Source organism: Eschrichtius robustus, chromosome 2 (genome assembly GCF_028021215.1).
Source record: "Eschrichtius robustus isolate mEscRob2 chromosome 2, mEscRob2.pri, whole genome shotgun sequence".
NCBI lineage: Eukaryota > Metazoa > Chordata > Mammalia > Artiodactyla > Eschrichtiidae > Eschrichtius > Eschrichtius robustus.
In genome coordinates, this window is record NC_090825.1 from 131630659 (window position 1) to 131702747 (window position 72089).

The window sequence follows — 72089 nt, forward strand, 5'->3', positions numbered from 1 at the left end:
TTTTTTTTTTTTTTTTTTTTTGGTTCTAAGTCTTCAAAATCTGGTGTGTACTTTATACACTCAACACATTTTGTTTGGACTAGCCACATTTCAAGTACTCAGTAGTGTGACATGTTCCAGTGGCTATAGTATTGGACATCACAGATCTATACCTTAAGCAGTAAGTAGAATGAAGGCTCTTCCTCAAAGACTAGCTAGAAACATCTCAGCCAGCAGCAAATGCTGCTGAGATATTTGCCTGCCCATCTGCTTAGCTTCAAGTTCCCCTCTTCCTCAGGCTCCAAGGCATCTGCCTGCCTCAACTAAGTAGACTGGGAAATTATGAATGATGGCCCTCTCCCTACAGCCCCAGCCCCTCAACACTCAGTATCCGTGAAGCCCACACAACAAGGGCATCATCTTTCCAAGCTGACAGCCCTGGGAGATGACACTTGTGGTAAATTAAGCGGAATGCTGATGACAAATGAAGTGTAGTCACAATCTAGCAGGACTAGCTGTCAGGAGAATCTACTGTGGCCCTTGACAAATGCATTCTCCTTTAGATCTTTCCATGGCATTTGAGTGCTGGATAATCTATTATCCTGCATGTTATGTATGAAGAGAGAAATAAAATGAAATAGAACTCACATAATCACTGTAAAGGGAGATTTACTGGATACCATCACGGTTTGTCTGGGGGAGGAAATCCCCCTGAATGAGGGCATGCTTGTAAAAACATCTTTACGGTGAATGAAGGTTTTTCCACACTTCAGAAGTGCAGGTCAATCCTACAAGAGTGGAAGGAGAATAGGATTTTCCTTTCATTAGTCAGGCAGGCCAACTAAACCAGCACATTTGTAAAAAACCTAAAGGACATGTAAAGTTTGGATAATTATGTAAGCCTGCTTCTGAGAACACTGAACAGTGAAACTGGCCACATGATTTGTAACTCTGGAATAATCCCATAAAATAGAAAGCAGTGGTATCCATAAACAAAGCTGACTCTAAAGAACACAGCAGTTAGAAAAAAAAATTTTTTTTTTAAGATAGACAGTGTGGCATCCCTTTTTTCAGGAATCGTTTTTGGAAGTGCGCCTATTTGCAAATTAAAAGAAGTGTTGTGAAACTGATATGTTATAGAGCTGGGAGGGGTCATAATGATCATCTGGTCCAAGGCAATCAGAAATGTGATGACTCACCTCTCTTATCCGCGGTAGATTTGCTAATCAGTCCTTCTTCCCACTAAGCCCAAATATGGCCTCAAAGTTCTTCTCAAAAAGAAGTTCCAGAGGTGGAGTCGAGCTGGCTGTGTGGGAAGACACGGGGTTAGCTTCTCCCTACAACTAGGGTGCCTGCCGGCTGCTGGTGGGGGACTCTGATGCCCAAGGAGATGGGAGGAACCCCAAAGTGAACTGGTAGGAGGTAGGGGGACTGAGGGGGGAGGAGAAGTGGAGGCCAGACAGGATCTGCGCCCCTGAGGCAGGGGAGATCAGGAGAGGCAGGTGGGAGGGGCCCTCTGGGAGGAGCAGGAGAGGAGCAGAGGGTGATTGCCCCGCCCACTCAGGCCTGGGGAGCCTGCTGATCTCCCAGGCTGATCCCCTGCTGTCCAAAACCCCCTCCAGGCCAGGTGGGTCCTTGGGGGCATAGGAGGGAGGCCTGGGAGATCAGGAGAGGCAGGTTGGAGGGCCCCTCCCAGGCCAGAGGAGCGGGACAAGAGAGGAGGGCATTTGCCCCATGCACTCAAGCCCAGGAAACCTGCTAGGCTCCCAGGTGAGGCCCCCCGCCCTCTGAGACCAGGGGTGGGGGACACACCTGGGCCCCTTCTGTTCCTTGAGTCTAAACCCCACCCCCAACAGCCACCAGGGTCTTTTCCAGCCCTGGGGGTCCTGAGCATTGGCCCCACCCACTGCCTAAACCTCACCCTTGCTTAGGCCCTGCCCTCCACAGCCAAGGCCTTTTCCCCCCTTTTTTTTTTTCTTTTCCCTGCTCCTCTTTTTTACTATTGTGGTACTGATGTACCTTCTGGTTGTTGATTCATCTATGTTTTTATTTTTATATTCTTCCAAACGTATCTGTTAGTTTCCTAGTCTGATTTTATTTTTAAATTTGTTATTGTGTTTTCTGTTTGTTTGTTTGTTTATTTTGCCGCCCCAGGAAGCTTGCAGGATCTTGGTTCATGAGCCTGGGGTTGGGCCAAAGCTCCTGCGGAGGGAGCTCTGAGTCCAAACCAAAGGATTAACAGAGAACCTCAGACCCCAGGGAATATTCATTGGAGTGAGATCTCACAGAGTTCCTTATCTCAGCACCAAGACCCAGATCTACCCAATAGCTTACAAACTCCAGTGTTGGAAGCCTCAGGCCAAACAACCAGTAAGACAGGAACACAATCCAATTCATTAAAAAAAAAAAAAAAAAAAATGAGATGGCAAAAAAATATGTCACAGATGAAGGAGCAAGGTAAAAACCTACAAGACCAAATAAGTGAAGAGGAAATAGGCAACTTACCTGAAAAAGAATTCAGAGTAATGATAATAAATATGATCCAGAATCTTGGAAAAAGAATGGAGGCACAGATTGAGAAAATACAAGAAATGTTTAACAAAGATCTAGAAGAACTAAAGAACAAACAAACAGAGATAAACAACACAATAACTGAAATGAAAAATACACTAGAAGGAATCAATAACAGAATAATTGAGGCAGAAGAACGAATAAGTGACCTGGAAGACAAAATGGTGGAAATAACTGCCAAGAGCAGAATAAAGAAAAAAGAATGAAAAGAATTGAAGACAATCTCAGAGACCTCTGGGACAACATTAAACGCACCAACATTCGAATTATAGGGGTCCCAGAAGAAGAAGAGAAAAAGAAAGGGTCTGAGAAAATATTTGAAGAGATTGTAGTCGAAAACTTCCTTAAGATGGGAAAGGAAATAGTCACCCAAGTCCAGGAAGCACAGGGAGTCCCATACAGGATAAACCCTAAACAAAACACACCAAGACACATATTAATCAAACTAACAAAAATCAAATTCAAAGAAGGAATATTAAAAGCAGCAAAGGAAAAACAAAAAGTAACATACAAAGGAATCCCCATAAGGTTATCAGCTGATTTTTCAGCAGAAACTCTGCAGGCCAGAAGGGAGTGGCAGGATATACTTAAAGTGATGATAGAGAAAAACCTAGAACCATGATTACTCTACCCAGCAAGGATCTCATTCAGATTTGATGGAGAAGTCAAAAGCTTTTCAGACAAGCAAAAGCTAAGTTAATTCAGCACCACCAAACCAGCTTTACAACAAATGCTAAAGAAACTTCTCTAAGTGAGAAACACAAGAGAAGAAAAAGACCCACAAAAACAAACCCAGAACAATTAAGAAAATGGTAATAGGAACATACATATCAATAATAACCTTGAATGTAAATGGATTAAATGCCCCAACCAAAAGACACACGCTTGCTGAATGGATACAAAAACAAGACCCATATATATGCTGTCTACAAGAGACCCACTTCAGACCTAGGGACACATACAGACTGAAAGTGAGGGGATGGAAAAAGATATTCCATGCAAACGGAAATCAAAAGGAAGCTGGAGGAGCAATACTCATATCAGATAAAATAGACTTTAAAATAAAGACTGTTACAAGAGAAAAGGAGGGACACTGCATAATGATCAAAGGATCGATCTAAGAAGCAAATATAACAATTATAAATGTTTATGCACCCAACATAGAAGCAGCTCAATACATAAGGCAAATGCTAATAACCATGAAAGGAGAAATTGACAGTAACACAATAAGAGTAGGGGACTTTAACACCCCACTTACACCAATGGACAGATCATCCAAACAGAAAATAAATACAGAAACACAAGCTTTAAATGACACAATAGACCAGATAGATCTAATTGATATTTTTAGATCATTCCACCCAAAAGTGGCAGAATACACTTTCTTCTCAAGTGCATATGGAACATTCTCCAGGATAGATCACATCTTGGGTCACAAGTCAAGCCTCGGTAAATTTAAGAAAATTGAAATTGTATCATGCATCTTTTCTGACCACAACGCTATGAGACTGGAAATCACTTACAGGAAAAAAACTGTGAACAACACAAATACATGGAGACTAAACAGTGTGCTACTAAATAACCAAGGGATCACTGAAGAATTTAAAAAATAAATAGAAACAAATGACAACGAAAATAGGATGACCCAAAACCTATGGAACACAGTAAAATCAGTTCCAAGAGGGAAGTTTATAGCAATAAAATCTCACCTCAAGAAACAAGATAAATCTCAAAAAAACAATCCAATCCTACACTTAAAACAACTAGAGAAAGAGGAACAAAGAAAACCCAAAGTCAGTAGAAGGAAAGAAATCATAAAGATCAGAGAAGAAATAAGTGAAATAGAAATGAAGAAAACAATAGCAAAGATCAATAAAACTAAAAGCTGGTTCTTTGAGAAGATAAACAAAATTGATAAACCCTTAGCCAGACTCATCAAGAAAAAAAGGGAGAGGACACAAATCAATAAAATTAGAAACGAAAGAGGAGAAGTCACAACTGACACTGCAGAAATACAAAGGATCATGAGAGATTACTACAAGCAACTATACGCCAATAAAATGGACAACCTGGAAGAAATGGGACAAGTTCTTGGAAAGGTACAATTTTCCAAGACTGAACCAGGAGGAATTAGAAAATATAAACAAACCTATCACAAGTAATGAAATTGAAACTGTAATTAAAAATCTTCCAACAAGCAAAAGTTCAGGACCAGATGGCTTCACAGGCAAATTCTATCAAACATTTAGAGAATAGCTAACACCGATCCTTCTCAAACTCTTCCAAAATATTGCAGAGGGAGAAACACTCCCAAATTCATTCTACGAAGCCTCCGTCACGATGATACCAAAATCAGAAAAGATATCACAAAAAAAGAAAATTATAGACCAATATCACTGATGAAAATAGATGCAAAAATCCTGAACAAAATACTAGCAAACAGAATCCAACAGCACATAAAAAGGATCATACACCATGATCAAGTGGGGTTTATCCCAGGAATGCAAGGATTCTTCAACATACGCAAATCAATCAACGTGATACACCATATTAACAAATTGAAGAAGAAAAACCATATGATCGTCTCAATAGATGCAGAAAAAGCTTTTGACAAAATTCAGCACCCATTTATGATAAAAAAAACTCTCCAGAAAGTGGGCATAGAGAGAACCTATCTCAACATAATAAAGGCCATGTATGACAAACCCACAGCAAGTATCATACTCAATGGTGAAAAACTGAAAGCATTTCCACTAAGATCAGGAACAAGACAAGGATGTCCACTCTTGCCACTCTTATTCAACATAGTTTTGGAAGTCCTAGCCACAGCAATCAGAGGTGAAAAAGAAATAAAAGGAATACAAATTGGAAAAGAAGAAGTAAAACTGTCACTGTTTGCTGATGACATGATACTATACATAGAAAATCCTAAAGAAGCCACCAGAAAACTACTAGAACTAGTCAATGAATTTGATAAGGTTGCAGGATACAAAATTAATGCACAGAAATCTCTGGCATTCCTATACACCAACAACGGAAAATCATACAGAGAAATTAAGGAAACACTCCCATTTACCATTGCAACAAAAAGAGTAAAATACCTAGGAATAAACCTGCCTAAGGAGGTGAAAGACTTGTACTCAGAAAAGTATAAAACACTGTTGAAAGAAATCAAAGATGACATAAACAGATGGAGAAATACACCATGTCCTTGGATTGGATTAATCAATATTGTGAAAATGACTCTACTACCCAAAGCAATCTACAGATTCAATGCAATCCCTATCAAACTACCAATGGCATTCTTCACAGAATTGGAACAAAAAATTTTACAATTCGTATGGAAACACAAAAGACCCCGAATAGCCAAAGCAATCTTGAGAAAGAAAAACGGAGTTGGAGGAATCAGGCTCCCTGACTTCAAACTATACCACAAAGCTACAGTAATCAAGACAGTATGGTACTGGCACCAAAACAGAAATATAGATCAATGGTACAGGATAGGATGCCCAGAGATAAACCTATGCACATGTGGTCATCTTATTTTTGATAAAGGAGGCAAGCATACACAATGCAGAAAAGACAGCCTCTTCAGTAAGTGGTGCTGGGAAAACTGGACAGCTACATGTAAAAGAATGAAATTAGAACACTCCTTAACACCATACACAAAAATAAACTCCAAATGGATCACAGACTTAAATATAAGACCAGGGACCATAAAAGTCTTAGAGGAAAACGTAGGAAAAACACCCTTTGACATAAACCACAGCAAGATATTTTTCGACCCACCTCCTAGAGTAACAGAGATAAAAACAAAAAATAAACAAATGGCACTTAAAAGCTTTTGCACAGCAAAGGAAACCATAAACAAGACAAAAAGACAACCCTCAGGATGGGAGATAATATTTGCAAGTGAAACAACAGACAAAGGATTAATCTCCAAAATATACAAACATCTCATGGAGCTCAATGTCAAAAAAACAAACAATCCAGTTAAAAAATGTGCAGAAGACCTAAATAGACATTTCACCAAGGAAGACATACAGATGGTCAACAGGCACATGAAAAGATGGTCAACATCATTATTTATTAGAGAAATGCAAATCAAAACTACAATGAGGTATCACCTCATGCTGGTCAGAATGGCCATTATCAAAAAATCTAGAAACAATAAATGCTGGAAAGGGTGGTGTGGTGAAAAGGGAGCCCTCCTGCACTGTTGGTGGGAATGTATATTGATACAACCACTATGGAAAACAGTATGGAGGTTCCTTAAAAAACTAAAAATAGAACTACCATATGACCCAGCAATCCCACTCCTGGACATATACCTGGAGAAAATCATAATTCAAAAAGAGACATGTACCACAATGTTCATTGCAGCACTATTTCCAATAGCCAGGACATGGAACCAACCTAAATGTCCATTGACAGGTGAATGGATAAAGAAGATGTGGCACATATATACAATGGAATATTACTCAGCCATAAAAAGAAACGAAATTGGGTTATTTGTAGTGAGGTGGAGGGACCTAGAGTCTGTCACACAAGTGAAGTAAGTAAGAAAGAGAAAAACAAATACCGTATGCTAACGCACATATATGGAATCTAAAAAAGAAAAAAAGTGGTACTGATGAACCTAGATGCAGGGCAGGAATAAAGAGGTAGACATAGAAAATGGACTTGAGAACATGGGGTGGGAGGGCAAAGCTAGGGCGAAGTGAGAGTAGTATCGACATATATACACTACCGAATGTGAAAGAGTTGGCTGGTGGGAAGCAGCAGCATAGAACAGGGAGATTGGCTCAGTGCTTTGTGATGACCTAGAGGGGTGGGATAGGGATGATGAGAGGGAGGATCGAGAGGGAGGGGATGTGGGGACATGTGTATATATATATGGCTGATTCACTTTGTTGTACAACAGAAACTAACACAGTACTGTGAAGCAATTATACTCCAATAAAGATCTATTAAAAAAAAAAAAAAAAAAGAAGAAGTTACAAGCAGCAAATACCAAGCAATCAGCATTATCAAGGTGAACCTATTCACCTTCCTTCATCTGGTCCAAACTTCTCACCTTATACATAAGTAACACAAGGCTCAGAGTTAAGCTGCTGTCTACAGTCTCCTTTACCAGGAATTATTGGTGGGAAGACTGGAACCCATACACCTTCTGGTCCCTAAGCCTGTTCTTTTAATATTTCATTCTACCAGTGGATGGTTTGGGCTGCAGGAATGTTCTGTATATCGTGCAAAAATCTGTTTCTTGTGGGGGTCTATGTTTAGATTGATAGAACCATATCTATCCTTTGTGGACACAAAGACCAAATCCCACAGAGTTCCACCCACGTGACAATTCTTTAGATTCTTCAGAGCAGCTCTCATGGCCCAGTTCAGAGGCTTCCATTATACTCATGATCTTATGCTGTGATTATTACTTTGTTTTCTGTTCTGGTCTTTCTCTGGTCACTCTGGATCGCCTTGAGTGTGTCTACATCTCTCTTAGAGAGTGGTCTCCAGAAACGGACATGATGTTTCCAGTGTAGACCAACCACTGCAAGATAGGACACCGATCAAAGACAGAATATGGATTATTTGAAGGGTTTAGAATGAGATTCCCCAAGCTTTGGTCATTTACACACGATCATCACAATTTTTTGCCATATATGCATATGACCTCTATAAATTTTTATGTAATAATTCTTATAAACATTTACATTTTTCATACATAAATTTACTTGAAAAAGAACTTTTTATTAGTGCAAATAAAAAATAGTTGACATAAGTAGAAGGAAGCCATAAAAATATAGTGAAAATGAAAGAATGTTATTCACTTCTAGTTAAATAGTTTATTACCTGCCAAAGTCTCTTCGTTGCAAGGGGAGGTTATAGGTGCCAGAGAGTTGTTAAAAGCATACTAGTGTCAAATTAAAACTTTATAATAATCAGAAGGGTGTAATGGAAAATGGTAGGAGAATAATTATATCCCTACGGGATTCCATGCAATTTAAAGATGTGCCCTCATACCCCTAACGCCATCGCCTGTGCCATCTCATGTAAGGCTACTTGCTGCTCCCCATCATTTCCATGGGCAGCCAGGGCTGTGTATCCTATACTCTGGAAAACATGGATCCTCTGTACTTCTATCACTGCCTTTCCTCTTAGCTGCCTAAAGAAACAGTGTCTTCTTTTCAAATTCAGATATGTTTCTCCCTCCAGAAGCCAGTAGCCTTGTCCTTTTGTGGTTCTTGCTTTTCCCAGCTCTGTTACTATAATCCCTTGCCATTAAGTAAGGATGTTTCAGGGCAGACCCTCTGAGATATTCTCTGTTGTCCCTCTGAGTCATGAATTTCTTCTCCCTGGTGATTGCTAAGCTCTCTTCTGCCCAAAGTCATCTCTGAAAAATTTGGGGGAACCTCACATGTCAAGGAATCAGTCTCCTACAAGGGCCTCATTGCTTCTATAGCTGCAGAGACCACACAGAGACCATTGTGGAGTCACATGAGAGAGGATGAAATGCCGGCCAAACTCCCTTTTCCTTACAATCCTGTGTTTGTCATCAGAAGTCCTACCATTTGAGACTGGGTTAAGAGTGTGAGCTCTGAAGTCAGATTCTCTGGGTTTGAACCATGGCTTTGCTATTTATCAGCTGTGTAACTTTGAGAAAGTTAGTTAACATTTCAGGGCCTCAGTTTACGTATCTTTGAAATGGCAATTATACTTGTACCCATTTCATAAAGTTGCTGTGAGAATTACATGAGGTAATTCCCATAAGGCATTTAGGAAAACAGTACCCTTGCATGCAGTACTCTCTCAATGACGGCCAACAATGGTGATGACCATCATGATGTATTTCCTCAAAGACATATTTCTTGTTTACGATTTTTATTATTTTGGGCAGAGGTAAGGGAGGAAAGATCAAGAAATAGTACATTCCAACCACCTCAGAAGGACCCCATAATCCTTCCTAATAATAATCTTCCTTCCGCAAATGTAACCACTGTCCTGATGTTTATGGCAGACACTAATATTCTCTGTTTTTATCATCTATGTAGGTACCCCTAAATATTATAGGCTAGTTTTTCTGTTTCAAACTTTATTTAAATGGAATAACTTCTTATATGTCTCCTCTTTATGACTTTGGGATTCATCCATGATATACATGTAGTACCTTTATCTTCATGCTGTGTTATTTGGATATATCACGATATATTTATCCATGCTAATGTTGATAGACAGTTGGGTTGTTTCTGGAGTTTGGTTATTACGTGTAATGCTGCTGTGTTCATCCTTCTACATGTCTCTTGGTGCACATATGCAAGAATTTGAGTTAGATAATTCACAGCAGAGAAAATGCAAGATAGGTGTATGTTTATCTTTCATAGATACAGGCGATCTTTTCCAAAGTGGTTTTGTCTGATTTATCCATTTCTTTGAGTTCTGTTTAAGGTGTCCTTCACGCTAGGAAAAGGTATCCTTTTCTATTATCTTCTAGAAGCTTTATTGTTTGGACTTTCCTATGTAAATCACATACTTGATTAATTCTGGGATTTTCACTTCTATAAGTATTTCTGGCTACAATGATCTTAGCGGCTGCCAAGCTGAAAGAGATGACACAGTAGACAATACCCTTGATTCCTTGACGCTAATGAAGGCATGGATGAGCTCACATGTGCTCCCTTGTCTCAGAATGAACTCCTTCATTGCTCTCAAAGAAAGAGAGGACAGGTCTGACTCAGCTCTTAGGTTGTCATTAGACAAACTGATTGGTGAGGTCATCTCTTCAATCCAGTTCAAGAGACACAAGTGAAGTTTAATTCTTGACCAAACAAGGGGCACAGTCTTGTTGGGGAAGCAGACTCGACCACAGCAAACAAAAGTACTAAATGAGAGGTACAAAATGTCATGAGAGAATGGGAATAGGGAAGCCAGACTCCAGGGGAGTGGGGTTAGAAGACATCTTCAAGGAGAATGTTACAACTCGATCAACAGCATGACCTAGTATGCTCCCAAATTGGGAGAAATAGGTTCGGTTTGATGAACTTGTGGTTCATTATTGTTGCCCGTCAATAGGATTAGTCTTACTCATAAATGAAATCTGAACTCTTGCACCACTCTCCCTCTACCACTAATAAAAGATTCACTTACGTGCTTGGGTATTTGGCTTGGGAGACGATCTTATTTCATTATTTAGGAAGCCTTTGGAAGAAACACCATAAAATTAATTTTCACAAGATACATGTTTATTGAGTGCTACTAAGTCACAAGCATTGACAAATGGCTCAGAAAAACTAGAAAAGGAACATAGTTGTCGAGAGAGAGAGAGAGATGTTCCAGACCTTTGCCTTTGGTGATATATACACTGATCTTGATAAAACATTCTATAACTCTCAGGACTGCATTGTTTTCTCCTTTCTAGAGGAGGCTATTTGTACACTGCAATGTGAAAACTAGTATAGAGAAGACATAAATAAAGAACCACCTGAATATAGAAAACAAGAACAACATAATTCTTTCTGGAACATTTAGGGAACAGTTTCCAGGGCATTTGAGTTGGGTCCTGAAGGATGAATTGGATTTTCCCAGATGAGAAGGAAAGAAGGTCATTTTAAAAAGGGAAGAAGCATAATATTCTCCATGGTTCATCTGTCCACGCCCTAAATCTCTTTGTCTTTTGAGGTCTTTAGCCATTCCTTATAAATCATGCCTGGGGGCTCAAGAAGCGCTGGTTTGTCCACCCACACAATTGGTTTTATATAGATAGGCGCACCTTGCCTCACCAGTTCCTGTCCTCTGGACTGTCTGCTGGAAAAGCAGGGCCATCTGTTCTGACAGACGTTACCCAGATAACATCAGTGATGCCAAGGGCTCTTTCTTTCTCCTCTGACCTACTTACTTTTCCACAAACCAACACTGTCTCCCCTTCATTACCGCATTGTGCTAAACACTTACTGTTTTCTCCCTTCCTCCCTTGCTGCTCAGCAATGTTCTCTTTGCTTTTAGGAAAACCCTTAACCATGGAGCCGATTTCCGAGTTACAGTGTTCCTAAATCCTCTTGCAATCCATACGCAATCCTCTGCTTATTAAGGTTAAATGAGTTCAACTGATGCTATAAAACCTTGATTAATGGTACCATACGGGTAATGCTTCTGGTTAATTGAATTTTCAGGTTATCTGAGAGTTAAATGGGAGATTTAATAAATTGCCACGTACTTATCTTTATCCGTTTTATGGCACTTAACCACATTTCACCTTGCCCGGGCATTGTGAAAGCTCATGTCTTATCTTCCCTAATCATCTGTGAATTCTCTAAGGGTTGAGTCTGGGCCCTATACTTGTCTGTAACTCAAGTGTCCCAACAGATAGTATTTTTAAGACTGTGACATCATCATCATCACATCATCATCATGTAATTGTGTCGTGGTTAACAGCATGGACTCTGTAGTCACACGGCTTCTGGATACTGTCTCTGTCATTTACTGATTCTGTGGGCTTGGACAAGTCACTTAGCTTCTTCGTGCCTCAGTTTCCTCGTACATACAATGGGGTTAAAATTAGTAATAATCTCACAAAGCTGTTGTGAGAAATAAATGATTTAATATTTATAAAGTTCTTAGAAGAGTAAGTAAGCAAGCATTTTATTAAGTGCTCTGTGTTCATGTTCCCATTTGATGTCAAAGGAAGATGCTATTTTATGCATGAGAAAACTAGAAGCTTAACTTCCTCAACGTCACACAGCTAGTAAGCGACAGAGGTAGGTTAGAATTAAGGAGGTTTGACTTGACAACCTACGCTCCTAACACAATGCCTTTTTTTTTTTTTTTTTTTTTTACATAATGCTGTTTTAATCATATTTTTTCATCTTTGTAATGGTCATACGTTGGATCTGCCCACCTCTTGGAAAAATGTTTCCTTCTAACATGTCCAACCGGGTCAGCAGGGGCCACTACCTATCACAGTGACTGAGGAAGCTGGGAGGACAAGGACTTCGCTGTGACCATGACACGTGTTTCCAAGCCTGTCGCCGTAGTGGAAAGAACACAGCGAATCACCCAACAGCCTTACAAGTGAAGCACAGCACTTGCCTTTACATTTCATTGGCTATGGCGAGTCATATGGCCGCCCATCATTTCAAAGGGGGTAGGAAAGCGTAGCCCTACCACGACCCAGGAGAGAGAGAGCTAGAAATACTAGCGAATAGCAATAGCTACTGTACCCAGAGGCTCTCAAATCACTGGGCAACACCTGGGCACTGAGATGTAGGCTTAAATGGGTAGATGTACAAACTAGAGAAAGTTAGCGTCGTATTGCTCAGCCCTGACACTATACACACATTGAACCAGATGATTCTTTGGGGGGGGGGGGGCGTGTGTGTGTGTGTGGCGGGGGCTGTCCCATACTTTGTTGGATATTTACCAGCATCTCTGACCTTGATTCATGAGATGCCTACAGCACCTCACCTCCTCCAGTCAGGATAATTAAATGTCTCCAGTCATTGCCAAATGTCCCCTGAGAGGCAAAATCACCCCCAGTTGAGGCCCACTGCTCTAAAATAATCCCATTTGTATCCATGGCCATCGAGTTGCAGGGAAATTCTGGCTATGCTATGACCCCACTAAGTAAATAAGGAATATGTGGAAGATTCTGAGGGTTAGTAAACAGCCTCAGAGGCTCAGAACCTTGCACAAAGTCATGGGTTTCAAGCTGTCACAAGAACCTACATCCCCTGAATCTCTGTCAAACACTTTTTGCTACACTGTATTTCCTAAACTCTTTTCTCAGGTTTCCTACAGTGATTTTATACTTTGCAAAGTTCTTCAACAAATCTACCTCAAATTGTCAGCCTCCGTTAACTCTCAGCCTATTTGTTTTTCTTGGTCCCCTGTGGAAGCTGAGAACAGCTGGTCATCATGTTCCATGTAATAACTTTTCATATGAAGACTGTTATCAAACCATCCCCAAGCTTCTCTTTGCCGGGGTAATTGTTATGCTCACACATGCACTAGGAATTGTGCAAAGCCTGAGAAAAGATAGAGTCTCCAAACTAATGTTTGTGTATTAAAATGGAAGAAAAACAAATTTTGACTGAAAATATCAACTGAGAAATAAGGCTAAAATCTGAAACTCTGAGGTTTAGTTTTCAGAGTTTTTTTCTTATTTGTTTATTATAGTTATGGCAGCTGACCAGAAATTTTTAATTTATTACTGTGGAAATTAATTCCTAATTAAGATTTTATAGTACTTTTAATCTTAATGATATTTTCATGGAAATCCAATGATGGACAAGATAACTGCATCTCTGCTTATCACATCTCAGGACACGACCAAACATAATTCAATTAACTGCACTGGCACTGATGAGAGGCCATGGCTTGAAACATGACCTTCCCACAATAATATATAACTTGGACAATCAGTGATAAAAACTACAATTTTTTCCATGCTTTCCACCTGCCAGACCAGATGCTAAGAGATTTATAAGAATTATCTCATTTAATCTCATTAACTCTAAGAGGTACTTGCCATTATTGTCTTCATTTTAGAGAATTAAAAGGTGCAGATCAGAGAGGTTAAGTAACTTGCCCAATGTCACAGAGCGGGTAAGCGGTAGAATTAGAGTTTGAAATCAAGCAGTCTGACACCAGAGCCCATAGTTTTCACTGTAATAACACATGACCTCTGTGCAAGCAGGGGCCATATCTTACTAATTTTTGCACGTCCAGCGTGTAGCTCCTAGAGTCTGTTCTCAGAAATATTCATTGACTGAATAAGCAAGTGGCGAATGACAGAGCAGAAACACAGAACGTGGGCTGTGGTACAGAACATTAGGTGTTGAGACATCACTATCTCACTTCACCCCAGCTCACCCCAGGGTGGGCTAGATGCCTTCTTTAGGATTCCATGCTAACCTGTGTGTGCCTCTATCCATGCAATGACCTCACTGTATTATAATCATCAGCTCATGTGCCTGTGTCTCCTGCTAGAGCAGTAATTCTCAAGTTTGCCCCCCAAGGGAATTTGGCAATGTCTCCAGATATTTTCGGTTGTCACACTGGGGGCTGCTACTGCCATATAGTGGGTAGAGGCAGGGATGGTGCTAAACGTCCTGCAACGCACAGGAGAGCTCTCCGCCACAATTGTGTGGCCTCACATGGCAGTAGTGCCGAGACTGAGTAGCCCTGTCCTAAACAGAGAGCTCCTTCGTGAAAGCGTCCTTGTGTTCGGGATCACGTCTGTGTCCCCAGTGCCAGGCCCAGCGCCTGGCATATCACTGGGGCTCAGTATATGTGGATCAAAGGAGTAGAGAGTGAAAGAACGCATTAAGGAATGACAGAGGGAGCAATGCAGACTGGATTCCGTTTTTGGAGAGTGCAGGTAGTCGCCTGGGTACTGGAAGAGCTCCTGCCTGTAAATACGGGACTGCGCCAGTCTAGGAGAACTTGCGCACGATGGATTCAGATGGAGCCCACAGGCAGTTGGCATAAAGGAAGAGCAGGGGGATATTATTTGGATGTATTAATTTATGTTTCCCCCCCCCCCTTTACTTTCTCTTTTCTTAGAACCCTTCTTCCACTTATATAGCAGCTAGAATATTCTCTATCTCCTGCCTTCAACGAAGAGGGTGGGACAGCAAAACTAGAAAGTAAAAGAATAAAATTTCTGGCTTTGGAAACACCAAAGCCAAGGTTCAAGTATAAGATTAAAAAAAAAACTTAGAAAAATACTGTCATTCATGTATTCAGTTTCCTTATCTCTGAGACTAGATCAAAATGTCGCCTGACTAGAGGGAGGGAGGGAAGAACTGGAGTGGGGTGGGGGGGAAAGACTTGGTTTGGGGTGGATCCCTGAGGTGAGGCCTCAATACTCTGTTCCCCTCCTCTGAGTTTTGGGCTAGAGGTAGAGAGATCATCCCCAGAGGGATCTGAGAAATCTGAAAACAGGGATGTACTTCCCCCCGTCTTTGGATAAACCCCAGGGAGCAGGCGAGCTCTTCGCACTCCTTTGCACCTGGAATGGTGTGGGAATAATGGAGCAGAAACGACTGCGTGCAGTTTCCAGATTGAAACACCCAACTCCCCAGACCTCAGAGTAGCACAGCTGTGGCTTATAACAAGGTGAGGCCGCGGTTAGCAGAGCCAGATCTGCGGAGACCCTGGGATTGGGGAAAGGAGGATACAACAGTGATCTCAGTGCTACCGGATTAGAATGAAGTTATCTCTGAGGATGCCAACATGGATGGATGACCATGGCCCTTGCCAGTTCCTCTCCACTTATATCATGGTCCCATGTAGCCCTGGGGAAAAGGAGTGTTGGGGACATCCTGAGTTGGGTGAGTTCAGCTTCTACCAGAAAGAAGGTAAGCTCAGAATAGACATTAAGTTCAACTGAGGAACAATGTACTCACATTTCTTGCCTCTGATCTTGTGGGCTACCATTTGCACTTGCTACAGAAGCTTATCAGATGGCAGTAGCAACCCAGCAACAATCCTGCCGTTAGGGGCAAGGCTTGCACACCTAAATGAGATAATTGTAAGAACAAAGCATGACCCTGGTGTTGAGGGCTGGTATGCAGAAGGAATTATCAACTCAGAACTTCAGTCCTTGGGGAGCAAGGCAGGATTCCTTCCATCAGAACTGTATCGCACGGAGTGGACAGAGTCTGCGAAGTGAGTGAACTGTTGAGTTCCCAAACTCAGGGACAAGGTCAAGCTGAATTAGCGATGGCTGAGACCTGAGGCAGTACTCTGAGCGTGGGATGGACACTGCTCAAAGATCTTCCTTCACGGGTCATCCTTGGCCGTAATGAATGAGATGGGCAAAGTACAGATAGGGTCACATGGCCTCAATCCTGGGGAAGGAGGAGTACAAGCTTGAGAATACCTCTCAAATGAGTCAGTCTTTGACAAATGAATCTTAAAAAAAAAAAAAAAAGACAATGTGAATTACTAGATAAAAATAGTGTTCACAGTACTCAAATTACATTTCAAAAATCTTGATGGTTTTAATCTAAGAACCTTATCATTCAGATATTCACTTTTCTGTCAAGTGTTTTTTGGCTACTTATCTGACACTTTGGGGGGGCCTCATTTTGGAAGAAAGCATGATGGGAAAAGTATTTCTGGAGTCCCTTTTGGGCTCATCCAGTTAAAATAAGATCTTTTACATGGACGTGTGTGTGTGTGTGTGTGTGTGTGCGTGCGTGTGTGTGTGTGTCAGATTTCATGGTAATATTCTTTTTTTTTTTTTTTTTAATTATTTATTTTTGGCTGTGTTGGGTCTTCGTTTCTGTGCGAGGGCTTTCTCTAGCTGCGGCAAGCGGGGGCCACTCTTCATCGCGGTGCGCGGGCCTCTCACTATCGCGGCCCCTCCCGTTGCGGAGCACAGGCTCCAGACGCGCAGGCTCAGTAGTTGTGGCTCACGGGCCTAGTTGCTCCGCGGCATGTGGGATCCTCCCAGACCAGGGCTCGAACCCGTGTCCCCTGCACTGGCAGGCAGATTCTCAACCACTGCGCCACCAGGGAAGCCCCATGGTAATATTCTTGCTCTCCCTCCTCCCAAGGTGTACAGGAATCTCCTCTGTTGTTGGTATGTTCTTCAGGGGCCCATGGGAGTTGATCCCTCTCAGTCTCTCTATGTTCATGTCCTGACGTTCTTCATCCTTAATCTGTTCATCCACAGACAGATACTTAGGTTGTTTATCTTTTTTTCTTTTTGTTAGCAGCCATTTTAATAGGTATGAGGTGTGGCTTTGATTTGCACTTCCCTGATTATTGGTGATACTGAGCACGTACCTATTGGCCATTTTTATGTTTTCTTTGGAGAAATGTCTATTTAGGGTCTTTGCACATTTTTTAATCAGATTATTTGTTTTTGTTTTTTTGGCAATTGAGTTGTATTCCCACTTATGATTAACTCATTGTGCATATATATGTTTAATGTCCACTTCCCCACCAAAATGAAAGCTCCATGAGGTCAGGGACCATGTCTCTGTTTGCTCAACTCTGGATTCCTAGTACCTGATGCAATCCTGGCACATAGCTCTGCTCAGTATTTGTTTTACGAATCCGGGAAAAATTAAGCACGGTTCTCAGGTTTCTACAAGTACAGTCTTACTGCTGAAATCTGGTTTAAAAATATGCAGAAGGTGGTTTCTTAAAAAGTTAAACATAGAATTACCATATGATCCAGCAATTCCACTTCTTGGTATATACACCAAGGAATTGAGAGAAGGGTCTCAAAAAGATATTTGCACGCCCATGTTCCTACCAGCATTATTCACAATAGATAAAAGGTGGAAAGCAACCTAAGTGTCCATCAATGGATGAATAAACAACGTGTGATATACACTTGCAGTGGAACATTATTCAGCTTTTTACGAAGGAATGAAATTCTGACACATACTACAACATAGAAGAATCTCGAAAACGTTATGCTAAGTGAAATAAACCAGACACAAAAAGACAAATCTCATATAATACCACTTATATGTGGTACAGAGAAAAGGCAAATTCATAGAAACAGAAAGCAGAATGGGGGTTGGGGCTGAGGGGAGGGGTGAATAGGGTGTTACTGTTTAATGGGTGTAGAATTTCTGTTTGGGATGATGGAAAGTTTCTGGAAGGGGTTATTGGTGATAGTTCCATAACATTGTGAGCATACTGAATACCATTGAGTTGTACACCTAAAAATGGTTAAAATGATAAATACAACTTAAAAATACGCAGAATGAATTAATCAGATGAGATATGGGAAGAGACTAGGCCAGGATGGAACAGAACAAAACAGAAAAGAATGGATCATTGGATGGTATTGCTGGAAAGGACGTCAGAGATAAGCAGGTTCAATACCCACCCTCCCATTTTGCAGAGGAGGGAACAAGAGCCAGTGTGGTGCTATGGAAAGTGAACAGAATTTCAGAAGACCAGGGTTCAGGCCAACTGGGCCACTCATTCCCTCTGTGTTCTCAGATACATCCTTGTCCCACACCTCGGAAATTTGTGAGTCTGCAAACTCTGGTTACTCTGTTGTTCTGGTGTTTGGTTTCAATCTGGGTTTTCTTTGGGGTCATCTGGGCAAGCGGGTCATTGGCTTTTGTGAAGGGGCTTTTCTGATTTCTGGACAACCTTGTTCGTTACTTTTGATCCCCAGGCTTATTCTGATTTCCTATGCAGTTTTGTGTAAAGATGTCTTCATTAAGAAACACCTGCGGGCTCACTTTGCTTCACAATATGTTTCATTCCTTTCATGCGTGGGGCAGCTAGATCCAGTGGAAGAAGCCAGGAGGTCTGGCATTTACTTCAGACTCTAACTCCACTTAAAATCTATGTCAGCCGATTGACTTCTATTTTTGCTAAGAATAATGAAGATAACAATCCCTGCTTTTCTCTTTTTTGTTGTTGTTGTTAATTTATTGGATTTTTTTTTGAGGAGGAAATTATTAAGTAAACTTGACTCTACTTTAGTGGACCCACAGCAAAAAAAAGGAAAACAATGTTTGCTTCAGTTTGATATTTCCCTACCAGAGTGTGTGCTTCGGAGGATGAGGGCTCTGTCTTTGCACAGCAGGCAGGGAAGATGAGTCAAGGGTGCTCTGGATTCAGAGTCAGGAGGATGGCGCTCAATCCTGACTCTGCCACCGTCTTTGCCTTACGATGCTGGGTAAATCACTTACGCCACCCATGCTGACTTGTTTCCTCACGTGTAAAGTGAGGGGTATTAAATGAGATCATCTTGTAATTTCCTTTTAGCTCTGACAGCTTATGATTTTTCTAGGGCTTAGCTCTGTTCTTGCATATATTAGGAAATTAATAAATGTTTATTGAGTTGAATTGAGTTAATTGCTATTTATTATTAGTCAAGTGTCATTGACTCATCACATCATTTAGGTTTCTGGAAAGATGTTTGGTGCTTTTTTTATTATGCTTAGGAGAAATGTGACAGCGATCATTTATATTTAGTGGTTTAAAGATGGCTGGTAATAATAGTAGTAGAAATAATAATTAACATATATTGAGTACTTAGTATATTCCAGGCACTTACTAGGTATTTAAAAATTTAATTCTTAGCACAACCTTATAAGATAGGTATGGACATTAACCCCGTGTTGTAGATGAGGAAATGGACATGTTAAATAACTGGACATGTTCATATACAAGCTCATGATAACTGACCTGAAGGAACAGCTGGCAGATGGTAGAGCTAAAAGTTGAACTTTGGTCAGTCTGGCTCCAAAGAGGGTTGCCACATTGAGCAAATAAAAATACGGGATGCCAAATTAAGTTTGAATTTTAGATAAACAGTGAATAATTATTTTACTATAAGTATGTCCCATGCCTTCCAACTACCCTTATCTGCCACCCATAAGATGGGTAATGCATTTTTTACTATTGGTTTATGGATTCAGCAGGTGAAATGGTTTCCTCCATGTTAAATAGGCTTAAAAATAGTTCCTACTTCATAGGCTTGTGTGAAAAGGATTCATGAGGGAGTTTATGTATCATTCTTAGCACAGTATCCAGCAAATAGTCTTCAATAAATGCCATTGCTGTTGTCATTTTTATCGTTATCATGAAATTAAAATAGTCTATTCCAGGGAATTTTGGTGAAGGTTCATAAAGTTATGTTTTTGTCACCCAGTTTACCCACCATAGGGGGCAGGAAGAGTTAAAGCAGAAAAGCAAAAACTGGAACCAGGAAACAAGGGCTCTGGTACTAGCCTGCCAATCTGGTTGTGGGAATGAGGGCAAGTTCTTGGGTTATTGGAGCCTCATAGCCTTTTCTGTCAAACAGCAATAGTGATTAACTTATCCCCACCCTGGCCTGCAAGGTGTTGTGAGGATCAAATGAGATAATGTATATGAAATGGTTTAAATGTCGAGAAGCACTACACAAGTGTGAAGTGTGCCCCCTTATAAACAGCTGGCCGTTTCTCACAGGTGCTTCTGCTACACGGTAATAACAGCATTTCTTCCTTCAGGTTCAGGAATTGGCCCTTATCTACCACGAGGCCAGGCTGCTCTTTGCCAGGGCTAAACATAGGCACTGTAGTTTTATTTCACGAGAGCTGTGTTTATTTTGCTAATTTTGTGGTTTGGAAAGCTCTGTTCCTTTTTAAGGGTGTGTGAACTTGGACAAGCTTCACTGTGACTCCGTGTTTTTAGCTGTAAAGTAGGCTAGAAAAGTATTTATTTCACGGCGTTGTAGAAGTTGAATAACATGCTTAAGGCATTTAGCACAACAGAATGCACTTTAAAAAGTTAGATATGAATTGCGCTTAAAGTTCTTTCTGTATTTCCAATAATTTCTTGTAGCGCTGTCCTAGGACAGCTTCAGGTTTGCTTGTCTTGCTTTTTAAGCTTTGGGAATCTGTAACTATAGTTTGAGCAGGCCACAGATAAACGGTATTATTCTCAGAGAACTCTGCATTTGCCCTCCAAGTCCAGGCTTCATAAATCAGGAACTACTACTCTACTTTTTAAGATGAAACTATAGGCTTTATATCAATGCCTACTTACATACACTAAAACTAAAATTACCTTTTGAGGAAAAACGACCTTTAGCAGAGGAGACAAAGAATTGTTTATCCAATTATACAGTGCTCTCATAGCTTAAATTTAAGACATATCATTATTTTTCTATTTTCATTATTTGATATCCTCTATCTGAAATTGGGTGTTCTCCACTTGGGTTCTCTCCCTGGTGCAACAGCCTTGTAATTCTTGAGCTGCCAGCATTTGAAAGTGCTTAGTTCAATTTGGTTAATTAATGACTCTTGGCAATGAAATCCAAGCCTTTTCTCTGTCACACTATTAAGAGAGAAGTTTCTGATCTCTGTTCAGCTCCTGGCTTCCTCTCACTGAGTTGAATGGGGACAATGGAAGTTCATTTTGCCCCGTGGTATACCCCACTCCTTCACTCCCTTGATGAGAACAGGGCGTGGACTGCTATTACGGGCAGGGATTGGGTTTCCTGAGCCTCGTCAGAGCGTCAGGGTTAGGGTTAGGTGTAGGGTTAGTGTTGCAATCTGCTCCTCCTCTCATGCAGTTCCCATTTGCTAACGATGCCCTAGAAGCAGTTAAACCCACCCTGAGTGCCCAAGTAAGGCAGACTGCAGGCATCAGATGATGGTTTGAAGAGGGTCACATTTTTTTTTTTAACGTCTTTATTGGAGTATAATTGCTTTACAATGGTGTGTTAGTTTCTGCTTTATAACAAAGTGAATCAGTTATACGTATACATATATCCCCATATCTCTTCCCTCTTGCATCTCCCTCCCTCCCACCCTCCCTATCCCACCCCTCTAGGTGGTCACAAAGCACCGAGCTGATCTCCCTGTGCTATGCGGTTGCTTCCCACTAGCTATCTATTTTACGTTTGGTAGTGTATATATGTCCATGCCACTCTCTCACTTTGTCACAGCTTACCCTTCCCCCTCTCCATATCCTCAAGTCCATTCTCTAGTAGGTCTGTGTCTTTATTCCTGTCTTGCCACTAGGTTCTTCATGACTTTTTTTTTTTTTTCCTTAGATTCCATATATATGTGTTAGCATACGGTATTTGTTTTTCTCTTTCTGACTTACTTCACTCTGTATAACAGACTCTAACTCCATGCACCTCACTACAAATAGCTCCATTTCGTTTCTTGTTATGGCTGAGTAATATTCCATTGTATATATGTGCCACATCTTCTTTATCCATTCATCCGATGATGGACACTTAGGTTGCTTCCATGTCCTGACTATTGTAAATAGTCACTGGTCATCCCGAGTTGCTATCGTTCCATGGCTATTGCCCAAACTGTAGTTACTCACTGATAGTCCTATCTCTAAGCAACGGGGAACCTAAGTCAATTTAGTTTTCACAGACTGGATTTTAAGTCATATACTTTGAAATCCTTTCAGCGTTCTCTCTTGGAAATTAGCCAATAAAACTAGGTGTTTAACAGTCAAGGTAATGTTATTTATCCTTACAGCATCAGAGAAATTGGCACTGGGGACAATTTTTCTCCGGGTTCAAGGGTCACTTTTCTACTGAGAAAATAGAAAGATCATGAAGTTTAAATCCACTAACTACCTGATACATACGATTGAGACATTGGAACTTTAACACATTTCTGGTGGGATTGTAAAATTGTAGAACCACTTTAGAGAACGGTTGGGCAGTTTCTTATAAAACTGACATACCATATAATCCAACCATTCTACTCCTTGGTATTTACACAGAGAGATAAAAATACATGTTCACCCAAAGACTTGTACTCTGATGTACAGCTTTGCTGATAATAGCCCCGAATTAAAAACAACCAAAGTGTACATCACAGGTGAATGCATAAACAAATTGTGGCATAGCCATTAAGTAGAACACTACTCAGTAATAAAAGAAATAAATTACCAGTGCACACGACAACATAAATTAATCTCGAAGATACTCTGCTAAGTGAAAGAAATCTTAAATAAAAGAGGACATACTGTATGAGTCCATTGTCATGGAATTCTAGAATAGTTAAAAGTAATACTAGTGGTGACTTGGGGTGAGTTTCATGGGGAGATTGACTGCAGAGGACCATGAGGGAACTTTGTGGAATAACAGAAATGTTCTTCTTACTGATGGAGGTGGTGTTTAAAAAGGAACATACATGTGTCAAAACACACCAAAATGTAGCCTTAAAATGGTTGCATTTTGTTGTATGCAAATCGTACCTCAGTCAAATTAGTTTAAAAATTAAAATGTCATGAAGATACCATAAGCACAGTAGAATGAGTTTTGGAATAATAACGGTATTATTTACCATATATTCCCTATCAGATTATAAACAGGTTGGGTAATTGGTAGGACTATGAAGCCTAGACTCCCGCAACAGATTTGAATAAACTCTGAGGAATGAATATGGAAGATGAGCCATGTCTTCTCATTGCCTTGTGTTCCAGTAACACAGATGTGGGATGTTTTATTTGGCTGCCAAACCCTAAGGAGTAAGAGACAACCTAGCAGCGTCCCAAATCTACCAGTCTTATCCCAGATACAGCATATGTTATTGGCTCACAGAGTTTGTGAAACACTGCCCAAAGCAAGCCTCATGGAAAAAAAAAAAACATTTTGTTTTTTAATAAATCCTTTTTGTTCTTTTTTAAAAACACCGTGTCTATTATATAGGATTTACGTTATTTCTCTTTGGGTAATCCTGGAAAGGAAATCTTGAATGATAAATCCAAGTTAAACTCAGGCAAAGCAAAGAACCAAACCTGCAGTGGACTGTAGTTTTTAAGAACAGTTTTGGGAATTAGAAGCTCTGGGTTCAAATCCCAGGTATGCCACTTCCAGACTTTGCGACCCATGGCAAATTAACTTCTCCGAGTGCAGTTTACACACCTGTAAAATGGGATCAGTACCCACTGTGACAAGGTTGAATAAAGGGTTAAAAGAGATGATCCACATGAAGCATGAAGTATAATTTTTGACATATTGTGGGAGAGGTACTTTTTTGTACGCTAAAGGGTGAGGAAAACTGAGGGCTTCTCAACAAGGAAAAGTACGGAGAAGAAGGGTCGTTAGAGATGATGATTTCTTCTGATTAGGGGAAAGACTCCTTAGGTTTCGAACACAGCAGCAGCACAGCACTTTCATTAACACTTGTCCCTCTTTAAAGCAGAGACCTCTCCTGACTATCTGAGGAGAGACAGATCGGGAGCAAGGAACTTGGAAGGACATTTGCCTGATAATTTGCTCACTGACAGATATCTTTTGACAGGGAGATAAAGACTAAAAGGAAAATGCCTACTAAGGCTTTTGGTAGAGAATGGGCCAGAGCTCCTGTCGGGTTTTTATGTTTCTTTAAATGTAAGGTGTCCATGTGTTTAAGGTGGAAGTCTTCTCAATGTGAAGATGCAAATGAGATTATATTACTTACTGATGGAAAACCCTAATGCCTAGAGAGAAGTAATCTATAAGTACTTCTTGGTGTGTTTCTTTAAACCATGCCTTATATCAATTATTTAAATATAGTAATGTGATATTAGTTGATGATTTCTGGTTAGCACTTTCATAAAGAATTTTCCCACTAAGAACTGAGTAGGAAAATGCACACCATTCTGTTTGTTCATTTTACCTTAAGGTGGCAGTTGGGATGACCACAAGGTCCTAACCCACCTATTACGGTTCGCCCAGTGTAAGTGCACACTAATTAACTACAGGCCAAATATCCAGGGGGAATATAAAACACCACCTGGGAATTTGAAATCTTGTCAAAATAAACCTGAATGTAAATGGGGAGAAGTATTAACAGAAGAACAATTTAGTTAGTTACAGTATAGCCAGTTCAGCTGGTTAAAGCAGGGGTTAGCTAACTTCTGAAAAGGGTCAGGTAGTGAATAGTTTCAGCTTTGCAGGCTTTCCAGTCTCTTCTTAGCTCACAGGCCATATAAAAACAGGTGGTGGGCTGGATTTGGTCCATGGGCCATAGATGGCCAACCCTTAGGATGAGCATTATTATCACGAAAGGCACAATTGCCCATAGGGTTCAGTTTGCCTTTCCACACAGAATACTTAGTGCTCCTGACTGAAAAAAAAATGCACAACCTAAAAGTTGAGAATTATGTTTTATTTGGCAGATATACTAAAGACGTAAACCCAGGAGACAGCCGGTCAGCTAGCTCTGAGGGACTGTTCTGAAGAGGTAAGGGAGGAACCAAGATATATAAGAGTTTTTGCAACAAAAACCAGGTAGTTGGAATATGAAAAGAATATTGTTAAGTAAAGACAAACCAGACATCTCAAGTTACTGAATTTAGCATCTTTCTGTATATGGGAAGATGCAAGAGTCTGGGCTCATTGCAATCATTCCTTTGATGTGCTCCTTAACTATCTAGGGCCAGTGTCCTGCCTTCCTTCATCCTGAACCCCCTCAGGGTGCACAGTCAGGGGCAGCTGCAGTGGCTGACGGCTGGACGGCTGCAACATCCTTGATTTCTTGATACGGGAGGCGACATTTTTTGTCCAGAGTGCCGTGGTTTATACATCTCAGCCTTAACCCTAACTATGGACCGCCTGATGACAAGTATTTATACTTTGTCCTAGAGTTAATGCATTATTGGATTGTCTCATTTAACTCATATCATAACCTAAGAAGGTAAATACCATTTTTAATACCCATTTTCAGGTTAGAAAACTAAGTTATAACTTGACTAATACTACACAATTAGGAAGATACAGCACTGGTTTCTGGTGACCAGAGCCCTTGTTCTTTCTTAAAGTACTAGAGTGTGGATGGATGCTTCACTGTGACCATTAACTATTTTAGGAAGCACAATTCATAGCCCTTGGCAGACACATTACCAGGGGTGGTTCAGGGCAAAACAAAGATCTCTATTTACAAAGAAAGATCATCTGCCTTTCCTGGCCATTGCTTTTCAGTGAAGTTTAGTTAAGTCAGAAAACTCTCTGCTTAACCATAACATCAAGGCTAAATCTTCCAGGAGTCTGCTGGCAGTTCGGATACTATAAATTCTTCCCAAAATCACTTTGTAAAGATGTGGCTATTGGAAAAGAATTTTTCTATTCTCTCCAGGAAAAAAAAAAATCTATAGTTTAATACAGTTTGTACCCAGGGAGCTCTTACTTGGAGCTGATTTTTCTTCCAGAACTTTAAATTTGCAGTAAGTACATGCAGTTGAACTGGAGTGGCAGAAATCTGATAAATCAGATCACATCACTCTCTGGTTTAAATCCCTCCAATGGCTTTGTTCTACACTTAAAGGAAAATTCAAGTTTCTGACAGTGACCTGCTAGGTCCTACATGATAAAACCTTTGCTTATCTGTCTAATGTCATTTATGCTATGCTCTCCCTCCACTTCCTACTCTCCTGTTGCACTGACTGTATTTCTTTTGCACGTGCTATGCCCTATCCCGGGAATGCTCTCCCTCTAATCTTTACATAGCTGACTCCTTCTCATCTTCTAAGTCTCAGCTCATATATTTTCTCCTCAGGGCAGCCTTTCCCAAATACCTATTTATTGCCATTTCCTGCCTCATCGCCCCTAGTTTCTGTCTATCCCAATACTCTGTTTTATTTTCTTTATGCGTTTATCACTGCTTGAAATAATCTTATCAATCTGTGCATTTGTTTACTTGTTTGTCACTTTCCACTCACACGCCATCTCCAAGAGAGTAGGGCCCTTGTCTTGTTTTGTTTTGTTCACTGCTCTACCCCTAGGGTCTAGTGAAGATATTCAACAAATGTTTATTGAATGGAGAATGTTCGTCTATTCTGGAAAACCAAAGAACCAGGCCTTGCTTTATTGTGACAATCTTGACTGGTTTTAGGCTTTCCTTAGATCGTGGGTATAGCAGACAGATGAAAAAGTTGTGGAGGTCTTCTTGGTCAATCAATGTCAAGTCAGATTTATTCTACTTTCTTGTCCAAGTCTCAAATTCATTATTAAAGTACAACCAGCTGACAAGTTTTAGTTTTCTCAAACACGTCTATGGCAAAAAAAATTGGGCATTATATTGCACAATAAGCTATTGATTTATAAACCCCCAGCAGACATACACATTATTCTGAATGCATAATTACATTGCAGGCAGCACATTTTTCACCTGCGATAGGGCACATTTAGATAAAAACTAAGTATGCTCAACTGGATACGTCTAAATCTGTGTATGGAGAATGCATATAAAATTAGCATTCTATTAAAAATGAACAAAATATGGGATACGGCTCTAAAGAGGTGTTTGCATCATCTGGGAAATGGCAGAAGCACAGTGGTGAAACTCTGGCTTCCTTAGAACATCAAGGTATGTGTCAAAGCTATGGAGGTCCTAGGCTTCAGCTGACTTTTCAGAGGTAACAAGGACACAAACTATTTGCTTATTGAGGGCACATCATGATCTGGTAGTTAAGAGAATAGTCTTTTAAATCTGACAGTCCTGGGCTAATGTTCCAGTCTGACACTTAATAGCTGTGTAACTTTCTTAGATCCCTAAACCTCTCTAAGACTCAGTTTTCTCAACAGCAAAAAGAGGAGAGCAATAGTATTTACCTTGCAGGATTAAATTAGATAATTGCAGGGAAAGGATGCAACCAGCACATAATAAGTGTTTAGGTAATATTAAATATCACTAACTCAGGAGTTGTTACACCCTCAAAATAACTAAACGAACCTACCATATCAATGAAAGAATAGTCACGTGAAAGTTAGGAGACCTGTGTTCGAGTCCTCATTTTGCCAGTTCACATGTTACTTGGGTAGGTTTCTTGCTCTCTGTGGGCTTGAACACATAATCCATTGATTCCTCCTATGAAATGAGTCTACCAGCAAGTATTTCCTGAGCACCTCTACTCACAAAACCAAACTTTTTGTAAACTCACCTGGTCAATTGCCCTCTATTTGCAGAGAAGAGCAATGCTACACCCTGTTTTGTGCACTGGGATTTATTAAGAAGAAGCATAAGATTTGTTTCTTACCCTCAGTGAAGGTATGATGCAGCTTGGAACATGGGACAAATACACATGAAATAGTTGATGTGATGAGCAAATATAGGAAACCTAATAAGAAATGACCTGACACGACAGTATATGATGTGCTTGGCCTAGGGAGGAGGGACATGAAGAAGGGTGAAATAGGGAGGACTTTCTGTAGATAGCAACATATAAGCCTTGAAAGGTGTAGGATCTGGGTAGAATGAGGAGAAAGTGAAATGCATTCAGGAAAGAAGGAATGTTATTAGCAAAGGTTTGAAATGCATTTAGCCTAGAGAATGGCAGGTAATACAGATATGGCCAAGTCTCAACAATACAAATAATAATAATAGTAACATTTTTTTTATTGGAGTTAAGTTCGATGCCTGCACCTATGACAAGGAAGGTCAGGAACAATATACCCACAAGACACCCCAGTAAGTATATTACTAGCATTATCTCATGTAATCCTTTCAACAACTGGAACCTTCAGGACTTGTTAGGTTGTTAGTGACAGACATTCAATAAAAATTAGCTTAAGCATAAAAGGAATGTATTGACTCTCATAACTCAGCAACCCAGAGAGCTGCTGGCTTTGTGTCCAGCTGGATGGAGGAGGGCAGACAATGTCATTAGGACTCCATCTTTTTTCTCTACCTCAGGCTGACTTTCTCTATGAGGTAGGAAAGATGGCTCCTGCAGATCCAGACTCACCTCCCACCAACGTAGCAGCCCTGTTGGAAAGAAATGGCCTTTATAAGCATCTCCAGGAGAAGGGTTTCAGGAGGAGTCTGATTGGCCCAACTTGAGACCCATGTCCATCCCTGAGCCAATCACTGAGGCCAGGGACATGGAATACAGTGGTTGGTTAGGCCTGAGTCATGTGCCACTGTGGTATTATTTAATAAGAAATATATATTTGGTGTTCACCCCATTCCTGGCACAGAGCTTCCAAAACCCTTGGAATTTCCTGAGTGATAGGTATAAGAGTGTCTTTTGTTATTCATAATCAGCCCCTTTCAACCAAACCTGAGTTTATGTTAATGAGATGACTGGGGGCTGGAAGCCCTTAGATAGCTTCAGGGTGAGGGATGGTTGTCAAAGGAACCAACCATGTGATTAGAGGGTTGGAACTTTCATTCCCACCTCCCAACCTCCAGGGACGGGAGAGAGGCTGGAGATTGAGCTAATCACCAATGGCCAATGATCAATGATTTAATCAATCATGCCTATGTAATGGAAACTTCCTAAAATCCCTAGACAAAAAGGTTCAGAGAACTTTGTGCCAACAGGGTAGTGCACCCCAAGCTTCAAGGGTTTTGGAAGCTGTGTGCCAGGAATGGGGGTGAACACCAAATATATATTTCTTATATAATGGCACAGTGTCACATGACTCAGGCCATCTAATGAATCATTTTCTGCTTAAATCAACCAGAGTTGGTTTCTGTTGCTGGCAACTCAGAACCCTGATATACACCCAGAGAGAATGGCTTGCCTTTGTATTCTCTCCTCTGGTGCCAAAGAACGAGAACCTTCCTGAATATAGTTAATTATTTATATTGCCTTAGTAGCTCCTCCTACCTCTCCCTTTTCCTCTTCTTCTCTCCCAACATGTTCTAGACACCTTGCTCTTCTAGGATAAAATTCTCTACATTCAGAGATACTACAGCTTCCCTTCCGTCCGTTCTAGTCTCTTCCAGTTCTTGTGAAAACACTTGCTTTGTTTAATTCTCTCCCTTGTTTCCCTCTCTTCTGGAAGTCGGTATTCTCTTGCATGCTCTCAACCCTTTCATTCTAGGTTACAGGGTCTTTTAAAAATTATAATTAAAAATAACTTTGAATCTGACTTCCCCAAGTTCAAGTACAAACCCATAGGCACAACAAGAATAGACCTGGCCTTGAACACCTTCAGGAACTCAACCCCAAGTTCATTATAAAGGATGTGACCTGGATCAGTGGCTGTCCTCCCTAGAGAATTCAAATGAATGCTCTTTCGCATAGTGGTTTGCTCCCAATAAATATGGAAGCTTTGGGACCAAAGCCTCTGAGAGAAACTTGCAGGTGCCCTGACCAACTGTGTAATGGACTGGACCTGAAACACTGTGTTTATTTGCTGTTTCCTGAAATAGGCACTGCTCAGCTTCAGGGACCTGCTTCAGGCAATGTAAGCCAGCCGGAGAAGGCAGTGCAGAGCTGTTTTTAAGGAGAGATTTTGGGGTACATGGGTACTTCACCCTCACCTCTGAGCACATCCCCTGAAGCTTGAATGCTCTAAAATCCAGGCTTAATTAGGACACATAATTCAATGCTTTTTTTTTTTTTTTTTTTTTTTTGAAGAAAGATGAAAAGTTGTCCAGAAGGGAATATTGAGCTCAAGGTAGTTAAAGAAATTCTTCTTTGAGGATGCAGATCACTGTATCAGCCTCCACAACTCACTTAATGAAATGAGATTAGCATTTCAATGTAATACTTGTTTTTTTCTCCTACTTCACTTCTCCTCTGTTTTTAAGAACAAAAAGGGGTGAGGGAGGTACAGAAAAGAAAAAACTGAAATGATAACCTCATGCTATTGAATGAAGGGAAGTATTTTCTGGTTCCTGCAAAGGAGACCTGCAGATGCTACCTAGACCGTTAGCTTTCTCTTTCTGCTGTTCGCAAAGGACTCGAAGACTCTCAAGCCATACACTCAACCAGAAGGATGTAAGGTTACAAGCCAGACATCTGAAATGTACACTATTTCCTGGAGATACTTACTGAGCACCTACCGTGGACCAGGCTCGATGTTATATACTGGGATTGCAAATAGGAATAAATCTTAATTCTAAATGGAAGGAGCTCCCAGAGAAGAAGACAGACAGCGAGCAGCTTTGGGCTTAATTAAATAGTAAGTTGGAGTAATAACTCCAACTTATTGAGCACTTACCTTGTGCCTGGGACTGTGTTAAGTAATTTGTGCATCATTTTAGTTCATACTGTGCAAGCCCTATAATACATGCTGCTGCAATCTCCATCGTACATCTAAGGAAACTGAGATCCCAGGAAGAGAAGTCACTTGTTCCAGGTCATATAGCTGGTAGTACATCAAGGAGCCTGAGTTCTAATCCCGATGGATCTGGGAGCAAAATCTCTGTTCCCTCTAACAAATTCCCATTGGACATGTGAAACTGGATTTGGATCCATATTATTACTAAAAGAAAGTTGCTGTCCTCTGGGTGTTCATATTCTAGTAGAAAGGAATAAGGTAAGAATGCCAAAAGCTGTAACAGGGAGTAAAAGTTAGTGTCATAGGATTGTGCAAAGGAATGAGGTATGACTCTCCAAAGGAAGGAAAGATTACATCTTGAGAAAATGACAACTGAAGCGTCTAAAACGGTAGGGGTGGTTCTTCAGACAGAAAAGGGTGTTTGACAACACCAAAAACTCTGATTTCTACCTAGCAATAGTTTCTTTTTTAATATTTTATTGAAGTCTAGTTGATTTACAATGTTGTGTTAATTTCTGCTGTACAGCAAAGTGACTCAGTTATACATATATATACATATTCATTTTCATATTCTTTTCCATTATGGATTATCACAGGATATGGAATATAGTTCCCTGTGCTATACAATAGGACCTTGTTGTTTATCCATCCTATATATACCAGTTTGCATCTGCTAATCCCAAACTCCCAATCCTTCCCTCCACCACCCCCCTTCCCCCTTGGCAACCGCAAGTCTATTCTCTATGTCTCTGAGTCTACCTAGCAAGAGTTTTAAAGCAAACCAGTTTATAAAAAAATGCTCACCACTCTTTCTCCCCACTTGCCAGGGTCATAGTGACATTGTACACTGTGCTGATTAAAACTAGGAGCCTGGAGGAGGAGAGCAGGCAAGACATTGTGCAGGAAATGCATGCTCCAGTGCTCCACAAGGTGAGGCAATAACAACAAGCAAGCCATTCCAAAAGACCTTTCTTTTTGTCTTTACTCCTAAGTAGGACTTCACAAATCTACCTTAGGACAAATCTTCTCATGGGGAGTCACTATGTCCTTTAGCCCACATGGGTGTCCTTCAATCTTGCCGGCCCATCCCCAGTCAATAAGCTATTGGATATTTGATGCAAGAGTAGGGCAATTCCAGACTTGATAGGAAGGGTATCTGCAGGTTCCTGCACTTTGTCTCTGAATAAGCCACCAGAATTCTTTCCTGTTTTGAAAGCCAAAGCAATTACAGACTTTGCATAACATGCAATTTATAGAACCTAAAAAATGAGAGATTTGGTCTATAACTGTCTAGGTTCCTCTCCACCACACCCCACCCCACCCCCCCAATCAGTGTAAGTTTGTTGAGAAACAAAAGTAAGAATCAGAATTCCATTGTCATTTAAACACGAAGATATTTATTGCTCTTAAGTGCAATTGTCATGATGATAGTTGGAATTCCCTCTGCAGCAGCAGGAAGGGGCAGCAGCTTGGCTCGGGCAGTCAGTCTCTCCGTTTTTTTTTTAACCACTTGTTGCAGAGTCAAGAAGAGGTCTCACATTTGGGCATGGGATGCAGGTATCAAAACAGAATTCAGGGGCTGGAGCTCTGATGGTGAGCTGACCCAGTGATGTAGGATCCTGGACATGGGTGACTCCTGGGGTCTCTTGGTCAGAGTCACATTTACAGTTTCTTCGGAATGGTCCTTGGAAAATTACTCTTTGATCAGTCTAAGTGTGTATTATAGTTGCTTCTCTAGTACCAAGGAAGGACAGCGTGGTTCTTGAGCAGCAGGGAAAAAAACCTGAGCTTGGCTGCTGCCATCTCCTATCTCAATCAATGTCACAAGATTTTGTAGGAGGAAAGGAGTTAAGGTTAGCAAAAACATGAGATGGATTTGAGCGGAAAAATGCATCCCCGCATTCTGTTGGGTTTTTTTTTGGCTGAGGTATTTTCCTGGTAACGTTTTAGATGGACAACCAGAGCCATTTCCCTGGACGCAGGAGGCAGGGAGGATGTGCCAGTCTAGCTCACGACAGTCCACATGACGATGTCACACTCACGTATGGGAGTGTGAGCGCAGAATGTGTTTAAAACAGGCCACGATAACTCCTGTGGGCCCCCTTTCATTTAGCAAAGCGAGCAAGTTGTTTGCTGTCTCTAAAGCAAATGTCCCCAGAGTTACAGAAGTTACCCTGTACTTGGATGAAGACATATGCTCAGAACCTTGGTCAAAGAATTCCCTCTGCATCCAACAAAACAATAAATAAATACACGTGTGCCTTTCATGCCCCCATTTCCCACTCATTCCTCATCCTTGGAAGGCTCTTCTGAACAAAGGACCCCAACTGTATCCGATTTTAATGGAATATTTCAACCGATCAACCACCAAGTATAATAGCAGCCAGTCAATTAATTAAGGGACAAACCAAGCACAGATTCATCAAAGCCACTATTTTGCTTCCTAATTAGTACTCATAATCACTGTGCTGAGTGTTTTTCCCTCCAAATTCATCAAGGTCTGATTTTATTGTTCAAAAACCTGAATAGAAAATTTAAATGGTTGGGCATTCCAGGCCTTCTGGCTAAAAGCAGGGATGAGGAGGCTTGCTTTCTTACTCAGGAGAGGGCCATCAAAGTTTCTGGTCATTATTAGATAAAGTTTTTGGCGATTCCTATGGTCTAGCTTTCCAAGTCATAAGCTGGAGGGACGAGCTGTTGGGGAGGCCATTCATTTTTCTTCCTAATGAGTACCTGCATTGGTGATTTCCCAATTACAGCTGTAGCATGTTGGGCAACAAAGGTAGCATTACTAGCCCACGTTTTTCAAAGACCACCTCTTTTGTGAGGGCCTCTGGTGAAATGTATTTGCTCCTAATCAAATGGATCTGTTGGCATGTCTAATGGTGTGTAAATTTATCATTTGATATGATGAATGGAGAATTATGAATGAATGCTTTTGGCATTTTGGGGGGTTTTGGTTTTTGTTTGTTTTTTGTTTTTGTTTTGTTTTGTTTGCCTCTTAGGAAAGGAAAATGGAAAACTTAGAAAGACATAGTGTCTGTCTCCATCCTCTTAGATTTGCCCACACCTCTCCATCACCAGCTGCTGCCTCCTGGTCACAAGATCTCCCTTGGCAGGTAGACTGAAGGAGCTTCACACCTTCTCTGTTTCCATTCCTACTACCTCCCTGCCGCCCGATCTAGTCTCCATTCTGCAGCCGAGGTGACAAGCTAAATATGATCATATCTCCCTTCTGCTGAAATGCTTTTCATGGCTCCCCATGGTATTTAGAATAAGAGCGTAAGTCATTTTGGCCTAAAAATGCCCTAAATGGTATGTTCCTTATGACTTCTCTGACCTTACACTGCTGCCCTGACTTCCCTCTACTCCTTACCAAAAAAGGCATGTACACACACACATACACACTCTTCCAACTTCTAGCCAAAGGCAGTGGGAGGAGAGGAAAGTGACTAGGGGACAAAGGGCCTTCAAAAATGCCCTTTCCAGGGCTCCCCTGGTGGCGCAGTGGTTAAGAATCCACCTGCCAGTGCAAGGGACACGGGTTTGAGCCCTGGTCCAGGAAGATCCCACATGCCGCGGAGCAACTAAGCCCGTGCGCCACAACTACTGAGCCTGTGCTCTAGAGCCCGTGAGCCACAACTACTGAGCCCGCGTGCCACAACTAATGAAGCCCACGCACCTAGAGCCCGTGATCCACAACAAGAGAAGCCACCACAATGAGAAGCCCGTGCACCACAACGAAGAGTAGCCCCCGCTGGCCGCAACTAGAGAAACCCCATGCGCAGCAACAAAGACCCAATGCAGCTGAAGATAATAAATAAATAAATAAAATTAAAAAAAAAAAAAATGCCCTTTCCTATATCTCTACTGCCCTTCCCCACATATTTCCCCCTAAAACCTGGGTGCACAGAATTAGATTAATCATAATCCTTGATACTTTACATTGATACTAGTTTGGAAATTAGAATATTGACAATAACTTACATCTACCCATGAGATTCTCTACTATTCTGATCTCCTGCTTATTTCCACCCAAAGGAAACTCTATCAGAATCTTCAGTTGATCTTTTCTCTCTCTCTCTCTCCTTCCTTACTTCCTTCCTTTCTTCCCTCATTCCTTCTATCCTATCTCTATGTATTCTTTTTGTTTAATAAATTTATTTATTTAATTAATTTATTTTTTGGCTGCGTTAGGTCTTCGTTGCTGTGCACGGGCTTTCTCTAGTTGCAGCAAGCAAGGGCTACTCTTGGTTGTGGTGTGCGTGCTTCTCATTGCGATGGCTTCTCTTGTTGTGGGACTTAGTTGCTCCACAGCATGTGGGATCTTCCCGGACCAGGGACTGAACCCTTGTCCCCTGCATTGGCAGGCAGATTCTTAACCACTGCGCCGCCAGGGAAGTCCCTCTATGTATTCTTAAAATACATATTATTTAATTATGGTTTATTGTATTTACTAATATGGTAGCTATATATAACCTTTTATAGTTTTTCTTTTTTTACTTTTCTTTTTCTCTTTTCTTATTTTTTTCATTCAGTATTATATTGTTCAGATTCACCTATCTGGTTGTAAGTAGCTATACTGCACTCTTTTGACTGGCATATAATAAGCTGCTGAATGAGTATACCACAATGAATTTATCCAATTTCTGTCAGTGGGCATTTGGGCTGCTTCCAAGTTTTTATTTTTATGTGGTTAGGGCCACTCTGAGCATTCTTAATTTCCTGTTGCACAAGGCTTTCTCTTTGGTATATGTTGCACAAGGCTTTCTCTTTGGTATATGTCCTAGGAGGCAGACTGTGCTGAGTTGTAGTTACATAAATGTTAACTTTATACAGTTGATACAATGGCTATCCAAAGTTACTCCTTTGATTTATACTCCATAGCATTGTATAAGGGATCCATCCCATGGCCCTATATCAAAACGTTCAACAATACTGTCTTTGATATGTGCTGTTGGAATGATGTAAATTTGCATCTTGTTATGATCTTCATTGATATTACCTGATCAGCAGTGAGTATAACTGAGGGTGAATTCTTCCCATTCTTCACTATGTTAAGTCCTATTCAAACATCAGGTCTCAACTTAAATGCATTTCCTCATATTGGTCTCTTTTTTTTTTTTTTTAACTCACTAATCCAAATCAGTGCTCTAAACTTTCCCTACTCTAGGCATCCGTGGACATTTTTTTTTTTTTTTTTTTTTTTTTGCAATGAGGAGATCTCAATACTATCTTCTTTGCCAGGAAATGTCCCCTTTATACCTTAGATAGCCCTAAAGGTATGGTGAGTAAGTTATATAAAATGATGGGGCCAAATAATTTCAGAAATGGGAGAACCCTTAGACATGGTTTAGTCAAATCCTCTTGTATTAATTTGAAAGTGAAAGAAACCCCATTCTAATTGGCTTTAGGACAGAAGGAACAGCTATCAGTCAACCTAACTAGCATTTCAGGTCTGGATGGATCAAGCTATTCAAAGTTACCAGGACTCTGTCTCTATGATCATCATTCAGCTTTGCTTTTGTCTATCACTGTTCTCTCCTATTGCAGACAGTTTTTTCCCTACTGCCAGGCAAGATGACCTGGCGCTGTCAACTTCCCATCATCAATTTTGTAACTTCAGACATAGAAGAATTCTTTCCCAACATTTGTATGAGAAACACCAGGAAATAATAATAGAAAGTAGCATAGCTAGCATTTATTGTGTATTTGCTTTATGCTCCTGGCTTTAAAAAGCATTCTTGCATTAAGTTACACAATTCTATGAGGAAGCCACTATTATTATCTCTACTGAAAAACTGAGATTTAGAGAAGTTATGTAAGCTGTCCAAGTTCACATAGCTAGCAAGTGGCAGAGCTAGATTTCGAAACAAGGCAGTCTCATTGGCTCTACCAGGGTCATGTTTCTTGAATTCCTTACTGGGTGGGGGTTGGGACACCATGATTGACCCAGCCTTTGCCTCATGTGTATTCTCTAGGGCGGGGGTGTATAGTTGTTCCTCCGTATCTGTCTGGGATTGGTTCCAGGACCCCTCAAGGATACCAACATTTGGGGATGCTCAGTTTCCTTGTATGAAATGGCATGGTATCTGCATATAACCTATGCAGCACATCCTCCTATATATTTTAAGTCAACTCCATTTTACTTTTAATACCTAATACAATGTAAATGCTATGTAAATTGTTGTAAATACAATGTAAATACTCTGTAAATAGTTGCCTATGTACAAATTCAAGTTTTGCTTTTGGAAACCTTCTGGAATTTTTTTTCCAAATATTTTTGATCTGCCATTGGTTTGGTTGAATCCCCAGATGCAAACCCACAGATACAGAGGGTCTACTGTGTGTGTGTAGATGACCATCAGGGTCCATAGGGAAAGGATGGCATACTACCCACCCCCCCCACCCCCATCAAAGGGGAGAATGTTGCCAAAACAAAGGGGATGAGAGGACATTCTGACAAGCCAAAATAGCAATAGCTGCCACAGCCTACCACATCTCCCATTGGACAGGCACAAGGGCCTGCATGCTAGAGAGGGGAAATGTCTTTTCCAAGGTTGAGAGTCACAGGGATGTTATAGTCAAGACACAAAACAGGGCACCCTGACTCTTGGGCATGCTTTCTCCTCTGGGCTCCCCGGACTTGCAAAAGGGTAGATCACTGTGTTCCCAAGGCCACATTCCCAAGGCCATGGGTCTGAGAGAATCCTCCCATCCCCTAGCCTCTGTGCACAGAGCATGCAGACTATTGCTGATGTGCCACTCTGAATTAACTGTGAAGGGTCTACAACACACAATTTGAAGAGGCCATTTCCCAGCCCCTACCCTGAAGTATCTGTCAAAGTATTAACAATTTCCCACCGCTTCCATGGTGACAGCAAGAGTACTGACCATCACGGGCTTCTGCAGAAGTCGGGGTGGGGGGGGGGGCGCTGAGCTCCACTATGTTTGTCTGAGCAGATGCCCGTTGCATTGCTGTGCCTGTCACTTTCTATTTTAGATGGATCCATGCTTCCCAGCATCAAACTAGATTGGGTTGCCATGAAAAAGAGTAATCCCTTCCTCAGCTTGTCAAAAGCCCTGCCTGAAGTTAGCAGCAAATGTAATCTGCCCTATACACGAGACTTTCCCTTTGATACATGTGGTAGTTGATAAAGACAGTGATTCACTCCAAGTCTCCCCATCTCTCTTCCCACACCACGTTCCTCCTCCCACCTCCACGTTCATTTCACTAGCTGCCAAGGCAACCCTGGCTGATTTGGATTAGAATGATACGGACGGGTTCTAGTACCCGTTTCTATGTTGGGTCTTGGAATCCTGAGACAGAAATTTCCCCTGTAATTGAGTTCTATAGTTGAGTTTTGCAAACTTCCTATCAGCACAGAGTCTTTCTCTGACTTTCCCTTGGGCTCAGAGAAGCCTGTTCTGGAAGGAGCACAGATGGTCTGCAGCGAAGTGAAAAAGAAGAGCCCTGGCTGGAAAACCCAGAGATCTGATTTCTGATCCTGGCACTGCTTCCCTTGTCTCATTACTCTTCCTCTCTGAGCCTCTGGTCTTCATACAGTGGAGACCTCAACCCCCTTGAGCACAAAGGATGTAGTGTCAAGCATCAAGGCCCTGCAGATAGAAAGGGTGGGTTTGTAAATTGTGAATGTCAGCTTGGCCTGAGGAAATTTATGGCATGTCATACTGTTCTTGATGTGAGCCAAGAAAAATTTTCCAAAGGACAAAACTTGCAAATATTTTGATTTGAAAGTTTGGGTTTCATGCTAGTCTTTCTAAATAGTCTGCATTATTTTGTTACATTCCTCCAGACCTAACCTCCAAGGGGAAACCTATGTAACGTCAACTGCCTCAAGAACTAAGATTAGTTATATTATTTTAAAATAAGACATTATTTAGCTGTAAATGTGAGCATTTATGATTAACTCCCTGTCCTCATTTAAATCCAATTCCTTGTGAAAACAACCAGTGGAAAGATTTATGGCTGAGGGTATCTTGTGGGAAGATTTACTCTGAAATTTCAGGGTTGGGGCAGATGCTGACAAAGTCACAATACTGATTTTGAATAAGAACTTGGCTTGTAAAGGAGTTTTCAACACGAATAAATCCATATTCCATGAGGGGCAATGACATTGTTCTAAAGTGCACCTTTATTTTATATGGCAGTATTCACATGAGAGACCGCTCACAGACATGGTCACTAGACTGCAGTAAACAACAGACTTAATATTCCTTAATCTAGGGTCAGATATTTTCTAGGTATGTACCTGCTGAGTTCCAGGGTCTGTGTTAAGTTCTAGACCTATACCGTTGAACAAGACAGACAAGGTCCCTGCTCATTTGGAGCAGTGGTAGGATGAATAATGGACCCCCAAAGATGTGTCCTAATCCCTGGGATTCATGAATGTCACCTTATACAGCAAAAGGGACTGATCTGTGGACTTAATATAATCACCAGGGTCTCTATAAGTGATAAGAATCATTAGTAGGAGATATGACAATGAAAGCCAAAGAATGGAATGATGCAAGGAAGGGGCCATGAGTCAAGGAATGTAGGTGGTTTAGAAGATGAAAAAGACAGGGAAATAGATTCTTCTCTGAAGTTTCCAGAAGGAATGCAGCCTTGATTTTAGACTTCTGACTTCCAGAACTGTAAAAGAATAAATCTGTGTTGTTTTAAACCACTAAGTTTGTGGTAATCTGTTACAGCGGCAATAGGAATCTAATACAGGAGAATTACATTTCAAATGGGGCGACAGATAACAAGCAAATCAGTATTTCTCAACAGGGGCACTGATGGCATTTGGAGTGGGATAGTTCTCACTGTTTCGACTTGCTCTGGCTTTGCAAGATATTTAGCATCCTTTAGTCTCATCCACTAAATGCCAGTCGTGCCTCTCATCATCATGTCAATCAAAACTGTCCCCACACATTTCCATACGCCGCCACATGTGGCTGTATTGTCCCTGGCTGAGAACCATTGATTTGGATCACACAAGGTGGCAAGAAGATGCTGAAATGGAGGGACGTGGTACAGAGAGACTGGAGTTCTGCTCTCCTGTAGACTGAGAGTACTCTGGGAGGGCCTCTCTGAGGAGGTGAGACCTGAGCTGTGGCTGCATGATGGGAAGCAGGCTAGTGGAAGGTTGCTACAGGCTCAGGAAAATATCGTCATATGTAAAGGTCCTGAGGCAGGAATACTTGTTGTGTGTTGGAAGAACAAATATAAGGAAGGGCAGTGTAAGGGACTGAATGTCTATGTCCCCCCCCCTCAAATTCATATGTTGAATCCTAATTCCCAAAGTGATGATATTAGAGGATAGAGCCTTTGGGAGGTCATGAGAGTTAAGTGCTCATGAATGGGATTAGTGCCCTTATAAAAGAGACCCCAGAGAGCTCCTTTGCCCCTTTTTTCCACGTGAGGACACAATGGGAAAACAGCTGTTAATTAGGAAGCAGGTCCTCACCAGACACCAGATCTGTCAGCGCCATGATCTTGGACTTCTCAGCTTCCAGAACTATGAGATATGAATATCTGTTTATAAGCCACATAGTTTATGGTATTTTTCTTATAGCAGCCGGACCAGACTAAGATAAGTAGATTGCCTCGAACAAGTAGAGGGAGGTTGGAGGTGAGACCAGGAAGGAGCCAGGGCCTGCTGTGTAAGGCTAGCAAGTCATGATAAGGAGTATGGTTTTTATTCCAAGTGATAAACTAATTCAAAATGATCCCCATTGTTGGTACAAGACACATTAATTTGATGTGTCCACTGGATAGTTTGATTCTGATGCACAGATTATAATGGCTTGCAAGGAGAGTTAAACTGAAAGAAACATGGCAGTAGATGAAATAAAAGGAAAAAGTGAAAAGCTACAAAAAGAGGAAAGGAAAGAAAAGTTCAAGTAGTTTTCTACTGGATTCTTTAAAAAGTAGTAGTTATGATATTGCTGAAGATATTTTCTTATACTGTAGAGTGCTTTGCAGTTTCCAAAATATTGTTTGTCTATCTTAATTTAGTGGAGTTTTCCCAAATCTTGTGAAGTACATAAGTGTTGTCTCCATTTTCTACAGGAGAAACTCCTGTCCACAAGGATAGATCCAAAGTCCCACATCCATTAATTGGTAGATGTGAGTCTCGTTTCTACTGTGTAGCTGGTGCTGCCTCTATAAAAAGGAGAGTTGGAAATCTGCTCAATCAAGATTTTGATCTTTTAGTTTATTTCACTTGTTTCTAACAACTTCTTACATTTGTGTAGCACTATGAATTTTCCAAAATTCTTTCCCATCTCACTTAGATTTGATCAGTACAATAATCTTGGAAGAGGATGGGAGGATAGTGTCCCTTTTATGGATGGGGAATCCAAGGCTCAGGGCTTGCATGAGGTTCCATGGAGCAAAGCTTCTGACTCTGAATACAGTGTCTTTTCTTCTCTTCTCTTTTCCTCTCCTAGACAGAAAACAGTCATTTCAAAGTAAGTTTCTTCCCTTTCCTAGTCCTTTCTCTTTTCGTATGTCTATGTGGGGTATAGGTCTTGGACTCAAGTATGTACCGACCTGGGCTGGTCCTGATTCTGAAGGTATGAAACGTCAGGCCCATCCTGTAACCTTCCTAGCCTCCATTTCTGTGCCTATAAATTAAGGATACCAATGCCTCTCTCGCTGAGCTGGGTCCTCAAAATGTAGTGCCTGAATTAACAGCATCAACATCACCTCTAACTTTTGAGAAATGCAAATACTCTGGCCCTCTGCTCCAACTGACTGAATCAGAAACTCTAGGGTGGGGTCCAGCACTCCGTGTTTTAACATACCCCAGGGGATTCTGATGCAGGCTAAAATTTGAGAGCCACTGCATAAGAGGGGCCAATTAAATGAAGTAAATAACGTATTGTGTATAAAGACCTGGGCAAATAGTAGATGCTCAATAAATGGCGGTTGTGGTTACTCTTATTCCAGGAATAGAGAGGCACTTAGTTGCGCTCCAGTGTTTCTTCTGATGTGTTACACTGTTTCTCAAAGCTTTTTATTCTAGAGTTTCCTTTCCATTCACACTTGTTTTATAGAAATCTTACATATGATTTAGATTTCATGATGCTGGCACATGTGTTTTTAAGCAGGTAATTTGCTGGGCAATGACGCAAACCTTAGTTACATCTAAGGAAGCTAATCTTTTATTACGTCAATCATTGTCGGAACTCAGTAGATTAATATGGCCCATTTGATGGAGTAATAACATACTTCTTTAGCTGTACTAATTCTATATAACTTTTGATTGTGCATTATACTGTTTAGTTAGTAGGAAATTATAGCAAAACCATACTCTTGGAAGCACTCACAGAAAACTGTGTTTTCATCCTGGGTCGGATTTGAAGATGTCCCAAATAATTTGATATGAGTCTACGGGTTCCCCAGGAGAGACATTATCCATTCATTCTGCTACCCCCAAGAATAATATTCAGCCAAGATCATCCTAGTAAGAACAAAATATAATCATCGTCTTTCTCTTGACTTCTTCCACAAATTTAGATTCTTCCCTCATCTGCCAGAAAGCCTAGATTGCTGAAAAAGATATTCATGAACATCTCTCCAACACTTTGCAGCTCACTAAGCAATTACATGGAGGATAAGAGGCTAGTAAGATATTGTCCCCAATTTCTGAATTAGCGCACTGAGTCTTTGGGAAATTAAACCAGCTTGCTCAAGCTGTTGCAACTCTGGCAAAATCACCAGGGTCTCTGAGCGAGGTCCTCTGGCTTCCAAGTTTGGGATTGCTCTCATACTCTGTGCATCTGGAGCTCCCCAGGGCTCTCTCGGTTGCACTGGGAGCATCTTAGCCTGAGTGTGAAAGAAGGTAGTCCAGTTTGACTTGGCTCAGCCACAATTCTCAATCGTGGTTCCCAGGCAGATAACTTAGGACAGGCAGATATTATACAGAATGGTGGCAGCAACCAGACAGAACCAAGTAGAAGAAGCACCTGGGATCTGGAACGAAGAAAGGAGATAACGGTAGTCGTGCACGATGTTTGGAGCAGTTACTACATGTTAGGCACAGTGTTAAGCTTATGCATTATCTCATTAGATCTTTATAATTACCCTATGTGATTGGTATTATAATTACCCCCATTTTATAAATGAACATTTCAGGCTTAAGAAGGTTAAGTAATTTGCCCAGAATTATTAGATAGCAAACAGGCAAGCTGGGATGCAAGCTCTGTCTATATGACTCCCAAGCCTGTGTTCTTAACCTTTTTTTTTTTTTTTTAAGTTCATTTGGGTTTTTCCAATTACGGAAAAACCCGGATGAACTTTTTGGCCAACCCAATATTTTTCAAAGTTTTTTAAAAATTTTATTTATTTATTTATTTATTTATTTATTTATTTATTTATTTATTTATTTATGGCTGTGTTGGGTCTTCGTTGCTGTGCGCGGGCTTTCTCTAGTTGAGGCAAGCTGGGGCTATTCTTCGTTGTGGTGCGCGGGCTTTTCATTGCAGTGGCTTCTCTTGTTGCAGAGCGCGGGCTCTAGGCGTGCAGGCTTCAGTAGCTGCAGCACGCGGGCTCAGTAGTTGTGGCGCACGGGCTTAGCTGCTCCGCGGCATGTAGGATCTTCCCGAAGCAGGGCTCGAACCCGTGTCCCCTGCATTGGCAGGCGGATTCTTAACCACTGAGCCCTATTCACTCATCAAGGTTTCTCTTGGCATCTCATCCCCCTCTCCAAGTTCTCAGTGATTTAAGGGGATAGAGAATGCCATGTCTTCTTTGTCTGTCTCTCCGAGGTGCTTATCGAAATGGTGCAGGCAGCAGAACTGACCCTGGACCTCAAGATGTACCACAACCCCACAAAGGGGCTTTCGGGCTCTGTCTCCCTGTGGTTTATCATCACATCACTTACCCTTCATCAGTTGCTCTGGGCAGCTGGTCACGCAGTTAGTAAACACATCTACTTGCTTAGCATTCGTGAGCACAAAGGGAAAATAGATATAAGTGCAGTCAGATTTATTATGGTCTAATTTAATAAAAATGTCAACAAGTAAATGCACATTTAGCTGGGAAATAAATATCAACTATGAGGAAAGCTGACAGTGGAGCAGGTTGTGAGAAATTAACATTAAATGGTTTGGGTTGACAGTGACTATAAAACAAAATTGCACCTTGGAGACATCTTGAAATAATTTAACAAATGTGTGCTTTGAACGTGAGAGAAGGCAAGTGAATCGACGTGGCTTTGATATAGGACAGGGGCCCCCAGAGCTGTGGAGAACATTCACTTGCATTCTGTCCTGTACATCTGCAAAACGCCATTTCATGCAAACCAGGAACAATCGTCTGAGGATCGTTTTCCCAAATGTAATGGGCTTCACAACACCAAATGGAACTCTTCTATAAATTCTCACCAAAGATAAATAAATAAAAACTTTCCTGTTGACAAGATCTGCCTGATCCCTGGCATAGCAAAGGGAGAATGGCTCAACTTTGTTTGGCAGACCTGGATACATATCCCAGAACTGCAGCTTACTTGCTGTGTGACTTTTCCACATTACCAAACCTCTCTGAGCCTTGACTGTGAAAAACAGAGAACATTTCCTGCACGAGGTTATTGTGAGTATCCCAAGTACCTTCTACAATGTCTGATATGATGTAGAGACTCAATAAATCTTACTCCCTTAAAATATTCATTTATTTGACAAGTATTTATTGAGCACCTCCTATGTGCCAGCAGTGTACTTGGCATCAGTGAATGATTGATCTCTTCCTTCAGGAAGCTTACGTTACAGCATATAAAGACAGACGATAAATAGATAAACTATATAACATGTTAGGTTGTGTATCAAGGAAATAAAGGGGAACGGGGTATGTAGGTTGCAATTTTAAAGAAAAAAATCAAGGTAGGCTTCACTGCTAAGATATTTGAGTAGAGTTGCCAGATCTAACAAATAAAAATACCAGAAGCCCAGTTAAATTAGAATTTTAGATAGACAACAAATAATTTTTAGTGTATGTCCCCAAATTGAATGTCCCAAATATTACATGTCCCAGATACTGCATGTTGCATGTCACTGTTTATCTAAAAATTCAGATTTCACCGGGTGTCCTATAGTTTATCTGGCGAACCTAAGATTTGAGCCCAGACTAGAGGAAGTTATGTGTGTGTATTTCCGTTTGTCATTGTCTCTTAGCACAAAAGCATACCGATAAGTTGTTTATTTTTCTAGTGGAAGGATTGTGGGGTGAGCCCACCTAATAACAGAGGAACTTCCTGGTTCCCAGCATGTGGCTGATGGACTGGGAAGGCTCATTCGTTGGAGTAAGTTTACAGCTGACCTGTTGTAACGTTGCTGGTTCACTACCCAGGCCCTCACCCACAGACAAGACAAGCTCGGGATGAGTTACCCAGTGGTCCATTCAGAAATCTCTGCTGGTCTGAGCTTATGGGGCTCAACCCTCTTGGTCTGATCCTCTTCAAAGACTTTTTTAAGATACATTTTTTAAAATTTTGGAATACTTTCAGGTTTACAGAAAAATTGCAAAGATAGTATGGAGAGTTCCCATATACACCTCTCCCAGTCTCCTCTAAAGATAGCGTCTTACATTACTGCAGTACATTTGTCAAAATGAAGACGCCAACGTTTCTTTGAGATTTTATTCGGATTTTACCAGATTTATCTGCTAATGTTCCTTATTGTTCCAGGATGGAAGCCAGGGCACCACATTGCGTTCAGTTGTCATGTCTCCCCAGTCTCTTCTGGGCTCTGACAACTTCTTGGTCTTTTCTTATTGCACTTGACCTTGACAGTTTTGAGGAGTACTGGTCAGTTTTACACTTTGTAAAATGGCCCTCAATGTGTGTTTGTCTGATCTTTTCCTTACGACTAGACTTGAGTTATGGCTTTTGGGGGGAGAATGCCACAGAGACGAAGTGCCCTTCTCATCAGATCACATCAGGGGGCACATGACATTAACTTAGCTTCTGTGTAATAATGTTAACTTTGATCATCTGGTTAAGGTAGTGTCTACCAGGTTTCTCTACAGTACTGTTACTATTTTCCCCCTTTCTATACTCTTTTCTTTGGATGCCCACATTCAAAGAAGTGGGACGTTAAGCTCTACCTCTTAGGGCAAGTTTTGTCCCTTCTCACTTTTTAAAAAAACTATTCATTATTTATTTATTCATGCATTCATTCAATCAGTCATTTCTATATATCAGTATAAATCAGTGTGGATTCAGGCATATTTATTTTATACTTTGGTTTATAATCCAATACCACACTGCTTGTTTTTGCCTATAATTACTCCAGTTTTGGCTACTTTTTCAGGTTGAATCCTGTGTCCCTTTGGCATGCGACCAACCTTTTGTTTTTTGAGCACATCTTTATTTTAAAGCCTTGCAAGATGCTCCAGGTTCTTTTTGTATTTTCGCCGCCCAGTCCTAGAATGAACCGTTTCTCTATGGAGCCCTGCTTCCTTATACTGGGGAATGGTAGTTAGAAAAAGCCAGATCTGAGCAATGGGTACCCAAAGACATATAATTGGGTCAAAAAGATTCTCCCAGGAGGGCTCAAGAACCACCTACACCAATTGTGTATTACCCAGGGGAAGCCTGCAGAGGTCACCAAGTGCCTGGGTGGAGGTGTGAAATTACTGACAAATTGGGGGTAAGGACAACCTTGCCTTCCCCTGGTTGGAGCCCACTTTACAAGCAGGCAGAATATTGTCTATGGAGCATAGTTTGAGAGGCAATCTGAAGTTCCCCTTCTTTCTTACCCCACTCCAAAATATCTCCCTTTTTATCCACAGGATGTCTGAAATTTCCGCATTGGAGTTCCAGCCTTTTAGTCTTTTAAAATAGTTTCCAGTTCAAATAAAATCATACTTTGTTTCGTTAAAAGTTACCTTTTATTCCCATTTAAAATTTAGATAAATTACTTGCTTCCATTGGCCTCATATTTGGTCATCTGTCAAGTAAAAGATTGGACCAGACTGGGTGATTCATTTATTTATTCATTCCCCAGACTTGCAACGTGCCAGATAGAGTTGGATCTAAGGGACTCTTCTAGAGTTTAGGTATTGTCTTACAGGTCATCCGGAACCCCTGAATGTTTTAACATAATCTGCAAAGGGATTTTTTAGGGTGATACTGTTGGGGTCATACTGGTTCCCCCCACGTGGCAACAGAGCAAGCCCGGGGTGGGGAGACAAGGCAGGAACCTATGGCAGCCAGGCAGACCCAGGATGGACAGCACCCAACGCTGCACTTGGAAAATGAGGTTCTTTGCCTGCCGAAGTCTCAGGCCATAATCCCCAGGGGATCTTATGGAGTAATTAGGAGGAGACTGCTTCAGGAAGACTGATTTTGATTTTTTAAGAGCCTTGTCATTCGTGTGCAGAGGAGGGTTTACTGACCTGTCACATACTGATGTGCCAGCAGTGAGATTGGGTTGTGCTGAGTCATCTCTTCATACGCTAACAGGGGATGTCCTGAAATTAATAGCAAAGTCTTTTGAGAGAGCGGCTCGTAGTTGGGATGCTCTGTTTCTACGGATAATACTACTGATGTTAATGATTATAGCCCATACTCTATAGCTCTTACTGTGTGCCAGGCACTAAGATAGATAAATAGCTATTTATATCTATAGATATATACACACTCTCACTGACTTTTCACAAGCACCCTATGAGGTTGGTACTATTGTTATTCCTACTTTATAGACTGAAAAAATCTAGGCACAGAAAGGTATTGTAACTTATCCAAGAGTCACACAGTTATTAAATGACAAAGACAAGATTTAAACCTAGACTATCCGGCTCTAGATTTCTGGCTCTCAACCATTCTCTGTTCTGCTGATCTGAATATGTCTTCTTCTTATTTTTTTTTAAACATCTTTATTGCAGTATAATTGCTTTACAATGGTGTGTTAGTTTCTGCGTATAACAAAGTGAATCAGCTATATGTATAAATATATCCCCATATCCCCTCCTTCTTGAGCCTCCCTCCCACCCTCCCTATCCCACCCCTCTAGGTGGTCACAAAGCACTGAGCTGATCTCCCTATGCTGTGCGGCTGCTTCCCACTAGCTATCTATTTTACATTTGGTAGTGTAGGTATGTCCATGCCACTCTCTCACTTCGTCCCAGCTTACCCTTCCCCATCCCCGTGTCCTCAAGTCCATTCTATACGTCTGCGTCTTTATTCCTGTCCTGCCCCTAGGTTCATCAGAACCTTTTTTTTTTTTTTTTTAGATTCCATATATATGTGTTAGCATACGGTATTTGTTTTTCTCTTTCTGACCTACTTCACTCTGTATGACAGACGCTAGGTCCATCCACCTCACTACAAATAACTCAGTTTTGTTTCTTTTTATGGCTGAGTAATATTCCATCGTATATATGTGCCACATCTTCTTTATCCATTCGTCGGTGGACACTTAGGTTGCTTCCATTTCCTCGCTACTGTAAATAGAGCTGCAGTGAACATTGTGGTACATGACTCTTTTTAAATTATGGTTTTCTCCGGGTATATGCCCAGTAGTGAGATTGCTGGATCGTATGGTAGTTCTATTTTTAGTTTTTTGAGGAACCTCCATACTGTTCTCCATAGGGGCTGTATCGATTTACATTCCCACCAACAGTGCAAGAAGGTTCCCTTTTCTCCACACCCTCTCCAGCATTTATTGTTTGTAGATTTTTTAATGATGGCCATTCTGACTGGTGTGCGGTGATACCTCATTGTAGTTTTGACTTGCATTTCTCTAATGATTAGTGATGTTGAGCATCCTTTCATGTGTTTGTTGGCAATCTGTATATCTTTGGAGAAATGTCTATTTAGGTGTTCTGCCCATTTTTGGATTGGGTTGTTTGTGTTTTTGATATTGAGCTGCATGAGCTGCTTGCAAATTTTGGAGGTTAATCCCTTGTCAGTTGCTTCATTTGCAAATATTTTGTCCCATTCTGAGGATTGTCTTTTCATCTTGTTTATGTTTTCCTTTGCTATGCAAAAGCTTTTAAGTTTCATTAGGTTCCATTTGTTTATTTTTGTTTTTATTTCCATTTCTCTAGGAGGTGGGTCAAAAAGGATCTTGCTGTGATTTATGTCGTAGAGTGTTCTGCCTATGTTTTACTCTAAGAGTTTTATAGTGTCTGGCCTTACACTTAGGCCTTTAATCCATTTTGACTTTATTTTTGTGTATGGTGTTAGGGAGTGTTCTAATTTCATTCTTTTATGTGTAGCTGTCCAGTTTTCCCAGCACCACTTATTGAAGAGTCTGTCTTTTCTCCATTGTATAGCCTTGCTTCCTTTATCAAAGATAAGGTGACTATATGTATGTGGGTTTTTCTCTGGCCTTTCTATCCTGTTCCATTGATCCATACTTCTGTTTTTGTGCCAGTACCATACTGTCTTGATGACTGTAGCTTTGTAGAATAGTCTGAAGTCAGGGAGCCTGATTCCTCCAGCTCCGTTTTTCTTTCTCAAGATTGCTTTGGCTATTCGGGGTCTTTTGTGTTTCCATACAAATTGTGAAATTTTTTGTTCTAGTTCTGTGAAAAATGCCATTGGTAGTTTGATAGGGATTGCATGGAATCTGTAGATTGCTTTGGGTAGTAGAGTCATTTTCACAATGTTGATTCTTCCAATCCAAGAACATGGTATATCTCTCCATCTCTTTGTATCATCTTTAATTTCTTTCATCAGGTCTTACAGCTTTCTGCATAAAGGTCTTTTTCTCCTTAGGTAGGTTTATTCCTAGGTATTTTATTCTTTTTGTTGCTATGGTACATGGGAGTGTTTCCTTAATTTCTCTTTCAGATTTTTCATCATTAGTGTATAGGAATGCAAGAGATTTCTGTACGTTAATTTTGTATCCTGCTACTTTACCAAATTCATTGATTAGCTCTACCAGCTTTCTGGTGGAATCTTTAGGATTCTTTATGTATAGTATCATGTCATCTGCAAACAGTGACATTTTTACTTGTTCTCTTCTGATTTGGATTCCTTTTATTTCTTTTTCTTCTCTGATTGCTGTGGCTAAAACTTCCAAAACTATGTTGAATAATAATGGTGAGAGTGGGCAACCTTGGCTTGTTCCTGATCTTAGAGAAAATGGTTTCAGTTTTTCACCATTGAGAATGATGTTGGCTGTGCGTTTGTCATATATGGCCTGTATTATGTTGAGGTAAGTTCCCTCTATGCCTACTTTCTGGAGAGTTTTTATCATTGAACCTGTCTTCTCTCTGCTGCCTTCTTCAAGATAATTCCTTAAATTACTACCTGGTCCTGTCCCTACCTCCATGCCTCCAGATTCCTACATTTCAGCCTCCTCCCCTACCAAGTTTTTTTCCATAGGTCATGCTCATGAGTTCTTTCTTATGCCCCCACCCGCCCCATGACCTCTTGGGGTGTTTCCAATCTCCTACTTCTGTTTCCCCAGTTATCAATGACTTAGTGACATATGACATATTGAGATGATATGATTAAATAACTTACTCTCTAGGGAGGTATTTACATTTCAAAATAGGGCTTCTAGCTTAACCCAAAGGAATATATTCTAATAATAGACATCAATAAAAGAGAAGTAATAAGGATAATAATAATAATATCCGCTAAGTAGAACATAAATGCAGCAGCTAGCATTTATTAAATGCTTGTGCTTTTGTAGGCAATAGAGGTTGAGTCATTTGCCCAAGGTGACACAGCTAAGACATGGAGGAGCTGGAATTTTATTGGTAGCAATAAACATTCAAGAACACTTACCCTTGAGCTCGACACAGTATTGACTATAGTACACTTCAAATGATACCACACCCCCAGACCCAATTTCATCTAATTCGGGCCTATTCAGAAACTATTTATAGAGAAGAACCATTTACACATTTTTATTTCCTATCAATTATGGATTAGTATTTCTGCAAAATACAATAATAAGGACTTATATGATTACACACTTAGATGTTATGCCCATGTCAACTTGTTATCAAAATCTCTAAATGCTTTCTCTTAATTTCTGCACTCACTCTCGTAGGCTGGTGACCAACAGTTCCTGGACTGACATCAGCCTGTGAACCATTCTTTGAATACTACTGGTCCAATTTCATTCTTTTCAGTAATGTGATTTATTAGATGTATGTCTAGATATATCAGAATTTTAATTTCTTTGTAAAATTTGTTAGACCCTTTGTTCCAAGTATTGGTTATTAAACCCATAAACATTAGGCAGAACTGAAGCTGGACAAATCTGGATTTGGATCTAATCCTGCTTCTCCTACCTCTGTGACCTGGAGTAACAACTTCTCTGAGCCTGTTTTATCATCAATAAAATGAGATAATAATATTTACCTGGATGGATAGTTGTGAAAACTCAATGAGACAGGTATGCCTGGTACCTAGTAGGCATTCCATAAATTTTGTTCCCTAGCTACCCCACCCCACCCAACTGATACCAGTTAGACCAATGCCAAGTGGCCTTAACAAGAGGCAAATCATCTGGCATGCATGTCAGAGAGCTGGTAGACCCCTGCTAATTGTTAATGCCTGTTCTAATAACTGACCAGTGCTCAACATTTCTGATTATGGGGAAAATCACTTTACACCAGCCCCACTGGAGATGTGGGTATCAAGAATGGGGACAGCTTGTGTACTTGAAAGGAGAAGCTATCTTTGAGCAGCAATTTCCATTTGGTAAAGCAACTCATTAGACTTGGGGAGGCTGAGGGTCCTCTGACCCTTTACCCTCCCTGGAGCTGGCTGCCCCAGGTTCACCCAGGGAGGACATGGCTCTGAGTGGCTGCACCGCAGATGAAGGTTGATGTCAAAGTATTAATTTCGAGTCAGCCCCGCTGATGTAACCTAAACAGATGCTCCTTTTAGCCCACAGAGTCAACTGGATTGTAATTCTTCTCAGTTCTTAGCCTAGAAGCGGAAGAGCATTTTGTTGTTGAGGGAACACGTTGGCAGGTGCCTCAGAGGTCTGAAAGGTTAATGCAGGCTGCCGACGGGGGCTGCCTTCTTGGGGGATCTGCCAGCTAATTTTCTGGAGATGATAGGATTGGAGAAAGCTAGAGCTGGAAGGACCTTAGGGATCAACCTGCCTTTTAAAATTGGAGGGATAAGGCTGGCTAAGAGGTCAGGTCTTGGAGTCAGGTCACCTCCTGGATCTACCACTCATGAGCAGTGTAATATTAGGCAAATTACATTACCTCCCTGAACTTGGTGTCTGCATCTATAAAACGGGAATAAGAAAAAAGCCCACATTATAGATTATGCCTGGTCGATTAGTCTCATACACACACATATCATTGGTTCTCTAATTCTTAAGGGTTCAGAGAAAGTCTTTTTCTCACAAGACGTTAATTCATTCGTTCATTTACCATCTTTTTTGCACCTGCGGTAGGTGTGCAGATTGCCGTGGAGAGCAAAAAGGGACATGATTTCCACCCCCATTGGAGATAGCGATCTGATGGGTGAGACTGGTCCTGATCAAGTTACCATGCCAAGACATGTAAGTGCAACAGCCATATATGTGCTCTGGAGGAGCAGTTCCTGGTGCTGTGAGAGGGCTTCAGAGGGGAATCTGATTGAGTTTGGGAGGCCAGGACAGGCTCTCCTGAAGTGACAGCTGATCTGAGATCTGTTGCACAAGTAGAGGTTTGGCATGTGGGCGAGAGCAGATGCTGAGCGGAGGAAATAGCATGACCAAGTGCCTGCTGAGAGGGGGACAGTATGAGGAGCGCTGGGGAGAGGGGCAGGTGATGAGCTCGGACAGGAAGGCAGGGACCAGGATGGCGTTGTGGCCAAGCTAAGGATTTGTTGTCTTCCTCCCAAGAGCAGGTGGGATGCTGAGTTTCACGAAAGTCAGTCTGACTACAGTGAGGAAAGCAGAGACTGTCCCTGCTTTCCCAAGAGTTCTGCTGTCCTCGGTCTGGGATGCAAGGCTCTGCCCTCTGCTTCCCTGTTCCTTATCTATTTAGGTTCATTTCTCGGCTCTCCAGCCCATAGAGTCACACTTACCATTCTCCTTCCTGCCCTGTCTGCTCTCCCCCGGCACCTTCCCCTCCATTCTCTGTCTGTCCTCAAAGGCACCTCTCTTTGCTCTTGCTGCGTTGGTCCGCATAGATGTGCTCCATCCTCCCACCCTCCAGCCATCTCTCCTGTAACCAGTCCTCAGAGAGATCTGCCTCTATAGAGTCACTAGTCTGCCAACCAGGACAGGTACCACTCAGTGCATGAGGTTTTAAAATTTTATGAAGCCCTTTTGCATGTGTTTCTCTCTTAGCTCCTCATTATAATCTCACAAAATAAGTAGGACAAGAGTTATTATCCCCATGTGCTAGATAAGAAAACAGCTTGAGAAAAGTCAGGAGACCCATGCACGACCATGCAGATGGTGGGTACCAGGGTTTCCACTCAGGGGTCAGGTCCTGTAACTTTGAGTCCCTTGATTTGTGTGTGTGTGTGTGGGTGTGTGTGTGTGTGTATATGTCTTTGTATAAACCTTGACTTTCTTTTCTCTTGGATAAATACCTAGAAATTGAGTGGCTGGATCATACAGTAGATGTAGTTTCACTTTTTAAGCCAAATGGAGTGAACTTGTTTTCTAAACTGGCTTACAAAGTGTTTTTGCTGCTTTACAATCCTACGAGCAGGGTGTGACAGTTTCAGTTACTCTACATATTTGCCAATGCTTTACATGATTAGTCTTTTAAATTTTAGATGTTCTAATAGGTGTAGAGTGGTATCTCATTGTGGCTTTATTGTGCATTTCTCAAATGATTCATGATTTAGACTTTAAAATGTTCCTGCTTGTTTTCAGGGCTTATTCCATCCAGTTTTCTTTTTTTTTTTTTTTTTCTTGGACGTCCCCAAAATAAAACTTTTGTTTTATTTTATTTTTTAACATCTTTATTGGAGTGTAATTGCTTTACAATGGTGTGTTACTTTCTGCTTTATAACAAAGTGAATCAGCTATACATCTACATATATCCCCATATCCCCTTCCTCTTGCGTCTCCCTCCCACCCTCCCTATCCCACCCCTCTAGGTGGTCACAAAGCACCGAGCTGATCTCCCTGTGCTATGCGGCTGCTTCCCACTAGCTATCTGTTTTACATTTGGTAGTGTATGTATGTCCATGCCGCTCTCTCACTTCGTCCCAGCTTACCCTTCCCCCTCCCCATGTCCTCAAGTCCATTCTCTACATCTGCATCTTTATTCCTGTCCTGCCCCTAGGTTCTTCAGAACCCTTTTTTTTCTTTTAGATTCCATATATATGTGTTAGCATATGGTATTTGTTTTTCTCTATCCGACTTACTTCACTCTGTATGCAGACTCTAGGTCCATTCACCTCACTACAAATAACTCCATTTCGTTTCTTTTTATGGCTGAGTAATATTCCATTGCATATACGTGCCACATCTTCTTTATTCATGCATTTGTCAGCGGACACTTAGGTTGCTTCCATGTCCTGGCTCTCGTAAATAGAGCTGCAATGAACATTGTGGTACATGACTCTTTTTGAATTATGGTCTTCTCAGGGTATATGCCCAGTAGTGGGATTGCTGGGTCATATGGTAGTTCTATTTTTAGTTTTTTAAGGAACCTCCATACTGTTCTCCATAGTGGCTGTATCAATTTACATTCTCACCAACAGTGCAAGAGGGTTCCCTTTTCTCCACACCCTCTCCATCATTTATCATTTGTAGATTTTTTAATGATGGCCATTCTGACTGGTGTGAGGTGATACCTCATTGTAGTTTTGATTTGCATTTCTCTAATGATTAGTGATGTTGAGCAACCTCTCATGTGTTTGTTGGCAATCTGTATATCTTCTTTGGAGAAATGTCTGTTTAGGTGTTCTGCCCATTTTTGGATTGGGTCATTTGTTTTTTTGATATTGAATTGCATGAGCTGCTTGTAAATTTTGGAGATTAATCCTTTGTCACTTGCTGCATTTGCAAATAGTTTCCCCCATTCTGAGGGTTGTCTTTTCATCTTGTTTATGGTTTCCTTTGTTATGCAAAAGCTTTTAAGTTTCATTAGGTCCCATTTGCTTATTTTTGTTTTTATTTCCATTTCTCTAGAAGGTGGGTCAAAAAGGATCTTGCTGTGATTTATGTCATAGACTGTTCTGGCTATGTTTTACTCTAAGAGTTTTATAGCGTCTGGCCTTACACTTAGGTCTTTAATCCATTTTGAGTTTATTTTTGTGTATGGTGTTAAGGAGTGTTCTAATTTCATTCTTTTACATGTAGCTGTCCAGCTTTCCCAGCACCACTTATTGAAGAGGCTGTCTTTTCTCCATTGTATATTCTTGTCTCCTTTATCAAAGATAAGGTGACCACATGTGCGTGGGTTTATCTCTGGGCTTCCTATTCTGTTCCATTGATGTATATTTCTGTTTTTGTGTCAGTACCATGCTGTCTTGATTACTGTAGCTTTGTAGTATAGTCTGAAGTCCGGGAGCCTGATTCCTCCAGCTCTGTTTTTCTTTCTCAAGATTGCTTTGGCTATTTGGGGTCATTTGTGTTGCCATACAAATTGTGAAATTTTTTGTTCTAGTTCTGTTAAAAATGCCATTGGTAGTTTGATAGGGATTGCATTGAATCTGTTCGGTTTTAATAATAAACTTCTTTAATGAAATCTAATGTATGTTATTAGATTTGTTTGTTGTCATGAATAAGATAAAAGAATGGCTTTTTACATTTTAGATGTGATCCCACTATATACATTTATCAAGAGTGGTATTTATCACATTGCACAATGATCTTTTCTTTATAAATCTTCCTCTCCTCCACTAGACAGTGAGCATCTCAAGAAAAAGTCTGTGTCTGATTTGTTTTCATATCCCCCATGACCACCACAATGCAAGGTTCAGAATAGGAAATTTGTAAATGTTTATTGAATTGAATTCATGTGTTTATCTACAAGAACTAGCTCTATGGCAGATGCTCAAAAATATTTAGAAGATTAAGTGAATAAGTAAATTTTGGATTTGCAACCATGTAATGTTGGTCAGTTCTCTTCCTCTTTCTGTTTCTCAATTTTCCTGTCTCCCAAATGGACAAGTTTGATCACATGCACTTAGGATCTTTCTAAGTGTTACCAGTGTCCCCAGACCTCACCTACCTATGACAACAAAATAATGTCATATTTCTCTTAATGCTCAAATTATACTGACTCTGACTCATGCTCAGATGAATGAGGAGCCTGGTCCTGAGATTTCTTACCCTAAGTCTTCCTCAAGTGTTCACCCTGAGAATCATCGTGCCTTGAACGAGAAAGATACATCACACAAGAGGATGTAGAGCCCTAGGGTCACCCCCTTCATCCCATTCCTCCCTAGGTTTTGAAGAAAGATTTTTCTTTGCCTTCAATGAATTGTTCCACACACTTGAAATGAACAACAAACAAAAACCCTGCTCTAGACCTTCGAAATGGGCCTCTTAGGAAGGCTCTTTCAGTTGAGATCTGCCAGGGAGGCTGGGTCAGGAAAGGTATCACCTAAAGTAGCCCCTATCACCTAAAGTAGTCCATTTGTGTGTGCCCCAGCCTGCAACCCCATCTTCTCACAGGGGTTCTTCTCTGGGCTTGTAGGAAGTCTCTGGTAATCTATTGGCCTCAGTCATTACCAACCCATTCTCCATCAGACAACTTCTAATAACATTAAATCTTAAAGAGAAGGTATCTTACTGCCCTTTCTCCAAAAAAAATCCCCTTGGTTCCTTTGTAAATATTTTGTGTGCAAATAAATTCCTGGGAACAGAAATAATTGACTCTACACAGCAATCTTCAGCTCTAGAATAGTATTTTTCAGAACACACTCCATGGACAATGTATCAGAATCCTCAGGTTCTTATTTGAGTCTTTGGCCTTACACCAGAACAGTAGCTCTGGAGGAAGATGATGAGGTTTGCATTTAAAGCCTTGAGTGTTCATTATGCATATAAAATGTTTGAAAGCCGTGGCCTTAGACCCTTACTGCCGCCCAAAATTATAACCATAATAATTGGGTGTCCTCCCCCAAAAGAGGTCTGGTACTTGGTTTTCATCTGTGTAACTGGAAGGTCTACTCAAGTGGCTCATATTCATAAGGTAAATTGACCTCTCTTTTTTCACTCACTGGTCTGCAAACATTTACGGAGCACCTGAAGAGCTAGATGCTGTGCTGGGAACTGGGTATCAGCAGGGAACAAGGCAGACATGATTGATTCCTGACCTCACCAAGCTTGCATTCTAATTCGAGAAAGAGAGACAAGCAATAAGTTAAAAAAGAGAAAAAGGAAAAGAGCAAGACAGCTATAGTATGACAGCACAGTGAAGGAACTGGACAAAGAGAGATGATAAGTGACTTAAGGGAGGGGACAAGGAGCATAGTCAGAGTCAGAACACCCTCTCTGAGGAGGGCAGGTGTGAAGTGGGTAGAGCCTAAGACAGGACCTGAGAGCCGGGCATTCAGGTAGAGGAAATATCCAGTGCAAAGACCCTGAGGTCAGAGAAAGTTCTCTGCTCCAGAAACAGAAAGATGCCATTGTGGCTAGCGTATGATGAATGAGAGAGGGAAAGGAAAGTCAGGTGCATGGTCAGTGATGGTAAGGGATTTGGAAGGCTGGAAAGTATTAAGTGCTCTCTAGCTAGAGAGTGAGAACAAGAGCAAGAGAGAAATAACTGGAAAAGGAAAGGGAGGAAGGGAGGTATTTTTCCACTCTCCCTGGGGAGGATTACAAAGATGAGCAGAGCAGGGAGGGGAAAAAGTGAGGTATCCATACAGACTGCTTTATGGAAATAGAAGTGAATTCGTTATCTTGGAAGGTAATTAAGCCAAGAGAGTGAACGCAGTTTCAAGAGTCAACGCAGTTTATTTATGGAGATGCAGAGAAAGGAAGGATCTAGTGACAGTGCTGGGAGTTTAAGATTAAAATAAATTAAGATTAAAATAAATGTTAAAAAAGTAGGCATATTGACTGTGTGACCTTATACTGTTTTAAATTTAATTTGGTCCAAAGACTCATGTTAAATATGGAAAGTCTGTTGGTACTTTAGAGTCATCTAATATTCTGAACAGTGTCCTCACAACAATCAGATCATTTTAGCTCCGTGGCTGTGCTCAAAGCTATGTTCATTCCCTAATTTTTTTGTCTCTTGCCTCAGAAATATTGCAGTAATCACCTTTAATCTTTTGAAAACTCAGATCTTTTCAATGAGGAAAAAATTACTTTTTCGGATGGGTTGGTGACGTAAATTATATTTTATTGTAACAATTACATGATTACTTTATTGCAGGCAAACCTGTACTCACTCAGAGGGTTGCATATTAGAGGCTGTAACTCTACCTGTTTCCTTTCCCCAAGTTCTTAAATGAGAGGTGGGAAGAGCTCTGAGAAGAATGCCAACATTTGTGGTAAATCATTGGGGTGGTGGTTTAGTGAGAAAGCCCATGTGCTAACCCAAGACAGCGGACATGTTTTTCTTTTAAAATATTTATCATTGGATGACTTGTGCAAAGATCATTTTATGTTGTATGTAAAACCTCAGTTGCACTGGCGTCTAAAGGAAAATTCTGGTAGAAAGCATTTTAAATGATATAACCAGCTCAGTTAAGTAAGGCAGGCTTCCTGAAGGAGGTGTACTTTTAAGGCAGCAGCTTCAAACTCAAATGTTCCCAGGGGCCAAGCAGGTAACCCAGATGTGTAAATCAGGGCTCACTCTGTCTTTTTTCCTCCCATACCTTTGGTAGACACTTAGGTACAAAACTCCTGATTTCCTTTTAACTATGCTATTAGATAAAACAACAGGTGACACTTGGCCTCAGTGTGTGGGGATCATCAAGGCGTGGTGGAGACTGTGACAATCTGGAGATTGCTTGCTCTGTCTAAAGGAGCAGCCTCCATTCAGCCCTAGCTGATTGTTGCCTAGAAGTGATGTCAATCCATTATTGCCAGATCATTCCATTTCTTCAAAGAGAAACTGGAATTCTAGATTTTTTTCAATGTGAACTCCATTTTTTTAGACTACCAATTACTTCAAACGTTTTATAAACTCTGTTTAGACACTACTGCGTGGGAGAAATCAAACACACTTGTGGGGACAGTCCAGCTCACTTGCCTCCGGTCATGCCCTCTGTTCAAGGGGAACCACTGTTTCTTTCCAGTTCACAATGTTCCACTTCTTTACCAACAACTGCAATCTTAGCTTAGTGGAAATTTGGAAGAAAATCAAACGAATTATATGTTTATGAGCTCAAAGACAAGTTCTTGCTGGATATTAGAATTTCCAAGAAAGGTAAAATTTGGAGTCTTATAAAATGTTGTCTCTATTACTCATTCTTGAAGAAGCCCAGTTTTATTCACAGCCGTGGCTCTAACTTAGTTTTGAAAAATACCTCCCGCTCTGAGAAGAGATATTTTATGTGACACGGTAGCAAAACTCAGATATTTTCCTGTTTAGATTTATGGCTATTTCTTGCTCTCGGAAGGGCTGCTGCTGGCTCCATCAGTGAAATGGTGAATTGTCTCTGACAGCAATGAATTCACTCAATGTACTCTTAAACCTTCCCAATTACTGGCTTTTTCCTAAGCCTCAGAGTATCTCAATAATGTAACTGAGAAAAGACTTATTATGACCTTCTTTTGTATCAATTTTAGATGTATCCTATTTGTGAAAACGCTGTCTGCAGATGTGTCCAGTGTTTTGTATGAGAATTTAGGAAAATCAAACAAGAAATGAACATGGAAAGTTGAAAGAGGAAATTAGAACCTTTTAAGGATAGCGCAGTGTCATCATATTCTTATTTAACTTAGATGGATTTAGTCTGTGGAAAGAGAACGAGAGGAGTGAGGGAGAGAGTTCTGTCTGTCATTTTAACCTCTGTGAGGAACGAGTGATGAGAGACAGCCTGGAATCTGCTTTTGTTCAATTAGTTTAGGTGCCCCTGTGCTCCCACTGTGAGCATCTTATGGAGAATATGAAGTTTATAATTGCATATTTTTAAAACAACATGACCCATAACTACAAGCCAAGCGAAGCATGTGATGCTCAGTTGAGGAATTCTGCATATTACATAAGCTACTACTTATTAAGAGGCTTATTACATAAGCCTTATTAAGAGACAATACTTTCATACCCAGTGTGGCACTTTGCTGAGGTATTTTTCAAGGATAGACTTGATCTTTTACATTTTTCACTTTAAATGGTTCTCTCTGAGTGAGATATTATCTGCAATATACTCAATCACACTCAACCACCCCATCATCACCACCACCTCCACCATTTCAGCCCCCACAGCAGATGGCCCAATCCACATCTCTCTCGTTAGACCCTATGCTGCTGTCACTCACATTGGACGAGTAACTGAAGAAACTGCTTTCTTGGGTTGACCCACTGGAGCATTAAAAATGGAGATCACTATAAGCAGGATGAGTTTTTTCCTTCTAACTTCTCATATCCCATTTTTATTTCCCATTGAACATGAACACTATGCTAAGTGCTGACCATTTAAAGGAACACGTTCTTTGCCTGGTGAGCATGCTGAGGGCATCATACTGTCTCAGCTTTTTGTTTGCTAAGGGCTTGTCACAGATAGAAGGAACCACCCATTAGATGCTGGAATGGAATTCAAGATGCCTTCTTTAGGAAAGGAGACTAGTTTGTTTGGTTTTTTTTTTTTTCATTTTAGTAGTGGTTGGGCAGGGGTGGCTAGAAGAGAAAAAGTGAACAAGGAGCTATGGAATTTTTAAGGGGAAATTGGAGAGAAAGTTCAATTGTACCTAGGTATTAGGCAAACATGAAGGGTTAATTGAATACCTATTATCTCTTCAGTTTTGTGTTAAGTGCACTGAAGGAATGTGAAGAAGTAGAAGGAGGTGGCAACAAACCTGACAGGAGAATGAAATAGCACTAAAATTACCTAATAGAGTAATTATTTATCTAGTTCTTAGAGCTTGAAATGCAGTTTAAAATACATTATCTTACTTGACTCGCCCAATTAATTTAAGACAATGATTATGATCCTTATCTAATAGATAAGGAAACTGAGGCCTGGATGAAGTAAAGTACTTTGTCAAAGATGTCACAAAGAAAGAAAACTACAGGCCAGTATCACTGATGAACATAGATGCAAAAATCCTCAACAAAATACTAGCAAACAGAATCCAACAACACATTAATAAAAGGATCATACACCAGGATCAAGTGGGGTTTATCCCAGGAATGCAAGGATTCTTCAATATATGCAAATCGATCAATGTGATACACCTATTAACAAATTGAAGGAGAAAAACCATATGATCATCTCAATAGATTCAGAAAAAGCTTTCAGCAAACTTCAACACCCATTTACGATAGAAACCCTCCAGAACGTAGGCATAGAGGGACCTTACCTCAATATAATAAAGGCCATATATGACAAACCCACAGCCAACATTGTTCTCAATGGTGAAAAATTGAAACCATTTCCTCTAAGATCAGGAACAAGACAAGGTTGTCTACTCTCACCACTGTTATTCAACATAGTTTTGGAAGTTTTAGCCACAGCAATCAGAGAAGAAAAAGAAACAAAAGGAATCCAAATCGGAAAAGAAGAAGTAAAGCTGTCACTGTTTGCAGATGAACTGTTACTATTCATAGAGAATCCTAAACATGCTACCAGAAAACTGCTAGAGCTAATCAGTGAATCTGGTAAAGTAGCAGGACACAAAATTAATGCACAGAAATCTCTTGCATTCCTATACACTAATGATGAAAAATCTGAACGAGAAATTAAGGAAAACACTCTCATTTACCATTGCAACCAAAAGAATAAAATAGCTAGGAATAAACCTGCCTAAGGAGACAAAAGACCTGTATGCAGAAAACTATGACACTGATGAAAGAAATTATGGATGATACAAAGAGATGGAGAGATATACCGTGTTCTTGGATCAACCTTGAGAAAATGACTATACAACCCAAAGCAATCTACAGATTCCATGCAATCCCTATCAAACTACCAATGGCATTTTTCACAGAACTAGAACAAAAAATTTCACAATTTGTATGGAAACACAAAAGACCCCGAATAGCCAAAGCAATCTTGAGAAAGAAAAACGGAGCTGGAGGAATCAGGCTCCCTGACTTCAGACTATACTACAAAGCTATAGTAATCAAGACAGTATGGTCCTGGCCCAAAAACAGAAATATAGATCAATAGAACAGGATAGAAAGCCCAGAGATAAACCCACGCACATATGGTCACCTTATCTTTAATAAAAGAGGCAAGAATATACAATGGAGAAAAGACAGCCTCTTCAATAAGTGGTGCTGAGAAAACTGGACAGCTACATGTAAAAGAATGAAATTAGAACACTCCTTAACACCATACACAAAAATAAACTCAAAATGGATTAAAGACCTAAGGGTAAGGCCAGACGCTATAAAACTCTTAGAGTAAAACATAGCCAGAACAGTCTATGACATAAATCACAGCAAGATCCTTTTTGACCCCCCTTCTAGAGAAATGGAAATAAAAACAAAAATAAGCAAATGGGACCTAATGAAACTTAAAAGCTTTTGCATAGCAAAGGAAAACATAAACAAGACGAAAAGACAACCCTCAGAATGGGGGAAAATATTTGCAAATGAAGCAACTGACAATGGATTAATCTCCAAAATTTACAAGCAGCTCATGCAATTCAATATCAAAAACACAAACAACCCAATCCAAAAATGGGCAGAAAACCTAAACAGACATTTCTCCAAAGCAGATATACAGATTGCCAACAAACACATGAGAGGTTGCTCAGCATCACTAATCATTAGAGAAATGCAAATCAAAACTACAATGAGGGATCACCTCACACCAGTCAGAATGGTCATCATCAAAAAATCTACAAACAATAAACACTGGAGAGGGTGTGGAGAAAAGGGAACCTTCTTGCGCTGTTGATGGGAATGTAAATTGATACAGCCACTATGGAGAACAGTATGGAGATTCCTTAAAAAACTAAAAGTAGAACTACCATATGACCCAACAATATCACTACTGGGCATATACCCGGAGAAAACCATAATTTAAAAAGAGTCATGTACCACAGTGTTCATTGCAGCTCTATTTACAATAGGCAGGACATGGAAGCAACCTAAGTGTCCACCAACAAATGAATGGATAGAGAAGATATAGCACATATATACAGTGGAATATTACTCAGCCATAAAAAGAAACGAAATTGAGTTATTTGTAGTGAGGTGGATGGACCTAGAGTCTGCATACAGAGTGAAGTAAGTCAGAAGGAGAAAAACAAATACCATATGCTAACACATATATATGGAATCTAAAAAAGAAAAAGGGTTCTGAAGAACCTAGGGGCAGGACAGGAATAAAGACGCAGATGTAGAGAATGGACTTGAGGACACGGGGAAGGGGAAGGGTAAGCTGGGACGAAGTGAGGGAGTGGCATGGACATATAGACACTACCAAATGTAAAATAGAGAGCTAGTGGGAAGCAGCCACATAGCACAGGGAGATCAGCTCGGTGCTTTGTGACCACCTAGAGGGGTGGGATAGGGAGGGTGGGAGGGAGACGTAAGAGGGAGGGGATATGGGGATATATGTATATGTATAGCTGTTTCACTTTGTTATAAAGCAGAAACTAACACACCATTGTAAAGCAATTATGCTCCAATAAAGATGCGAAATAAAAAAAAAAAAAACTTTTTCAGTAGCTTAGCGTGTTTTGAACTGAGATGTTTTAACTCCAAACTATAACCATGGAAGTTCAGGGGAGGCATAAGTGATTGGTAATGAAAGACAATTCTCTACCCTGTCTCTCAAATTTTTTGGTGTCTTGCAAACAGGAGAACTGACTGCCTTTGCTCCAGATCATCTTTTCAAAGATGTTTGTAGAACAAAGAGTCCTGAAAGGTGGAAACTGCCTTCCTCTCAGGAGCAGAAGACAGGTTTGTTTTCCATCCAGTACAATAAAGATGATGTCTTCCTCTAGGGCAAAAGGTCAGGCCCATTATAAAAGATTCGTGTTCCCTAAGAATCATACTTTATGGATTGAAAGGACATTAGAAGCTCTACAATCCAACCCGTTTTTAAAAAATCATCTTTATTAAGATGTAGTTTAAATACAGTAAAATTGACCAATTTCAAATGTATGGTTTGATGAGTTTCAACAAATCTTCATAGTGCCATAACTATCAACACAATCAAGGTATGGGATACAGTATTTCTTTCACTCTCAAAAGTTCCTTTGGCAGTTAATTTCCTCCCTCAGTCTCTTGCCCTTGGCAACCACAGACTTCTATCACTCTAGTTTCCTATCCCTATCGTTTTGCCTTTTGTAGTATTCCATGTAGATGGAATGATATAGTATATTTTCTTTTATGTCCAGTGTCTTTCACTTCGCAAAATGCATTTGAGTTTCACTCATGTTGTGGTGTGGATTAGTAGTTTGTTCCCTTTTATCGCATATACGTCAACTTGTCTAACCCTTCACCACTTGAGGGACATTCAGATTGTTTCCAATTTTTGACCATAAAGTTGCTAACTATAAACATACAAGTTTTTGTGTAAGTATACCTTTTTCATTCCCTGCGGGTTAATTTGGAGTAGGATTACTGGGTTATATGATAAGTATGTTTACCTTTATTTAAAAATGGCCAAACCGTGTTCCAGCGGCTATACCATTTATGCATTCTCTTTAGAAGGATATGAGTATTCCAGCTGTTCTACATCCTCACTAACATTGGTATGAGCAGTCTTTTCAACTGTAGCCATTCTAAGAGGGTATGTAGTAGTATCTTGTGACTTTAATTTGCTTTTCCCTAATGACTATTGATGTTAAGCATATTACACAGTCTTATTTGCCATCTGTGTATCTTCTTGGGTAAGATGTCTGTTTGAATCTTTTGCCTATTTTTTTTTTTTAAAAAAAGCTGTCTAGTTTTGTTTTCTTTCTGAGTTATAAAAGTGTTTTTATATATTCTGGAAATAGGTCCTGTATGAGACGTTGGTTTTGAAATTATTTTTTCCTAGTCCATGGCATGCCTTTCCAATTTCTTAACAGTATCTTTTAAAGAGGAAAATGTTTTTATTTTGACGGTGTCCAGTTTATCATTGTTTTCGTGTCTGATCTCTTTGTGCTTTTTGATACCTATTTAAAAAGTTTGCCTAACCCAAGGCTGCTTGTATTTTCTTTTTTCTTTTAGAAATGTTGTAGCTTTAACCTTTACATTTAAATCTATCATCCATTTCAAGTTAATTTCTTGCATGTGGCATGAGCTCAGGGTTAGGTTTCATTATTTTACATGCTCAGTAGTTCCAACACCATTTGTTGAAAAGGTTATCTCTTCCCCACTGAATTTCTTAGTAATTTTGTTGCAAATTGATTGACCATGTAAATATGAGCCTATTTCTGAAAAATCTATTCTATTCCATTAATCTGTATGTCTGTCTTTATACCAAATGCTATGTTGTCTTATTATTAGAGCTTTACAGGAATGTGATATAATCCCCCCAATAAAGGAAGGGCACTTGTCCCATGTCACACAGCAAGGGAGCTTCCAATCCAGGACTGGCATTGACTTATACTTTACTCCCAACCCTGTTCTCTTTCCCCTTCCTCTACATTGCCTCGTGGTACCATTTGTTCCTGAATTCCTACCTTCACTCAAGTTCCCTACGGCAGAGAAGAATGAAAATGTAGTGACATATTTTTATGTTAAAAATTCATGTGATTTTTCATTTTACTCAATCACATACTGTTGCGTTTAATATAAAACAGATTTTTTTTTCTCCGCCTCCTCTCTCATCCTCCTCCTTTCAAATCCAAGTAAACTTGACACTCTAGGAAAATGAGTCCCATCTCTCATCCGTACACCTCTGGAGTGTACCTCAATTCAATGGAATGGGCTGATGCAAATCAGAAATGATTATTGAACCATGAGGACACAAGCCAGCAGTGCCATAAGGTGGGCTGGTCAGTAGATTCTCCAGAGTCACACCTAGGGGGTTTTCTTTGGCTTCCCTCCTTAATCAGAACTTCTCTGATAGTAACAGATGGTTGGTACAGTATGCAGAAACAGTCACACAAGCCTGCTTCTTTTGCTAGGGCTCCATTTTGTAGTCAGAAAACATGAAATTCAGGACATCTGACAAGTCAACAGACATGGGATTCCCAAATAGGTGTTCTCTCTCATGCTTTCTCTCCACTCTGGAATTACTGCTTCAGCCATGAGGACTTGCAGAGATACTGGGGTCTTCCTTTTCAGTATATCTAGAACACTGGCTATGTGGAAGACAGGAATCTAGCCATAGAAAGAAAATCCAAAGACAGCCTTCATTGAAAAGTAGGCTCCAGCTGAGAAGTAAGTGTTGCTTGAAATAAGTATCTTGATCATGTTTCATCCAGATTCCACTACCAATGCAGTTTTGTACTTCTTTAAATTTAAGCTTTTAGTGTAATCTCTCCATCCTTACTTCAAAAACACAACTAAAATATTGATTGAGCATTTTGTGCTCTAGTGAATAGGGCATGCATACATGTATGTATGCATGTTTGCACGTATGTGTGGTTAGTGAATATGGATGTGGTATCAAAAACTGCATTTTATTGAAAAGATTTGAAAAAGTCATAATTAGCAAACCCAGAAGGAGAAAACAAAGGAAGGGTCATATATCATTTAGAAATATATTATGTATGTTAGAAGCTAAGGAATTTTGTAGGCTCACCCTTCTATGCCCGAGGTAACCCTTTCTTCTTTCCCTCTTCCCAAATAAGGAAAAAGAACATCAATTTAGTATAGAAAGTTTATGGAGTCTTAGGCATTGACAATCCACTGTATTTAACTGTTAAATACAGTAAAATCTCACTTAACTAAAGCACTGTATGAATAGTGTTCTAGTTATTTTGCTTCTTGATTGAGGGTGTAAATATTATCTCCCTCTTCAGCTTTTGTTGAAAAAACTTCCAAAATTTATGAATTTGCTTCCCTGTCTTCATAATTCTAGGGAACATAATTGTGTTCTTCTCATTATTCAGGATCTGAAGATTTAGGAGTCATTTGGAAAAAGCATTTCCTTTTTTAAGGCTATAATAGCAGTGATGAAATTGTGTGAGTTCCACTGAGTGAACAAGGACCCCAGCCCTCCGTGTTCTTATTGTAAAAAGAGAAAACAGGACTGCATTTATGGTTTTTGGACTGCATTGTGTAGAGCCCCTAGCCTCTTATGTACCATGCACAACCTGAGATATTTTAAAGATTGTACTTTCCACTCATCACACCAATCCTAGGAGGCGGTTATTATCATTCTAATTTTGTACAAGTAGAAACTAGGGTTAGTGAGAGGCTGCATATCTTGCCCAAGGTCATAGAGTGAGCAGGAAAGAAAGCCAGCAGCAAGTGCTGAGCTTTTCCCCTGTACTTCTTACCACTGGGCCCAACGTTGTCAAATTCCAATGATTACTTGCAGCTTTACTTTCTCTTCCCACTGGCCCCTGTGTCCTGAAAGATTCTGACTTAGGCTTGCCCTCTTTTGATAATGCATCATTTTTAAAACTGCCCCCACCTAACAGCTGTTATCTCGGACCCAGTACCAGCTAACTCTAATCTGAGTGTATTCACATTTTGGAAGCAGTCATACAGAAGAACACAACTGACTTCATCAGGACAAAGTGTGCAATAGTGACAGGAAGATCAAGGGGACTCAGGGGTGTGTGATGTTCCCCGTACCCAAATAACACCACACAAGCAACCCTCACCTACTCTGTGTATGGAATTGGATGGTCCTGGGGGAGTTGCCAAGGGTTTCTCACCATACATCATGTCCCAGAGCTTTCAACTTTGAATGGATGTGGCAGACACTGGGACTTTGTCTCCCAGAAGGACAGGCGTCACTACGTGACATCAGTTACTCCAGAAAAGGAAACCAAATTGATGGAGGTCAGCTGTCTCTTTCCATCTTCTCATTAGAGCAGCACTTCCATAGATAGGAGCTTATTTACCATCTTCCTGAGCTGCAACTTTCAAGCATGCAAGAGATACTGTAGTGGGCTCATTTGTCTGCACCATAAAAATAACTCTACCCTCTGAGTTGAAGGGCACAAGCCAGGGGGTGTTCAAGCCTCCCTGCAGTGCCTTCCTTTGAGGTCCTGAAGTTGGATCTTCATATTTGTTCCCTGGTTTGGACTTATTTTAGGGCTATGGCAAATAGATTGCAAAGCAAGGACCAGAAGTTTATTTTTCATCCTGTTTTGTTTTTAACTTTTAAAATTTAAAAGATATTACATCTTTATTGCAGAAAATTTGGAAGGAACAAACAACTATAGAGAAAACAGGGTAATTGTTTTAAAATGCAAATCCAGGCATGTCCCTCTGCTGCTAAAAACACTTCAGTGGTTTCTACTCATACTTAGAATAAAATCCAAACTCCTTCTTGCTTACAGGATTCTGCACATTGGTAGGTTTTATTACATTTTTAATGCATTTTTATATTGTTATGATTACCATTTCATAAGAACTTTACATTGTCCTTAAAAGAAAAACCAAAATATCTTGAAAACATCATTGTCATAACTCTACTACATTATATGTATATGTCATAACATACCCATTTTCCTAAAGTTGAATAATTAGGTTGTTTTCAATTATTTTCTTTTATAAAGAGTACAGGGAGGAACATCTTTGTGCATAAATATTTATAGGCATTTTTAGGTTGGAAAGACTGTGGCAATTAGGAGACTGAGCAGGTCATTTAAATGAGATAATGGATGAAAACACTTAACTGTACTTAGATGTGCATTATCATAATGAATGTAAATTACTCTACCTTCAGATTCAATTTATTCCAGCACTGACTTTAGGAATAAATTGGCTACCTCACAGTATTACTAAAATCTAGCCCTCTAACCAGTCTGCCCCCCAATCCTGCAATTTATGATTGTAAATGTTACTGTTCCAAGTAATTCTTGGAACAGTATTGTTCCAAGAATATTGTTCTTGCTATGGCCTGTGTCCCAATCCTCCAAGGAAGATACGTGTGGTTCCTTCTTTCTTTTTATTAGAGGCTATGTGGCCATCAACACCTGGTCAGTGGAGAGAGTCATCTTGGGGCAAATGTCCCAGGAATACACTTTCAAGTGTGTCATCAACAGTCTCAGGGAAAGGTGTCAGTAAAATAAATTATCTTATACTTCAGTTGATGCCCTGAGAGAAGCCTACCTTTTCCTCTTTTTTATATTTCTAACAGGAGGCTTTATGGGAGTTCGTTTACATTTGACAGGGTCAGGAAAGGTTGGGAAGGCAAAAAAGAACTAGTTGCTTTTTTAGTTATAGATTGTTCTGAAAAATCCTATTCCCTTACAATGTGAATACACAACTTAATCTTTTTATTTTATATTCGTTCTGTTTTGGAAAATGCTTACAAACAGTAAAAGAGAAGAACATCCTTGTGATAGGTAGGGAATGCTTGGGGGAGGGAAGCCTCTGAAACATTAGCAGGAAAATACAACTGATTATTCAGGGCCAAAAGTTCTAGCCACACCACAATCTGAGGTAGTGCTCTCAGCCCCAACTTTCCGCTTCCAAATCCTACATCTCAAGTTCCAAACTCAAACACCTACATGGTCCAGACAGATGGCATAAATGTAGTCAGCCAGTTTGGGACAGAGGAGACTGGAAGGACATTTTAAAAACACTCTGCAGGCCTTACAAAACATATCTGCAAGCTAAATGCAGCCTATATATGGTATAGATGCATGTCGATATGGTTATGTATGCACAAGGATGTATGTGTCATATATTACTCAACTTGGTGTGTGTCTATATATATACACACACATACATATATATATACGTATAACCTCAAGTTTTTAGCCTTGACATCAGCTTATTCAAAAAACTAGTTTGTGTTACTAAACAGAATGCTTAGTCTCTTTGTCAGAAATATTTGCAATTGTATTAATACCTTAGTTTAGGGCTTCTTCAAGAATAGTGGGGCGATGTCTGGGGATACCTGTTAACATCTTGCACAAGTTTTATAAAATACATTTGGAAAATGGAAAATGTTTTTCTGTAATATTTAGTAAGCCTATATATCCATAGAAAAATATAATTACAGGCATTTGTGCTTAACATCAGCTCAGTAACCTATTCTTGAAAAATCAGATATTCTACACAAAAACACTAACCAAGAAGCATATTTCCTATTACTATTTTTTTTTTTTAAAGAAAAAGAAAATACTCTTATTTACAATAGCACCAAAAAGAATAAAATGATCAGGAATAAATTTAGCAAAATAAGTATAAAACTTATACACTAAAAAGTACAAATATCATTGAAAGAAATAAAAGAAGACATCCCAGGTTCCTGGGCGGGAAGACTTACATTTTTTTTTTTTTTTTTTTGACTTTTGACTTTTATTTTATTTATTTTTTTATACAGCAGGTCTTATTAGCTATCCATTTTATACATGTTAGTGTATATATGTCAATCCCAATCTCCCAATTCATCACACCACCATATTTCCTATTATTTTAAATGGGAAAAATTATAATGCATTATTCATCAACCCCAAATCCCCAACTAATTTCCTAAAACACAATTTAAACATATACACATGTAACAAGTTATCATTTAGGATGTAAAATGCTTAAAACATTGCTTCCTGATAACCAAATTATCAATATGATTGTTAGCAAACAGTCGGTTTGGGTAGAGAGCGTGATATTCTAAGGCCTCTTTGCACTAACAATATTCCCTTTGATAATAATTAGCATACTCTTAAAAAATGTGATTCTGATGTTCCGTTCTTTGTGATTGGAATGTAATTGGAAAGTTGTCTCCACACGTTGTTTTGTTAAAAATGTTGTATTGAGTGTTTAAGACTTAAATATAATTTTTTCATATATAAAGAGTAATGAAAACCATTGCATTGAGAAATATATAAGTGCTATGAATTTGAGTAGTATTAAAAAAGCAAGAGCCATACTATTAGGAAACATTAACTGTAGAGGTAGGCTGCAGGGTTTGACTGTAATGACAAAATGTTCATAGCATAATGACATAAAAAAATGCCTTGCTACGGGTCTAGTACAGGTCTAGTATGGTGTCTGACACTTGGCGCTCTAATAATATTATATCTATTTCTTTTTAATAAATTCCATCAATAAATTCATTAATTGGGATTATGTTATATTTCTGTTATAATTAGAAAAGCTATTTTAAGAAACATTTGTGAGCTTCATTTGTAATCTGGGTTTAAATTATCACCAACACCGCAATTCAAAAAGACACATGCACCACAATGTTCACTGCAGCACTATTTACAATAGCCAGGACATGGAAGCAACCTAAATGTCCATCAACAGACAAATGGGTAAAGAAGATGTGGTACATATATACAATGGAATATTACTCAGCCATAAAGAAAGAACGAAATTGGGTTATTTGTAGAGACGTGGATGGACCTAGAGACTGTTATACAGAGTGAAGTAAGTCAGAAAGAGAAAAACAAATATCGTATATTAACGCATGTATGTGGAATCTAGAAAAATGGTACAGATGAACCGGTTTGCAAGGCAGAAATAGAGACACAGATGTAGAGAACAAATGTAGGGACACCAAGGGGAGAAGTGGGGGTGGGGGGGTGGGATGAATTGGGAGATTGGGACTGACATATATATACTAATATGTATAAAATAGATAACTAATAAAAAAAAAAAATGCTCACCTACAGTCAATTGAAGGCTGTGTCTGGATACTTGCTAGAAAACAAAAAAAACCCAGTCCATGAAGACTAGTCCAAGTGTGGTTCATATGCAAAAAAACAAAATCTAATCATCAAAAGCAATTAAGTTCAAGTATGATAAAGTATGCTCCTTATAGATCAATTCTGCCGTAGATAACTATAAACTCTGGACAAAATATCAATATAAAAAACAACTACTTGAAGGATCTAAGAATGAACAAAAGCAGACAGATTCCAGAGAGTGATAGAAACTTGGAAAAAGGGACTAGCATAGGATAAGTTTCCTGTTAATATGACTATGGCTTGCAAAGTTGGCACCATATGGTATCTAAACCTTTGATAGAAAACCTATAGCCTTTCTTGCCTGAAGAACCAGAGGACG